A 72,089-nucleotide genomic window follows, 5' to 3' on the forward strand; every position below is an offset into this window, starting at 1 on the left:
CCTGGATGAGTTTCTGTCAATAATTCCAAAGACTTTCAGAAGTCCTGAGCAAGTAAAAATCTCTTCTAACTACACGTGCTATTTCACATCAGTTCATATCAACTTCTTGCTACAAGCCTTCAAAAAAAATATTACTTAAATAAGCAACTACATTCAAAAACAGCTGTTTTCAGTTTATCTACCAAGGTTAAAGACATTACAAAACAAACAAAAGAACACTAGCTGGGGAATCTTCGGATTAAAATACAGTTTCATAGAATCACAGAATACCAGGTTGGAAGGGACCTCAAGGACCATCTGGTCTAACAGTTTATCATCCTTGAAGTCCAAATGAGGGTTCTGAGAGAGAAGTTGTGTACTAATCTAGGCAGATATATCCTAACATAATTGATTTTTACTTTGACTATAGTCACAGGAAAAGGCCATCATCATCTAATAATCGTTCATCTCATTAAAGACGAATTAAAGAACACGAAAAAAATTAGTCTTCATACATGTAAACAGGTTATGAAATAACTGACCTAAACCAACTGAACTAAACCAAATGTAAATTAGGCTTTCAAGAAGTCAACCAGATGCTTCTAATGTAACATATGCACATTCCCACGAGTCACAGGCTGGAACAGCTTCATCACTGATACTCTCATAATGAGAAAGAATCCAGCAGGCACAAGAACCTCCATGACAGCGTACATATGGCAAGTGACAAACATAATAGCACGTGTTAAATTTATAAAACGTACAAAGGGATTTTTGGTTTCATTAATAACACAGGAGAGATTTGATCAATATGTTGTACTTTAATCCAAAAGCTAAGGTACTGAAGGCCCCATTGGTATGGGCAAGACATTCTTGGTCACCCCCCTTCTCCCCAGCCTCACACACATACATTGAGGGTAGAATTCCAAACATTTCAAGAGCAGTAGCATATCACTTCACATGGTACCTTCCCACCCTCGACCTGACAAGGACAGAATAGCTTAAAATTCCAGCAGGACAATATAGATCCAAGACCTCTGTAGAGCATTTTTAGAGGCTCAAACAAAACACATCTTGTCTCCTTTCAGTTCAGACAGTAGACCTAAACTAGAATGATTTAGATAGGACAAACTGAAAATGAAGGACTAAGTTTCACAAACAGATTCCTTAAAGAAAAGTCCATGAAAGACAAACAGGTCTTGCCCAGAACACTGTTTCACAAAAGTCCAATAATACAAGTAATATGGAACTGCAATAAGACCAAGAACAGCGACAACGTTCAGAAAACTAAAAAGGGAAATGCATAAAATCTGCAAGTCAGCCACATGGAAAAGATCAAATGCCTCTTTGTCAGACTCTAAAAACTAAGTCATCAATCCCAAAGAGCAAGTCACTGTGTTGCTGCTGCTGGTTGGCATCCAGCACATACTCTGAAGATCAACATTAAACAGTTTTGTAAAACAAACATTGAAGAATCCATGTCCTAAGTGCCAAACCCAAAACTTACTGAAGCAAAGCAAATCTGCATAGCAATACTTTCTGAGAACACAGTTCCACCTGGAAAATGCTTTCCTTGGGATGAAAATCCTTTTTTAATAAAACATCAAAAAAACCTTTATTCTTAGATAAAGATCTTCCACATGTCCCTGTCATGTTAGCTGTTCAGCAGTGATCTTCCACAATTCCTGTAGGAGTGGAAAAAATACATACAGGTATTTTCTTAGATCAGTAGGTTGTAATTATGAAAAAGTGCAACATGCCCACTTGAAGACAATTTTTAAGACACACGCTATACCTCCATCTATAGCTCTCCATCTATATAACCTCCTAGAACAACCACCAAATTATGTTTGAGACAGACCAATAGCACTGATTACTTCATTCTTGTAGCACGATTTTTTAAAATAAAAAATTAGTATCATTCAAATAATTTGTTTTAAAATAATTTCATTGGTCTGCATGACCTTCTCCAGTATTTTGACCGATAATCTTTCTCTTTTTCTTAGACTGTGTTGGCAAACACTTTCAATAATGATACTAAAAATACAACTGAAAAAATAGTCAATTTACTGAAGAATCAAGGTCTCACAAATGCATGTCTTATACAGACACACACCCCCCACTTCTCAATCTGTTGGATAATGAAGATGGAAGAGAAACTACTTTATTTCTGTAGAATAAATTAGCATACACTTTGTCTGCACACTATCACATACTCTTCACCATAACATCTTGAATTGTGGAAATATACTTAATGATAAATTAAAAATTTAGGCATTTTAAAAATGCGTATATTTCAAAGACCAGTAGCTTTCCATAAAAAAGCTACGGAATGAGTTTGTACATTTAGCTATAAGCCATGTCACATTTACATACTTGTAAAACTCGTTTTAAAGTTTTACATGAATACTTTATGCCTGAAGGTATCGGTATTAAGTAAAATAGATCAATCTTATGAAGTAACTGTGGCCCCCATAACCTTACTATGCATGCATACTGCAGAAGACAGCAATAGCATGTTGACTGCAGGAACATAATTTCTTGGTAACAGATTTGCAATCCATTACAAGATTTGCAGGTTCTCTAAAAAGATCTGTTAGATTGTCTTGTTCTAGAAGCTAGCAAGCTATTAGCTACTCCACATAATAGTCATAAGAGCAGACAATTGGAAAAAGAATAATAAAAAGAACCCTAAGTGCTTGGGAGGTAATTAGATAACTACAAATATTATATCTGACATGTTTCTGAATAACAGAAGTTTGCAGCTAATCGACTTCCTTCATAGATATTAGAACATTATTTCCTGAACTCTGAACTGGGAATTACTAAAACTATGGAATAAAAGCTCTTCTACAAGCAAATAAATGAGAAGAGATATCAGTCTCATCTTCTAGTCAATCACAAAAATTGTGTTTTACAAAGTAATGGAGATTGTTTCTTAACCTTTGAGGAAATGAGTGCAATATAAGCCACTGTACTGCTGGTGATAGAAAAGCGTATGTTATATTAATTTAGTATAGATTATGTAAGCACAAAAAAGAATCATTTTAAAACAACAGAAAGTTAAATGGAAATAAAAGAAAAGGTAATGTTTATTCTCCTGTTCTTACTTCAGCTTAAGTAAACAGCTGAAAACTAATTTGAGATGATTAGCCCAACACATTACATTTATTTTAATGAATGCCACTTACCAACTGCTCAATTCGTTCATAAACGAGAAACTGGCAGAAATCAAGCTTAATGGGCTCCACAGTATATTTCATTTTTCTGTCTTGGAGGTTCTCCAAATCATTTAGAGTATTTCTAAAATGACTGTAGGCTTCACATGTAACATCCATATGTCTTAAAGTGAAGTTCAGCCTGGCAAGAGAATATTTAATTTAAAATGTCTCTCCTATACTGTTACCTTAAATAGCTATCTAACCTTCTTCAGCTAATGGAAAATGTGGATCTTCTCAGGGTAATTATCTAACTTCAACAGATAAAAAAAAAAAAAAAAAAGTAACTCCCCTGCTATTCCTGAAAATCAGACAAGACTTGTAGCATCAATATACAATAACTCTTGGATGAATCCTTCTGTTGATTTTAAGGCACTTTGCCACAGAATCATTGGCTTGGCTTAGCTTCCTGGACAAACACTTGGCAACAAATCATATGAACAGCTATTGCTTGCATATCTCCAGAGATTTAAGCAAAGCCTATTTATGTATTAGTTTATAAATGAACTGTAACACATGGCTATGTAAAAACATTCAACAATTCCTTGAAAGAAAACACAAGAGGAACTGTTATAATGGTATTCAAGCTGGGAAACACAGACCCTAATTCTAAGCCTCCTCATTCAACTCTATGACCTCAAAACACATAGCAAATGTTGTCAGGCATTATAGAATACATCAGCCTAGCCACCTATTTATCTTTACTTGCACAGAGGTTATCTGATGAGAGGCAAAGGCAGGACAACAAAAGCCAAACTCCTGTGGAAGTCAAATTCTGACCTGATAAAAATTAAGCACTTATAAAAACAAATGCTTGTCCTGAGCATATACTGCAGCCTGTGATCAAATAATACAATGAAAATCAGAAGCCAACCTTCAATCAAATCAGATGTTTTTTCCAAATGAAGAAAGCACATAAAGTTTTTAGTGCTTTTTACTTTAAGTTCTTGGTAATACTTACCTCTTTTCTAATGCTAGGTAAACTGTGCAAGTATTTCTTAAGTTGTGTGTGATTCTATAGAGCGTTCTGAACAAGGCACCTGTCAGGTCATCATCATAGAACACTACAAAAAAAAGGTTAAGAGCATAAAATATGCATGTTTAAGTATATTATTTAATTAAGTCTCAGATACAAAACAACAGCAGGACTTAACCTGATTATTCTAATCAAAGAAGTCATTATTGTAACTAAATCCCAAAGTATATTTTTAATGGCAGCAACTGACCCTGTAATAAATAGCAGCAGCACATACTATGTCAGGCTTTAAGATTTGTCTTGTATCAATGGGATCACTTCTGTCAGACAACTTACAGAACTTTAGCAAGATTTCTGTCAGCCTGGAAATATCTTACTGCAAAGCTAAAAAAGCCAGCATATCACACTGTGTAGGACCTAATTTCTTACAAAAATACAAAAAAGGCAGTAACTAATGTACCATTATAACTGTATCTCCTTGGAAAGCAGTCTTGCAACACCTTTTAATGTCATAACTAAAACCAATCCTCCTTTATTTATATAACAAAACAACAATGGTTTTCCTATAGAGATAAGATAGCCTGTAATTTTTCAGTCTTTCACTCAAGCAAGAAAAAGAGCAGAAAAAAGAAGACAGAGATAAATAAAGGCATAGACTCTATGGGCAAATACAGCATCTGAAATGGTTTTCCATGTTATACAGTATCTTAGTCTAACCACCTATTTATCATTATTTGCATGGAGGTTATCTGGTGCAAGACAAAGGTAGGACAACAAAACTCTTCTGAAAGTCAAATTCGTCAGTTACTTGTGCTTATGTTCTTTGAGTAATTTATTTAGTCACAAATAATTACCACACCAAAGGAAAGAAAAAGCTAGTAGTTTTCACCATCTGTTCTCCTATTGCTAATCCAGCACATAAATACAACTGTTTAAAAAAAAAACCACCAAACCACAGGCAGGAACACTTAAGGCAGAACTTTGACAAATTAGGTAAAGATCTGACCTATTAGATTTTAAAAGCAAAGTAGGTATATGTTTAAATTATTACTCATAATGCTAAAGTGTTTGATTTAAAAGCTTACTGTTTATATTTTCCTACCATCAGCTGCCATTATCACAGTACAGTGGTCATGCAACTCAGCAATCTCTTCTTCAGACCAGCTATAAGGAGCTTCAGGATCTGTAACAAAGAACATGGCTTTGGTGTACATTAAATGTCTCTAATGATTGACAGCTGGAAAAAAGAAACTTCTTAACTCCTGTGATCATTTGCTACTCGGAGCATCCCACTGAAGGTAAATCAAAACCTCCCTCTATTCATTCTCTGAACTTCCCTGAAGTCCTTTGCTTTCTCTGTGTTATGTCCAATCCTCCCCAGGCTGACTGGCAAGAGTAAGCTTTTTTTTTTTAGAATTTACAACCAATTACTACCCTGTAGCGAGATCACAGATTTAACTGTGTTAAAATAAATACTCATTTAAATAAAACAATTTGTCTCTGTGTAAGTTTTGATTAAGTTTCCTACTTCATCATACTTGCTAAAATTTTGACTATTAAAATATAGAAACTTTCTCTGAAAGTCTAAAAAACATAATGCCTTGTCAACTAGCAATATCTAATATTTTAATTAACTAGAATTTTTTGAGATCCAAGAGAAGCTTTTGAATGTATAAAGGATGTTTCCACCTGCTTAAGTAGTTGTTCTATTTTTTAGAAGCATTACATCAAACCCAACTGATGATATAAAAATCTATAAAGTAGGCTTCATATAACCCAGTCCTACAATTTTGTGTTGACCTTTGCAATCACCAGAAAGAAAGTTTTAGTGTTCTGCTTTACTATCATTAATTGCACTTCAAACATTACTCAAGTTAGTTGCCTTTATTTTGCTAAAAGCAGCAGAACACATTCCTTTGGCAAATATGTAAAATATAACACATTCACCACTACATTTGGAATAAGTATTTATACATCTTCAAATCATCACCACCCTCCTCACCACCTTTTATAGTTTTGTATTCATGCAGTCATAAACCACACAATACTATCACACCAGTATTGGGATTACAGTAACTCAAATCCATGTCATGGTGCCTGTATTCTATTATCACCACATAACAGACACATCTTGTTTGCACCTGTGGATTTTGACCTAAGTAAAGGACAGACACCACTTGTCTATTCTCAACCTAGCAGTAAACCCGTCCTTACCCATTCACATGGCAATTATGCATCCAAAGACAATTATCTACTTTCAGCTATTTTTCCAGAAGCATGTGTGCTGGAGGACTTACTTCATAAAAAATGAAATAAGCTTTTCTTGATGGCTCTGAAGGGGAAAAAAAAACCAAAACACCAAACCCTATCTGATAGGACTCATTACAACCACCTACCAGTGCAGAATTCATCTTTCAGCCAGTCCAGTTCTTTTACTTTAACTTCCCCTCCTGTGGGTGAAGAAAGATCACATCAGTCACAAATAGCCTGTCAGACAGGACCTAAGCAAAAGTAAAGAGTCAGAATCTGTACTGAAACAAGTGATGAAGATCTGTTGTGAGGACGTATGAAACAAGAAGTTGAACATCAAATCACTCACTGTACAAAACCAGTTACCAACTCACAAGAGAACAGGATAAACTTAAGGGTCAGAAAGACAGCCTATGTTCTCTTTTACATGTCCCACCTGCAAAATACTTCTCCTTTCCAGAGTTCTACCTCTGTCATTTAAACTCTGTTTATGTGAGCCTTGGCACATGGATATCTGTGATCCTCCCAGGTACCTCAGTGAAACTCACACAATGACTGTGGAGGAACTACAGCTGACCATAAATGATGACCAGAGAAAGCACAAGTGTTCTGCTCCTCTCAAAAGGAAACTGTCCCATTATGGACCAAATATAGATAATATTTCTTTTCAAATGAGTCACTTTTAACCAAGACAAAAATTTTATTTTACTTGTGAATATGCTAGGTAGTCAATGACTCAGCTGTTTAATCCCGAAGTGGTTCATATAGAGGCAATTACAGAAACACTGACTGTATAGCACTTACTTCCCGGCTCCATCAGGTGTATGTTTAATGCAACATTTTGCTCACACATGGCCAGAAGATCTTCACCAACATCTGGAAAAAAGTTATAGTGATACTCAAGAATATTTTGCATGAGCCATGCATGCCCCTAACTTCTCAGACTAACACTTTAAATTTCTGTCAAGCTGACAAGATAAAGGAAAATTCAGAGCAACTCTATTCACTGATGATTTCTTCCCTAGTATCCTTCTTGCTTTTGTCTTTCAGTACTGAGCTCTGAGCTACTCCTGAAGAAAGAAGTTAGATCCCTATTACTACCTATTTTAATCTAAGCACACTATGTTGGGTTCACAGCGATGTATCTTGCTTTTAAACTCTTGCACTTAAAAATAGTACTGCCTTTTCAATCTGTTGAGAAAGTCCTTGCTATTTTTCAATAAACAACATGACTTCATACACATTAATAAAAAATTAACTAAAAATTAACAGATGAGGATGAAAATGCCAGGATGAAAGCACTGCTTCATGAAGTTTCATGAAACTATTTAATTGAAAATGCCTTAACCTGTGCAATAAACTCTCTTGGCAACTGTTCCCATGATAATGCTTGTAATTCCAGTGCCACCTCCAAGCTCTAGCACCAAGCAATGCCTGAATGTGTCCCGTTTAAACAGAATGTAATCAGCAAGAAGAAAGGCTGCACGCCACACCTGTGAATAAAAGAAACAGTTAAAACTGAGTAAATTCTGAAGCACCATCCATTAACAGCAAGATACTACAAGGCAGAATACATACTTGTTTACCGACATCTTCTAAGGGGGTTGCCATAGTATGTTCTGTGAAAATTATAGAGCAAAAATAATTATCTCAAAATGTTGTTCAAATAAAATTCCATTGTGGCAAATTTGAAAATCAAGTCATGCTTCCCTTTCAGATATAAAACTAAACACTCTTCATTCTATATAACAATGTTAGATGATACCAAAACCCCCACACTCTAACTAAGGAGCGGTGAGTCTCCCATTGTATACTATTGACCAAATCACTTCTGGAGAAAAATGCTAAATTTTTAAAATACTTAAAATATCACAGTATTTTGCTTGTTTTATCATCTCCTCTCACTTAATTATTGCTGTTCCATTTCTAAAGAAAACCTGGTTTTCTTTTTTTTTTTTTTAAACAAACATCTTTATTCCATTTCTCTTTGACTGTAAGCCTACTATATACCTATTTTAACAACATCATTGCAAGGGCATTCTTGTTCTTCATCTTCAAAAGCATCTTCCTTTCCTTTCATCAGAATTACAGGATACACTTTATCCCTCAAAAGATCCTCCGCTTCTAAATCAGAGGCACTTCGAGGTCTTCTGACCACTTCCAAGTCTCCATCATCATCTAGAAGAGCTTCTACTCCTTCATTATTTAATTCTCTTTCTTTTTTTAGACTGTTCCTGTCCTTGTCACACAGTTCATCTCCACTTCTGTACTGGTGTTCTTTTTCGGTTGTAGCTTCTCTCACATGTTTCTCAGATGCTGAATCTTCTGTGTTCCAGAGGAGCTTGAAATACGACAGGAATACTATAAGAACATGAAGGGGGGCAGGGAGAGTTAAACACCAGGTAAGAACAGAATCTTTGCACAACTTTTACATGCATGAAATTCTGGTATGCATTTCATATAGTAAAAATCTAGATGATAAAAAAATTACACAGATAACTTGAAATATAGTTCAATTTGTTGTTAAGAAATATTTCTGTTATTAAGTTCTGTCAGTAGAAATAAATGAAGCACTTTCACCATCTGCTGGCTGACTCAGCATCAGTCACAACGCACACTTTCATCTGATTTAGTAACACTTATTTCAACAATTGACAGAAGAGATGGTTTCTTACCTCCTCCAAAAGATTTGCTGAGACAAGCTCAAACTAAATTGAAATAAGAATTAATACAAGCTAGAATTTTTTTTCTTTTGGTTAAGATTTAATTCCTATCTTGTAAGAAATAAATATGTTCTAGTAAAAAACAAGTAGAATTTTCTTTACAGTTGTAAAGTCTAGGAATTGAAGCAACTTAAAGCCTTGAAATCAGCTTAGTATGAGTATGAGAGCAGAAATGAGCTCACAGGAGACAGCTTGCTGAAGCTGGACATGCAGACACTTTTTTTTTTAAAGTCATCTTTGAAGAGATTAAATGAATAAGGCCATTGTTCTCAATAAACCAATTAATTAAATATCTTTTGTAACTATCATCCAGTGACATCAGTATCTATTAAAAATTTTAAGTTATCCAAACACGGACCTTGCAGTTTTAATTATATGCATCTGTATTGTCTGAATATAACACATGAGGAAGAACAAACATTTGTCCTTCCATCTATAGTTGATCTCCGGTCTACAGTGGTGCTTCCACACTGTGTTTGACTGAACAGGCTAGTCAGGGAACACAAAATCATGGAATTCGATTCACCCACTCTGGTATGAAATCAGTGTTAGTAAGCATCTTAGCCTGGGTACTGTTATTCCAAAAATCACACACAATGTCTTGAGACTTAAGAAAAAGATAGCCAAGAATATGACTAGTGAAAAAGGTCAATACCAGCAGGTCTAAGGTCTTAGATTTATGTTCATTCACACCAAAAGGGAAGAGAGAAAGTGCTTGCCACCATTGCTTTCAACAATTTCACAATTTATGGAGTTCTATTATAGTTTCTTTAAAAAACAAAATATTCAAAGTTGTTCTACTGTAACCTGACAGAAGTTCTCTACAGAGATCATTTTCAGCTAGATCTAATAAAATCTTCATTGCCTATCCTAGTATGACATTTTTTAATTCATCTACTGTTTACATGACAACCAGAGTAAACTGATTTGAATATTTAAAAAATTAGAGGATGCCATCAATTAATTAAATGTTTTTGTTCTCCAAGTCCATTCTGATCCTCTGCACGTTCTATAGCATTTCAAAAAGTATAAGGTAAAACTGACCCAAAGCAGCAGAGACTAAAATGCCCTTAGGTTCCCTGAAAAACAGCAAAGTGACAATGGTATATTGTCATAATGTTTGTTAGAGTAAAAGCTGTCACACTACAATCCAGTCCTCGTCTTAATAAAAGAATTTCCCAGACTGAGTACATTCAGAGTAGATAGCACATGCTACCTTTTCATTCTGTTGAAAAGTTCACTGCATCAAGCAAAATCACAACAAATATTGAGCAGCATGAAAACACTGTAGCATTAATTACCTGGTTTTGACCTGTTCAGGGTCAAAATTATTATCCACTTTTCTATCAAGCCTACTTTTATAATTTTTTACATTGTCATATGCTAGAACAGCTGTAAAAGCTATTCTTTTTACATCACAGATAACTAACACTTCTATCACAGCAGGAGCAGTACTTTTCTACAGAACATTTTACCAGCAGCTTCAAGGTCAGTTTTCTTGACTACTTTATAGCAACCTACAAACTGGCAACCAGTCAGAGGCATCTGCCCATTCATTTCCGCTACAGCCTCAACTCTTCAAATTATATGTCAGTCAAAACCGTTGTTTGCCAATTTTGTTGCCAATTTTTTAAAAACAAAAAATCCCAAACCTGTTAGGTTCCTCTGGAATAGACAGTAAATCATCACATGAAGATTTTATAAACATTAATACATTAATTACTGATAATTTTTATTTTAAACTTAAGTTACACTATTTAAAACCCCTAGCTTCTCCTTTTGTTTGTATGCAAGAAACATTGCAACTTTTTAGCTATTCCCAAAATCCTATATTAAGATTACAGCTAATTGAACAAATAAATAAATAAAAGTGCAAGCAAGTTAATTTGGTTATTTCTTCTCGGAAACTAATTTAAAATTTCTTTTTTAAGTTAGGCTGTCTACAAATTCTACGTTAACAGTTTTAATTTTTGTAGTTAATTTCCTGAGGAGAATCTAGTGAGTCTTCTTCCTAAAGACTGAGTAGGAAGTGATTCTGCTTCTAACTGGAATATGTAGTGATTAATATCAACCAACCATTCAAAGGAGGATTCAGACATTACAAAGATACGAATACACTTAAAATACAGCTCTATCAGTCTAAACATGCATTACCTGGTTGCCCAACTGCATTCAATCGTACCATGAGACGTCTTTTGTTTGGACAGTGTAAGTGAACATCAGAAAGTACAGTGTCACTTTTAAATGTGGGGTTATCCATCTCCTTCTCTGTTACATCTACCATGATGTGCTGGTGAGAGGAACATCTACAGTACCCAAACAGTCCCCTATAAAGTGCTGTCACAAAGTGATCTGATACTCTTCCATTAACAGGCATCAAGTAACAGTTTTGCTTAGCAGGATAATCTCATTACATAGTTTCTGAGATGTCAGGCAAGGTGTAATTATGCAAGCTCCACCATGCTCTAAAACAACAGCAAGTTGCACATCAGGATATTCAATCTAAAACCAAACAAAGACAGCTTTTAGTGACATTCTGACACTGTTTGAACACTGCTCCAGCAATATTTTAGAAGATAAAAATCAGATTATACTGCCCAATAAAATTGCAGTGCTCCAATGCTCTCTTTTATAATGCTTCAAAGAATCATCAAATACATAATGGCTAGTAGCTCACTAGCAGACGTTTCATATTTCAGGAAGAGCTACTAATTAGCTTGTGTTAAAAACAATGCCCCCCCCCCCCCCTCAAAAAAAAAAGATGTTACCATGAATGCACACACTTAAATACTAAGTCAAGGTCTACCAAGGAACATAAGGCCTTGTGTGTACAACTTAACCATTTTAAGGGATCTCATTCTTCACAAGCATCTCTGAATTTTCTCAGATATGTACACAATTACCAATTGTATTATCACAGGCTAGTCCCCCAAATTTTGTAAAAGGAGTGTCTGCTCTCCCTCCTTTTATATGCTTCCACTAATAGGGCAGTTAATGTCTCCTGTCTTTGGCGCTCTTTATTCTTCCCCAGAAAAAAAAAAAATAAACACCTGAAATCATCCTTACTTCATGTCCAAGGCTGAGTTTTCTCTCTGTCCTAAGGCACAAACAAATGAATTACATCTTGTGAACAGAAAAATTAAGAGAATGTTAATTTTCCTATGCTCTATAAAACCTGACATTTTGTGAAACAAATATGAAATGCTGATGAACCATAGATCTGAAAGCAAAATTTATGTCTTTAAAAACTGAAATGACAAACTTAGATCACATGCACACACAAAAATCAAGTATTGCATGACTGACTTAGTTAACAGACACCCAGGTCTCACCAGCTGTGAGTGCCCCTATAATATTCCTTATGTAAAAACTGTTGATGCCATTTCCTGTGTTGGCATTAACATCTTGGAAAATTAAGTTTTCTACTATCTGTTTGTGCTTGAACAAGTTCATAAACATACAGGCTTAAAATGCTTCAAGTTATACGGGCTGCCTTTGTAACTTCAGTTAGGAAGTTCTATCAACTTTTGAAAAACCTAATCCAGCCTCCAAACCTGCCCTTTGCCAGCAGAAATCTGTGCACAAGCTACATCCAGACCTGACACAAAGCAACAAAACGCGGTTTCTCCGCCACCTGAGGGGGAGAGAAGCCGGCGCGGCGCGGCCAGCCCAGCGCCGGCCGCCCTTCGGCCGTCAGGGCAGTGCCCGCGGCCGGGGCCGCCTCTGCCCGGGGCCGGCCGGCCGCAGCCCCTCAGCCCCTGCCGGCGGGCGGCTGTGCCGCGGGGAGGGAGAAGCGGCTCCGCAGAGAAGGCAGCAGGACGAGCACGTCCCCTCGGCCTCTCCCCCCAGTCCCACCTGCCGCCACAGGCCGCCTCCCGCCGCCATTTCGGAGGCGACGACTCCTTCCGGCGCGCAGCTGACGCCGCGCCCCCGCCCCGCCCCCCGGCAGGGCAGCCCCCGCCCCGCCCTCCGGCAGCGCAGCCCCCGCCCCGCCCCCCGGGCAGCCCCCGCCGCGCTCGGCGGGCCGGGGCGGGGTCGCGCTGCTCGACCTGGCTGCCGCCGCAGGCCCAGCAGCTCCTGCTGAAGGCACCGGCAAGGCCGGGCCAGGCACGCCGGTGTCTGGTCCCGGCCCTGCTCCCGGCTGAGCCGCTGCTCCTATCCCGGGGCAGAGCGTGAGTAACAACAGGCCCCTTACGCCGAAAATGAGGCCGTGGGGTTTCCCCCTGTCCTCATGGGGGGTTCTGCTCTATTTAAGAACGACCCAGCACTCTCTAGGTAAACATCTATCTGGGGAGCCCGTAAAGGGAAACACGAGCAGCTAATTTTAGTCTTGCCACTAAAGAGTTCACCACAGTTGCCCAGAGTTTGAACACACGTTTTTCACCCCCATTCTTTCATTGGTTTCACCCTGTCTCAGCTGATGTGTAATCACATGCAAAACCTCCGAGGAGCTTCAAAACAAAATTGGAAAAAACAATAGGGATGCAAGTGGCCATTTCTTCCTTAACCCAACTAATGTCCGAACTCGACTACCACTGTACGATTGGTTGAAGCAACAGCAGTACCTGCCCACTTGGGGGATAGGGGCGTTAACTGCTTAATTCTGCAGAGTTTTAAAAGAGGTATCATGAGCCAGGTTAACAGAAGACTGAATTGGGTGTTGAGCAGGAACACCATACCAGAGTGCTTTGGGAAACTTTAATAACAGAAGTTAGATAAAAACTTGCCGAGTTAGACAACAACTGACTGGCAGATCTTAGCACCTCCATTCTGGGTTTCAGTGCTGTGGGTAGTCATCGCACAGCTGAGCTCAGCCGCAGCCGAGAGCCGCTGCCGCTGTGGCACCGGCTGCGGGGCCGTGGAGCGCGGCCGCGCCGGCGCTGCGGGACACGCCGCGGGACACCAGAGCTCTGCAGTCCGGTCCCTGTGCAAAATCATAGACCTACAAGTGCTCCAGACTCCCATCTGTATTCTAGTTAAGTCCCTCTGCAAGTCTGCAAGGGTTATTGAAGATGTTTGTATCTTTCAGCAGGAGGATCTGGTTCGAAAGTGGGCATTTGCATACTAATTACTTGTTATATGATACTAATGTCAATTCCTACAGATGATCCTTGTATTTTTCTTAAGCGGGTGCTTGTGGGAAAGGAAGAATTAAAGAATTAATGCTGTAAAAAAACCTTGGAATGTAATGCACAGTCTGTATTTATTTCTAGATGTCTTGTTTCTTGTCATCTGCACCCTATAAAGACAGAATTATTAAGAGAATTAAGTAATCTTTCCCTATTTTTACAGTCTAAAGTGTTGAGTGGTAATGAAATGGAAAACACAGTCAGCCATTCAGATCTCTCATTGGAGTTTCTGTGGGGAATTCTATTGGATGAACAACTGACAAAAATGCTTTGGAGATTTGTTTTCCTTTTATCTGACTCCTGTGAAAGAGCAGAGTATTATTTTACTTCCTGTGGTGATACTCTGCCACATAAATTATTACTGCAGTCTCTCTCTGCTGGCATATTCCCCATTACTATAAAGAGCTAACAGCATGTAGACAAAGCAGATTATATTTGTCACAAAATCTTACCAGTTTGCAACAAGAGACACTTACTGGTATGCAGACCAAGTACTACTAGAGGAGTAGCTTAAAAACTAGGTGTTTCACTACACTACACAGGATCTTTTAAACACAAAGTTACATTGTATGAGAAATGGAGATGCTATTATTTCTTTCCTAAAAAATGCAGCTAATTTGTTTCACACATTTATAATCATTAGGCGAAGCCGGAGTATCTTGTGGCTGCAGAAGGTCTTAAAGGAGCCAGTGTGGCTGCAGACGTTATGATGTGGCTGATAACTTAATGATACTTGTTTAGGGGCAATCTAGCTCTGGAGATGCAGTCTCTGTACTGCACGCAAGAGGGATTTGGCAGCAAATTCCTGAGATCTGCCTCTTTTTAAAAAGACTTCAGGGTACACCAGTTACATTTCCTATCTTCCTCACAGCCATGTGAGCTAGGAATTTGCTTAAAGAAAGCAACCCAAGAGTGTCCCTTAGTCACATCACACCAGGAATTAAGGGACTTAAAAGACATTACTGCTTCTCACAACATTTTTGCCCAATCCTTTCAAGTCCCAAAGGATACTGCTAGGATAATTCCTTACAGAATGCCTTCTAAAATGCCAGCACTGCTGCAGGAAGCTGAGAAAAGAACCACCCTGAAAAATACGTATCACAGTGAAAATCTAATTCCTTAGGAATAGATAAGAGAACAGAGCTAATTCTAAGCAGACAGGAATAACCAGATGAATGAATACACCACCACATATTTGTTCTTATACTGTGTAGTAGTATATCCCTGATAGCTCACAATATCTTTCCAGTACATAATGTACTGTTTCTTTTCTTGTCTTCTTTTCTTTCATTATATGTCTTTGAGACAGAAGCACATTCCGTGCTTTCACTAGGTCAGTAAAAACAAAAAATAAAACAAACTGAAGGCTGTCAGGAAGAAGAAAATGTATCAGCCCTCATAATTTCAATCCTACTGTACAGGGGCTGTTGAAGAATTATGCTGAACTAGTTTTCACTTCATCTTTTTTACTGGTATGCAAAGTACTTGGGACAAATTCCTTAAGCTGTCAAGCGGTATGGAGAAATATTAGGCAACACAGAAAATAAAAGGACTGTTGGTGTAGATGATAAATCAGTGAAGAATTTTGCTCTGGTCTCCAGGCATCTATGGCACCTCAGTGTTGGTCATCAGGTTGAAAATTCCTAAATAACTGCTTGAAGTTGAAAGTGCACGAGTGGAATAACTGAAAAATAATTCAAAAGGGCAACTGCAGGTGTGAGCTTTTTTGTCGCCATATTTCCTGAATATCCATTTCTCCTTCCCGGGGGAAGCTAAGAATCATACTGCCTCACCCACAACAAAACTGAATTACGAAGCATTAACATTAGCAGCACAGAGCTAAAATCCACAGTGGTTTCTTTTTCATTAACTATTTTGTGGTTGTTTATCAGATACATTCACACTCTATGACTATAGCATTTTTTCTCCATGGGCTTATTCAGGACAATAATTTGCATGCCTTTGACATCACCCCATCATGACTTTTTATGTCCAACACAAGCTGATTTGTACAGAAATGTTTCTGAGAGAGGCATATATGTAATGTCTCAAGTGATTCTTAGAACAATGTCAACTCAGTGACTATGGTTGCAAACACCAAAAATATCTCTCTTAATTGGGAGAAAAGGAACAAAATTAAGGTAAATGTAAAGCCCTCTCTCACTCCCAAGGACATCAAATCCACAAAATACAGAAGCCATTCTGATTCTTCAGCAACAATCAGGGATCATCTGTTGTCTTTTAAATCAGTAGCTCTACACTCGATTACAGTGAAGAACTTCAGAAGAGTATTTTATATTTACATGTTCCATACCAAATGCTCTCTAAAATTTTAGCAAAGACTTTAACATTGATCAGTGCTGCAGAAAGTAAGAGAAAGTTCCAGCCATCCATTCTACTCAGCACTACTTTTCATTACTTTTTCAAACATGTCAGCCTAACAAGGCAGTGAATCAACTTCATGCATTTCTCAGCTTTAGACCTGTAGTGTATGAAAAAGAGGAAGGTAAAGACTTTAATTTATCTTACATACCAGGCAGCTTTACAGAGTCTTAACTGCTTGTTTTAAATGATGAATTGGGCCTATTCCATCCATTGACTGAGTCCCAAGAAGTCTATACCAGAGATAAACTGGGCCTATTCGAGACAGGGTAATAATTAGATAATACAGCAGTTTATTCCAGCTGCTCACATCATCATCATCAGGGGTCATTTAATCTCAATTTAGATTCTCATTAGACCCGCTCCTCTCTGCCATCTTGTACTTCTTACCTCTCTCTCTTTGCATCTCATCTGTATTTGCTTGCACATACCATGGCAGACATCCTCTTTTGAGCTAGCTGGGCTAGCCAAAAAATGCTACTGTTCCTGTTGCTTAATACAATCCATTGTCTTGTCTACTAGTATTAAGACTGTAAGAGTGTCCTGTAATCTTGAAGCAAATTCATACAGACAAGGTCACCTTTATCATCTGCTTCAAGTGGGCAGTAATTCACTTATTCTGTAACAAATCATAACTGTGCAATGGAAATGAGACACTTTTATTAAACCAAGAACTTTAGCACCACCATTGACCTTGATACTATGAAAAGATTTTGTATTGCATCCACCTCATTCATTCCTTCCCTGATCTGTTTTAGAGGCAAGCTGTTAATATAACCTTTGCTCACAGTTTCAGGATTCAGATCAGGCTATTCTCTAAGGCTCCTACAATTCTCATCCATACACTGAGCACTTGGGGCATTGTTATCTTAAAAAAATGCCTGAGTAATTCATGTCTGGATAATGCCCAAGAAAGAAGGTTTCAGTGTTGCTCCATGTCTGTCTGGGTTTCCCCACTGCATGTGCACCACTAGATCTTGTTGAAGAAGCAGGAGACTGCAGCCTTTCAGAGACTAAATGGATATGCTCAGCTGGGAATCACATAGATCACATAGGTTGGACAAATGGCAACTGAAAGACACATGTTGGGAACTGCCTGCCTGGGTCTGGATGGAGAACAGAGCCTGACTGGGCGGCAGGGCTGACGGGGAGACGGACTTGGGGACCTAGAAAAGGCTGTGCAAAGAGTTGCAATGCAGGAGGCCACTTCAAGGCTGCATGGCAAGGCAAAAGGCCCACCCTGTGAATGTCTCAGTGAGCAAGATGGAAAATAAAAGTCACATGATCTCTTTATTTCTTAGAGACCAAAATTAATGCATCCTGCAAGTCAGGGTGCTGAGACACTAAGGGGGGATTTCTCTCAAGCTCACTTTTTCCGCATACTTTTTCAGCAGTCAAAAATATTTCTGTTCTGAGTGGTTTGGTTTCTCCCTGTTTTTCCTGCACTGCCTCTGTGTTGTGCCCTCTTTTCTAGTCTTCCTGAACAAAATTTGTCCCCGTCAGGCCTGTCACTTTCAGTGTTTGAGCTTATCAGCATCTGTTCTGCCTGCTCAATACTCTTATTAGCTATACATCTTCTTCTGCTTGACATGCTACATAAATACTTGCTTGACTAAGATTAAGTAACACAAACTTCCCTTTTCACTTTGTGTTTCCTACCGCAATTTCCAGTAAATCAAATTATGCTTCTCAGAGCTTTATGCAGTTCTTTGTATGTAGCTATGTCAGAATTCAAACCAGTGCTCCGTAAATCAATTTCCAGAGTGCACAAATTTCAAGAGAAATGAGACCAGCTGTTGCTTTTTACTTTCAATACTCATTTCTTTTTTGTCTGGAATCTTTCTTGTGCATCTGAGGGATGTGAGGCTAAGGCAACTTTTGGGGGTATGTTTAAATATAATATTTGAACTGGAACGTCCCACAGTGAAACACGGTGCCATTATCACTGGGGATTGCCATGACTTGGAGGCCTTATTACTAATTGAGGAAGTGACACATAAGAACAACATTGATCTTCAGGTGTTTTAAAGTGATGGAGATCAAGCCCAGAAGAAAATGTTAGGAAACGTCGTATTTAATACAGCAACAACAAGATCATTTTCAGATGTCATTAAGTAGGATTAAAAGTAGAGTGCCCAAACCAGGAACTTGTCTTTTACATGCCTGAGCTAACACTTTGTATGTTCAGAGCACTGGATTAACTGTTTTGCATACGTTACAGCTACTGGCTCCCTATTCAAGGAAAAGCTAGATTTAAAAATATATATATATATATTTTTTTTTTTTTGGCTCTAGACAGGAACTTTCAAAAGGATGAGATGTGACTAATCTCTTTATTGAGTGTTTTGTACTGCCTTTCGAGTGGAAAAGTATTTGGAAAATCTTAAATACAAAGCTTATCTGAACCAGCCTCTTGAGATCATTCTTCAGTCCAGTAGTGGGGTCTATTTCTAATGGGACAAGTAGCTACTGCACAAAGCATTTAACTTTCCAGTACTTTCCCTCTCTGTACATGGTTAAGCATAAGAACCTGAACTTTGTAAAGAAAATCACATACTTGATTTGTGCCATTCAAAAATATTGCCTTTAATATTCTAGTCATCTCCTTTTCTGTATCAGAAAGCTAAATAATTATATTTCTTAATTTTTTTCCACAGCATGTTCTAGCAATCTTCATCTAAAAGCAATGACTTTATTAAAATGAGCCACCTTAGGTGTTGTTGGCAGTGTACTTCCTGAGTGCCATTGGAGAAAAGCCACTCCGTATCACAGGGAAACTAAACCTGAGAGTAAAACATTTACACTTAATATGAAAAAGTTTATAAACCATCCAAATGAAAACTGAACACTAACCATGGATTCTTTATTAACCACGCAAGCATCACTGTAGAGATATTATTATTCTACCTACATTTAGAAATGGATGGTGCTCTGTATGTGTAGACGGAATATGCTTCCCTGGTAAACAATAAACAAAATGACAAATACTACTGCAGAATTTTTTGTTGCTGTAATTTGCTAGAATAAAAATGCTAGAATTCATTGCAGTAAGGTCACAGAATCCAATCTAGCCATCTGGCTCAAAAGGAGATATCCCTCCTACTATAACCTCAATAACTAGTTCTCCATTAGAACAATTTACATCAAGACTTGAAAAAACCCCACTGTTGGCTGTGCTCGGTATTTCAGGCATGTCCCTCCTGTAATTCCCCTTTTAATTCAATATGACATATCTACACTTCATGGGTTTCTTTGGCAGATCAGGTAAGCCTGAGTAAGAGTCAGGACATTGTGATACATGCCCTGACTGTGACTGGTCCTTTAAATTCACTGCAGGTTGTGGCTGTTCAAAGAATGGATGCATGATGAAAAGATTAAATCTGAGAAGTAATGGTCAAACCTCAGATCAACCAGCCAAAAGCTAGTCATTTCAAAGGGCAGCAAATCTAATCTCAAAATTGTAGTATTGTACATTGCCTTTCAGATTTTCTCTTTTAAACCACAGGGGAAGTAATTGTGGTAATCTTTTAATAGTTTAAAAGAACAATAAATTCAGAATCCAATTAGCTTTACTGGACTAGTGAATAGTAAATGGGTTTTCTATTTAATTCTTCAGTCAATGAAAAAAAAAAGAACAGGAGAAAAAATGTGATATTTCCTGGGAAAAGATTGTGAATGACATCAGGTGTGTTGATAGTACTTGTTTCTGTGGCATTGATGAATTGCAGTCATTGGTGCACATTTATGCTGAATGACTTTGGCTTTCCTGCAGTCATATGGGTAGACATTGTGGGAATCCCTCCCTTCCTCAGTTTACATATAATTTACTTTTAGTAACTCAGTCACCTCTTTCACAAATACAAACAGAGCAGGGGAAATCAAATAAAATAAACATTGGGCAAAACTGAGGAATTAATCTTGTAAAAAGAGTGGTTTTTAAAAATAAAAGTTTTAATGAACATCTTAAAAAGTATACGTGCTTACCAAACTTAAATGGATAGGGGTTTTTTTGGAAAAAGCAGATGGCTTCGGTACCTCCACTGGCAGCTTTTTCACCGGACATGTTGTTGGAGACCATAATTCCAAGGTTGTGGCACATATTGGAGACGAAGATTTTACAGTGAGAATACTGATGAAGAAGAATACAGTATCGATCCACTGTGGAGATTTGTAGATAATGTGCAAGACGGAAGGTTGCTGGTCTACAGATCTGAAGATATTAAAGATTTCTCAAGACTACAGTCCCCCAAAGTGTGTGGTTATTTAAAACTAAACAAAGAATGGTGATGGTGACCCATGGATGTTCAGGATTTAGACGGCAACATGGTGGCGAACAAACTTTGTGAATTTGGCATTTTTAAGAAGATTGTGATTGGACTTTGTTAATGTTTTTATTTTTTGTTTGTATTAATGCTACTTAATAAATTAAGTAGTGAAATTTGAAATTAATCGTTAGTGTATTGGATACATTTGATTTTTTTTTTTATTAGAATAGTTAGTTTTAAAACTTTGGTTATAATAGATTATATTGATGTCCAAGTAGTGAAGTCCATGTTGGAGTATGTGAGGGTTTTGATTTGGGATTGATTTTATATAATTATTTAGAAATGATGATCCACAACGAGCATTAAAACGCACCAGTACTGAACTCCCTTTTAACCTTGGAGGCAAGAGGTGACTGTACCACCATTTCAAGGAAGCCAGCCAAATCACGACTGTGGTCACGGGGTGGATTGTGTGGCAGGTTCACCCGCCCAATGAAATTGTGGCTCCCTGGCTGTTGAACCTTCCCTGTGCCCTTGTTCTCAGGGCTTTACGGTAGTTGGGGTCTTTGGCCAATAGGGGCTGGTATTGACCACAGGTCAGATTTGGCTCGGGTATAAATGGAGTCCCCAGGGGAGCCATTTGGAGCTCCTCCCGCCCGGAGCAGTGTGCTGCAGGTAAGGGCTCTCCCCTTGGGTTGGGACGCCGCCCAAGGAGACTCCTCAGGGTTCCTACGGGTTGGGACGCTGCCCTGAGATGTTCCTCAAGGTTGAGAGTCCTCACCTTTTATTAGGTGAGTAATTGAGCATTTTGGGTTGTTGTTAATCCCTAGAAGTTTGTGTGGTGACAGCTTGTTCTCCTCTCATGGACATTTGGACCTGTTGTTTGTATGTTTGCGGAATGCTGATTAATTGTGTATAAAAATAAATTTTGCTTTTTTTTATTGTTAAGTGGTTTGGGAGTTTCCGCAACAGTCCTTACCAAACTTACACGGATAGTTTATACAATTTGAAAAGACAGACACTGGACTTATGAGAGGAACTGTTCTCTTCAGTTCAGAGAGAAATCCAGAGGTGGACGTTTTGCTGATAGCAAGTGTCTTTGTCATAGGATTAACGACATGCTGTTTCCTACTCTGAGCGCTGATATTCAGTAAACCATTTAGAATGATTGACCACAAAGTCCCAAATCACTTTCTCTGACTTTCACTTACACCTTTCCAGTATTAACACAAGTAGTACAGTACCTCCACAGCAAGTTTACCTTAAGGATCTCATTTGGACTTAGCTCTCATATCATTAATTGGGCTGAGGCCTCTGCTGTACCTGTCCAGTACAGGTTCTGAGCAACTCAAAAGGAACTGTACTGTAGATGCATTTTACCCAGCAAGAGTTATGGTAACCCACGCTGGTGATTTCCAGAGCACAGTGTCCTCTGAATCCTGCAACACCCATGTAATCTTGCAAGCAGAAAGGATAAGGTAAAAGTTACTTACAAAAGCTCTGCTGTGCTCAAACTGAAAGACTGATAATTTTGCTGCATCACACTCTGTGGACTAATAATTGTCTGCAACTCTGGGAGCATTTTCTGAATTCTCCCTGATATTCTGAGCAGCAGATTGATGTTAGCAGACCTAACTGACACATAGTCTGTCTGTGCAAAGTGAATTACTCCTTCTCCACAAAGATAAACCTAGATTAAAATTTTTAATCTCTTATGCTGAAAATCCTATTTTAACTTTCAGAGTCTTGTGGTCTTTTTAGAGACCTCTGTTAATTGGAAATTAAATCTCTGGAGAAGATAATCTGTATTACCAACTTTCTCCTTTCATTACAAACCTTTCCTAATGAATACATGAAGATGTTTTGATGAACTCTACTTTTTTAGTTTTCTGACTTCATAGGAATTAACTTTTCATCAGCATGAGGATGAATGCCTAAATAGATTATGCTGATGTGGAAATCAAACCTCCATGTAAAGTTGATTTATTCTTGACATAAACTTTTCTATCATCACAGTCTGGTCACAAAAGGATCAGGGGTTAGCCAGCTCTAACTTTTGTTTACAGTAAAGTATGTCTAGACAGATTCCGAGGACCTGCATGTATATTGATGGCTAAAGCAAATTATTTCATAATTTTTCTAAAAATAAACATGTGTCCATAACTTTGTGGGCGCCAAGATTAGGACAAGAACTGTCTGGGACACAGATCATCACTGGTAAAGTTTTCATACAATACCTGATTAACAGCTTGAACCCAACTGCATTAAATGTTTCTGTAGCTTTACACTTTTTGCTTTCCCTTGATTTTAATTGGGAGATGACAATGGCTGCTCATTGCAGTGATGCGATGGTTTAGACATATGAATGACTCTGGTTTAGATTTATGAGAAGAGAGTTGATGAAACATCTGCACAATACATGGTGTTTGTGGGGCTAAGTAGAACTTACAAGTAAGTCTGCAAATATTGTTGGAAAAAACAGGCAAGCTTGGAGTCCCAGTTAGGAGTTGTGCCCCAAAGCTCATTAATTTTTTCTTACTGCATCAGACACTCTAACAAAACATTTCACCTTGCTTCATAAACTTTGTACAGCTTCTATCACCTGACCATCAAAATCACAATGAGGCAACAGCTGATTAGTTTGTAAAACTACACAGGCACTTTCATATATTAAAAATAGAACTTGGAGATGTAAGAGATGGCAGATGCTCAGAATAATGCTATAGCTGCTTAACAGTGTATTCCTGAATGGAAAGATTATTACAGTCCCAGAAATATACTCCTTTCAGTACTTTTGCACAGCAAAATGTGGTCTGTAGTGCTGATGATTACCATGTTTAAATAAACAGAATATTTTCCTTTTAACTGATCTTACTGCTGAAACCCTACTGGTTCACAATAGCTTGTTGCCATGGATGGGTAATGATGTCACACATTCTGTCCTGTGTCCATGCCAGAAAATAAATGAGAATGATCTTTTTAATGACGAGGGGTTACTTAGCAATTCCCTGGAAGGCCTGAAGTGACTTACAAGTAAGAAAACAAGATGCCCTGTTGACCCTACCTGCACTGTATCTTTATGCCAGTGAAGTGATGCAGTAAAGCTCCATCGTAAATGCTCTGCCGATTTAAAAACAAGGTGTGTTACTGCAATTTACCTTGTTATCCAACAGATTTCAGTGGGCTGAAAATCAGCAGGAGGCTAGGGGAAGTGTGGCTTAGGGGCTCACACATGAACACATGTGCCCTTGGAAACTACGTAACTGTTTGTCCTTACCACGTTTTTGTAAGAGGGTATGCTGCTTGTGTCCTTCCCTCCATCAGTGATACCTTGACAGGAAAATGATGCCAAGCAGGGTACAGACATCAGGCAGCAACTGCCATACTACTGCCTTCTCTCACACCACCTTTCAAATTAAGTTAGATCTGTCCTTTTGAGGTCAGCATCTGGAAAGCAAAGAACAAGAGGAAATCTCTTGTAAATACAGGCAACAGAACACCAGTGCTTTTACTACTCCCCAGACCTTGGCTTCCGCTCCCTCCTCTCCCACAGGACAGTGGTGCTTGGAATAAGGAAGCTTTTGTTCTTCTGTGGTGAGACCACCCCAGAGTTTCAAGGCTGCCCAAGCTATGAGGATTCTCCTCTCCCCCCATTTTCTGACAGGGATCCCAGTAAGCAGGCAGCCTTATCTTCGAGGGCTGCCCTACCCGTGCCCGAGCGCGCAGGGCTGAGCGCCCCGCTGCCCACACACACTCACCTACAGTCCGCCGGGGAGAGAGCAAGGCGAGCGGCCGGGGGCGAGCCGAGCCGGGCCGGGCCGGGCCGGGCCGGGCCGGGCCGGGAGCAGGAGCAGGGCCCGGCAGCGCCCCGGCGATCACGCCGGGGCCGGGGCCGGGGCCGGGCCCGAGGGCGGTGCGCGGGCCGCGGCACGGAGGCAGCCCCGGCTGGGGCGGGGCTCGAGGCGGGCTACCTGCGGCGGGGCGCGCTGGTCCGGCCCGGCGCGGCGGGAGCGTCGCGCGGCCGCTGTGGGGACGGCGCGAGCGCCAGCTCTGGGTCTCGCCGCGGCGGGGCGGCGGCGGCGGGCGGCGGCATGAGGGTGAGCCTGGGCGTCCTCTCCCTCTTCGTGGCCCTGGTGGGAGTTTTAAGCTTCATCTTCCTCGTGGTGGCCATCGCGACGGACTTCTGGTACATCATCGATGCCTCCAAGCTGGAGACGTCCCGCAACGGCACGGACGCCCTCAGCTCGCACTCGGGGCTGTGGCGGACCTGCCGCGGTGAGTGGCGCGGGGCGCCGCGTCCCACGCGTGTCCGCCCGCGGCGGGGCGGGAGCGGCCGCTGCTGCGCGGGGGGCCGCGGCAGCTCCTGCCTTTGGCTCTGCTTGCGCAGGAGAGCAGTCCGGTCCCCTCTGGGTGCCCGCCAGCCGTAGGCACGTCTTGCCGAGGGAGGCACGGGGATAGCGAACTTTCCGCTACTGTCACCTAATTTTACATTAATTTTTAATTCAAAATAATTTAATAAACGTTAACTATTTAGAAGGAAAGAGACGTCTTTTCACTTGACTCAGGGGGAGTTAAGGGGCAAAAGTGCTGGGCTAAAGCCATTAAAATGATAAATAATAATATAAATAACATTAAACAATATATCGTTTATATACATAAGTAATATTAGTACAAATGCTATCAATGTAAATATTACTACTTTGAAAAGTATATCTATAAGTAATATAAATAAAATTAACTTAATTCCATACTAACTAAAGGCAAGAGACTAAAGAGTCACCAGGTTCACCAAGTAATTGTACTGCATTTGGTCTTGCTTGGTGTTTCACAGTTTTGGATTTTAATGAAAGATCTGTAAATCCTATGTGGGTATGATAGGATTTTCCCCATTTAGTTTAATTTGTATGCCAGGCATATTATTTTTGACTATGATTCCACCATTAAAACCAAGGAGTCAGTAACATTCATCATAACCAAGGAGGGATGTTACTTCCAGTGGAGCAGGGGAGAAGGAGCAGGTTAGAGGATTTATTTGTAGTTACATTCCTTTGCTGTACCCTGAGTCCGACTGAAATGAGCAGCTTTCTCCCTCTTGACTTCAGTGGTCAGGCCCCAAGGGAGCAGAAGTTGGCCAATGCTGGGTACTGAAAATCCCTTCCTTTCCTTCCCTACCTAGGAATGACTGTTTTAAAAGCTGATAATATTATATGAATTATATGTACTTGGAAAAAAAAAAAAAGAGGATATACTGTAATAAGATATTATAGAGTAATTTTTTCTCATTGTTTTTTCCCTTCTCTATTAGTGAGGAGTGAATGTTACCCTCTGATAAACCCTTTCTGGCATGAGAATGCAAACATCACCGATTCACACAGACAGCTTTTGTGTGAGTAACTTCTATATTATTTCTGTATTTCCATTCACCCTCCCTCCCTCCTTGGCCACTTATGAGATCTCATTTCTGATTCAGAGGGGGAGCACTTTGAGATAGTGTTTTGACTCTGCTTCTGTACAATATCTGTCACTGCATGTGGTCTTAAGTGGGATTACTGTTGAAATAACCATGTATTTGATGTCAAGTGCAGCTAATTTCTTCCACAGGAGCAAGATGTATCTGCCTGGAATGGCTCAGGAAGGTACACAATTGTTAAAAATAAAAGGCAAAAATGTTCAAAATCCCCTCAAAAGAGTTTGATCACTGAAAATGCTTAAGCACACACTAAACTAATTGTTAAGACACCTACTTGTCTACCCTTTCAATGGGATTCCTTGCACTGAAAAAAACCTTAAGTATGTGGGAATTTAAGAAAATAAATGAATGACTAAAACCAGTGTTTAAAGTCTTTGAAGAACATGTTCAAAAGATTATTTTAAGTTTCTAACTATGTTGCCTGCTATTTACTTCTTTCTCTTTAGATTCATTTGTCAGTGTCAGAATGTTTTCAGAAAGTCCAAACTAAACAGTTTCAAATACCTTTAGGCTTCTCCTAGAAAATGATTTAGCTTCTTTGCATCATATTCTGCACAATGCTTTGCTCATACGAGCTTGTATTTGGGCTTGCTTTTTAAAATTTTTTTATCTACCTACCTCTCCTCTCTGACTCTGGCTGTTTTACCGTTGCAAGCAGAATATAAGTGTTTGTCCTGTGTCTTAAAATGGTACTCTTTCCCTCAAAACCAGCTACTTCCCTGAGCAATCCTTCAGAGAGGCTTAGAGTGTCTTCAGTCTCTTGGAGCAGCATCTCATGATGTAGGTAAAAGTGCAGCAAATGTGGCAAAGTAAGCCTATGAGGTGCTGATGGTAATGTAGCTGTGTGGCAACAGTAACTGAGAAGTTAGAGTAGGAATAAGATCCCAGTGGGTTACTGAAACAGCCGTGTAAACCTCTTGACAGATTCAAGACTAACGGCACAGATTGTATGTCTGTGCTTTCAAACTGAAAGGTGTCATTTCTTTAATCTTCCTTAAGACAGAGGGCCTTAGTTGCCTGATGTTGCTGAAAACTCTGAGGATCAGTGAAAGTGATTGTCTGCTGATCACTTAGCCTTCGAGGGTTCAAAGTTAATTGAACTTAACCAGACCGATCACGTTTTAGGTGTGGGAACCTCAACTATTATATTTGGGATAGTCTAAAATTTCAGGACAAAATTATTAGCATTTCAAGAATTGCGTTCATATTTGCAAAACATACATATGTGATTTTTCTCAGGTGAGGAGATTTTAGATTACAGCTCTTCAATGAAACTGAATTATGCAAAAACAAAAGCAGAGACTATATAGAGCTCTTGATTATAGAAATGACGTTGGCTTGGAAACAAAAGACAGCTCTTTGGTAGACATGAAGTGTAAGAAAATAGTGAATATGAGTAAAAATTGGAATCATAACTATGTTTACAGACTCTTCAGAGCCTCAGAGAATTTTTTTCTCTCTCACTGTCATATCAGGTACTGGTTTTAGGTTCCTGCACAAAGACTTCAGATCTGCAAAGACACTTGCAGATTTTATTATAAACAGGCTCAGTCTGCCTAAAATGAGGAGGTAAGAAATCAAAGATACTTTCATTGAAAGAACCTACTAGGTTTGATTATAATGCACTACAGAGTGAACTTTTTGGTATTTTAGATGTTCAGCTTCAATGCAGTTTCGGTGTGGTGAGGCTACTGATGCACAGCAATAGCTGCTGAACATAGGAATAGCCATGTCATTAATTATTACTTCTAGGAAATACAGATATTTCTAACTTACATCTAGGTTTGTTAAATACTGAGATATTAGCTTCTACTTCAGCCTTACACTTATTTCATATATATTTGCTCACTGTGGTCACTGAATCATATTTAGGCAAATCAGGGCAAACCTTCATCTCCAACACATTTTAACTAGAATTTTAGAGGACAGTTCTGGGATTGTGGATTCCAGTGTAGTTACAGCAATTTCTTCATGTGTTGCTATATGGGGCAAACAGGCTGATTCCACAGCTTTAATCAGTTACTTCAAAAAATCATTATTTTCTCTGTGTGTGGCTGCGCAGGTGTCCATGTGAGGCACATTCACATGGAATTAATCTAATTCTGTCTAGCTGTACACCCATATTTCTCATGGTTTGATTGGCAGACTGAATTTCAAGAGCTCTGGAAACATCAAACATATTTCTTGCTGATTATTCCTAAAAAAGATTTAAAGGGCTGTCTCCTAATGTAGGCACTTAAGTAACACATTGGGAATACCACCCCCCATTCTTCAGAGTTCCCATACTCTTTCTGGCATGTCTTAACTAGACACAGGTGCCAAAAAGATGTGAGAAAGTCACATCTTTGCACCTGAGTGCAAAGAGCTGGGTCTAGGTGGAAACAGAAGTGCTGGTCACTGCCAGAAGACAAACCCTTAATTAGAGAATGAAAAGCCTTCACATTCCCTCCCTCCACATTTCCAATCTCTTTCCTATTCATCCCCAGCAGATTCCTTTTAGGCTTATTGTGTTCTTCGAATAGAGCTCCTGGCAAATTAAAAAAATATATATACAAAGTTGGGTATACAAAGTGTTGTGCTACCAGCAATATTACTCAGGCAATCAACCTAGGTCTTGTTAAACCTGAGAGTATGATGTATTTTCACATCACAGGAGTAGTCTAGAGCAATTTCTCTAATGGACTAGACACAAGCATGCCCTCTCATGTACATTAAGCTTCCATTTCTTTTCTTACTACTACCTCCAGCTGAACATATGGTGTATACCCTCTCTCTTCCTCAAACTCACAATGTATAAAATATTTTCCTACTGCTGATTACATTATGGCATGGTTATATATTTGTTTAAAACATCAGCCACTGCCTAAATAAATATACCACTAGACAACCTACCACTAGATTTTTCTGAAATTTCTGCATTTAAAAAAAAACACTTTTTGCTGAAGATGTACATTTTCCTCTGTCCCATAAAAGATTAAAATGAGTGTCACTGTTCAATTGAGACAGTTATTAGGGTCTCTTGGTGACTACTAGGATTAAAGATAGTCCTCTGAAAGTCATCTTTAAAACTGAAATCTGTCAGCAAAGACACCCCAGGTATCTTGTCTTAACATGCGTTCCCCTGTGCCAGCTATGGGAGACAAGCAGAAAGAACTTTTTTTTCATGATGAGCTGAATCCATCTCTCACTAAATGGTAAAAGAAGAATGTCATTCTGAATTCAAAGGAAGCTGCATCAGGAGTTCTGAGAAGCTTTGCCATTTCCCAGTAGAAGAAATATAACATTCAAAATCACATCTAAATGTTGAGGATCAGATACAGAGAGAGGGAAGGTGATGCATAGAAGGAATGGCAGTATTAAGTCGACTGAAAATTATCTTACAGCTTTGTAAGATAATTTATTTCCAAAAAAACCCACAAACCCAACAAGTTACATTGGGGAAAAGTTACTCTTGGGCATTTTTGTAATATAAGTATTTTTCATTTACCAAAGTCTGTATTGTTAATAATTAGTAAATACCAGTATAGATTTAGCTATAGACAGCACCAGTGTAATCCCTGCAAAATGAACAATTTTGTAAATATTTCTAATCAAAATCAGTCTGTACTTTCAACTTTGTTCAAGTACTTCTTGCAGGACAGATGAGCTGTCTGAAGAAGAAAGTAATGTGTTTTCTGGATATCAATGTATCCTGTCAAAACTCTCCTAAAAGATCGAATTTTTGGAAACTCAAGTAACCTGTTCCTATGTGTCTCAGTTAAGGCTGGATATTGACCCCTGCTTGGTAACATAAAAATTACTTCCATCTACATTCTTCTCAAGTAAATGCTATAAGATTTGCTGATCCTAGAAATCTATGGCTAAGGTTTTTTCAAGGCATGGTGAAATTTGTTCAACTTTAGAGTTTTTTTTTTTTTGTGTGTGGCTTCTCCCCATCCTCTTAAAACCAATTTGCCACAGAGCTTTTTGTTTGGTTGGTTGGTTTGTTTTTTTTTTGTTTTTTTTTTTTTTTTGGCACATGAAAGCAACATCTATAACATGTTATTTGGGAAAAATTAAGAGGCCGTTTTGGATTTTGGTCCAAAGATGCAAACAGATGCAAAATTACAAAACAGATAATTTCTCTTGAATCTTATCTTTACACCCCAGACTGGTACAGGGTCCAATCTACACTACAGAACTGGGGCTAGTGCTATGAAAAATAACGTAAGAGGAACTACTGTTAGTTCTTAATAGCTGCCTGGCTTGCCCCTGACACACAAACCAGCTGCATTAGGTACCTACAAGGTATTATTAAGCCTCTGACAATGCTAATTTTTTGTTAGTGACATGAACATCATGGCCAGTGATTGATTTCCTGTTACAAGTCATTTTTTAGTGCTCTCATCTAGTCCTGAGCCATCCAGAGATGATCAGTTAATGGATGTGGTTTTCAGTTACATATGGCTGGAATAATATGTTTTTCTTATTATTAATCCAAGACTGGAGTGTGAAGCTGCCCATGCACAACTGCTTAAATTATTCTCCCTAGAGTATTTTTATTTTTTCTTTTGTAGACATTAATGTGTCTGGAACCATGAGGCTGCAGACAAGTTAGTGCTTCCTGCAGGGAAACAATCTGCTGTAGGGGTGGTTACTGATACCTCAGTTGTTATAACATAACAGCTGCCTTGGTGTCTTCCTCAAAAAAGTAGTTTAATAGTACAGTTAAACTAGACTAGATTTCCTTACAGCATGTGGACCCTGTAACAGTCACTAACCAGCTGCTCTCACACTTCTCACTCTTTATGGGCCTGTTTCATTTTTACTGTTACATGATTGTAATGTTATAATCCCAGAATGCCTTATTCTTTGACTGTCATTACCTCTTTCCTGGGGGATTTACAGTTTTCACAATTTTTCCTTTTGGTTTTAAGTAATCAGAAGGAAACAGCTAGGGCAGGAATACCTGGCAAGAGCCAGTTCAGGGGCCAAGTGAAAGAAGACCCAAATAATGTACGTAGAAATTCTAACTTGATACGGCAGGTGTATACCTAAACAGATCTTTGTTTCTGAACACCAGTGCAACAGTCCTTCAACGAGGTTCCAGTGAACATTTGCTTTGGTACTTACAGTAGATATTACAATCAATATATACAGAAATCTGAGATAAACTTAGTATCCCTGCAGCTGAGACCTAATGAGTGACAACTTCTGATTAATGTTCTCATTTTCAAATTCATCGGTATCACAGCAATAGAATGTGAACTACAGTGCATTGCTTACATTTATCATTCTATCCATTCCTAGTATTTACTGTTTTTGTCAGTGCCCACCTGTACCAAGTCTAGCATCATTTTATTTCTACTATCTGCAATTCGTCTTCCAGTTTAGCTCAGAGACTTGTTGCATGAGAAGAGCACAAAGCCAAAACATGTAACACAAAGTCCAGAGCTTAGCTAATTATCCTGGGCTACCCTAAGCCTGTGAGCTCTCCTCCAACATCATCTTTTCTCTACTGAACAGGAGAGAATCCAGGCCTTCATGTCCCTGGGGTTCAAGCCCAGAAGTCTCACATTTAGCTACAGACAGCAGTTCTTTTCTGTTGCTCATTGTTTCCCTAAGTTGTTTCCTTCCTTCCTTCCTTGCAAGCAGGTCAGACTTTTTCAGTGCACTGTTTCTTCCTGGCTTTGTCAAGTCTTTCTAGAGCAGTCCCACTGGCTGTAGCTACTGCCAGCACTCTGTTTCAGCTACAGGTTTTTGTCTTTCTAACTAGATATTTAGTTACTGCTGGGGAGGGTAAACAAGTCCTTAATTAAGCTCTTCTGACCTGCTGCCATTTGGAGTATTTCTGATGAGGTGACTATTACAGATTTCTAGAGACTATTTGCTATTATAAACTGTGCAAACAAATCTGAAGTTAGTTTGAAACAATTAAGCTCCAGCATGTTAACAGGAGATGATTAACAAAACTGCTAGACCTGCAGTTGGTTACTTTTGAAACCATTCATTTTTTTTAGTTCATTCCACTGATTTCTGTTACAAACAACTCATCAACAACTGTGTTGAGTGGTAATTTAGAAATGGTTGCCAAATTCACAGATCTGGACACACAGTGCAGATGTCATTCTTACAAACATTTGTTCAGACCTGCAGTAAAACAGTTTTGGTTAGCTGATGAAAAAATTCATTAACTCAGATCAAGCAATTAAAATATTTTTTGCTACAAAAAGCTGGAGTGTTTTTGAAATGTTCAGCAGTTTGTTTCAGTATTTTCAAGATGAAACTATTGGGTATTTGGTGTTGGAATGACAGGGAATTCTGGCATTAAGAAATAGATGTGGGAAACTGAATTCTGTTTTACAGGGAAGTGTGCATACCTCATACAAAATGCTTAGGTTTTTTTTTTTAATAGATTAATAGATTTTAATAGATTAATTTAATAAAAATTAAGACAGTTATATGTATAATACATAATTCATAAATATCTATTTCAACACAATGAAAAAAACAATAAAATGACTGCAAAATTAATGCTTTAAGTTCTTTCACAGATGATTACTGAAGACAGAAACACAGTAAAGATATTTTAAGTCATGTCCTTCTATAAACTAATTCTGTCCCTCTAATCAAGGAATATAATGGCATAATATCATAGGCCAGGCAGCATAAATACAGATTCCTGAGTGGTTTCCATGGCAGCATTTTAGAATAAGTTTCTCAGGCAGTTGCAAATGTCACAGAAGGACAAATGGGTATTAGGTATTGAACTAGGACACTAGAGGTGATAAAATGCTGTTTAACCAAATACAATCCATTAAGAATTTGATTTTAAAAAAGCTGTAGGTGATTCATGAGAAATGTGATCCCAGCTGCCTGTAGGAAAAGTAAAGCTCTATCACAGTGGAATTTATGGGTTTCAGCTCAGATATCCCTAAAACCTGTATTTTTACCAAAGAGGTCATGAAAATCAGAGTTATTCTGATATTGCATGCAGCTGTCACAGATCATTAAGGTAATCTATGACTCTCCTCAGGAGAATACTCTCGTATGGATTTGTTTTCCCTTTGCTTCAAAAGGTTACATTAAGAGCCTTATCTCCCTCACCCGCATTTGTGCTGGCTAAGGGTACAGTCCTAGCTACAGTAGATGAAATCACATCATGAAAAGGAAAGTCAAAGAAATAGCAACTGTTAGTGCTACTGTCCTGAGGTATAGTTTCTTAGCAGCAACTTTGACTAGTGAGGGACACCTGGAAAATCACAAAGCACAGAACCAGTGATGACTTTGTTTATGTTTCTTCTCTCCCAGCAAAGCCAGGTCTGAGGACAGAGTTGCACCATTCTTACATTCTTACTTTTAAAACATTAATGGCATCAGATTTTATCCCCCCATGGCCTTTTCACCTCTTACATGCAAGACCAAATCTAAGAGGACACATGGATGTCAAAATGGTGTGGAATAAAAATCAGGCCTACCCTCAGGAAGCACAAACGGGGAAGAAGACTAGTCTGTTCCTGCTGCCTCTGGTAGAATATAAGAACTAAATTGTGTGCCAAATTTCTATTCTGTCACATCATGTTGCATCACATCCCTGACAACCACTTCTAACCATATAAGCCTCCTGAACTAAATTTCATGACTATTTCTCCGCTTGATATTCAACTAAGATTTGCAAACAGTTTTGACATACTGGTTTATATGCAGTAAGCTGAAGACTGATTTGACCATTAGCATCTGAGAATTGATGTAGGTTTGGGTTTCTTAGCCAACAACAGCAGCGAAAGCCAAGGGGTATCCTCAGATTTAGAAGCAAGGAGAGGAAGTGCTCCCTTCAATGCAGAATGCTGAATTCATGCTTTCTGAGAATCAGCTGATTGTGAGGTGAGCATGTGTGGGACTAAATATGAGAATATAATACCAGTGTACATAAATGGAAATTGGAATAATTGGATCACTTCCCAGAACTTTTTCTCTTGCATGTTCTGTGCTACACAAAACAAATAATTATGTCCTGAAATCACATTCCATTCAAGTAAAGAAATTAACAGTGACTGCCTTGATCCCATGCAGGTTCTTCCTAAACTTCCAAGGTTCTAGAACTGAACAGAGATATGTACATGACTGTGTTTTATGTTCATAGTGATATTGAAGAGGATAAGCTGGATCTTTAGCCAGTGGCAGATGGAGTAAAAACATTGTTCATTTGATCACACACAAACTGTGATCTCTTAACTGACTGTTTTTCCTTGGAAATCAGCTAGTGGCACATTATTGTTCCTTTGTGAAATTAAAAGAGACACTGGAGCCTAGAGCCGTTCAGAAAATGGTCTTTAAGTTTTCCTTTCTCAGTAACGCTGCACTTCAGTCTGGTATGAAATACATGGACGTTGGAAGCTGGAATTACTTTTTTTTTGGTTATTCTAGAAAAGGTTGGGTTGAACATTGTAGCTAGATTGCATGAGAGGTAACAATGACACAGAGGTGGTTTATGATGGAAAAAACCAATGTGGTATGAAAAAATACATAGCAACCCTCTGTTTACACAGCCATTAAAATGTTATAGGGATCAAGAAAGACTAATGTAAAACATTTGGCATGGGAGGAAGCAACCAGGATAGGTTAATGTACTTAGTGAAGCTGCTGTAGAAAACAAGAACAGACAGAGAACCAGAACTGGATGGGAAAATTTATGTCTGGTTGATGGTCAGCTGCAACAAAGAAACAGAAAAGAAAGCATTTAACCAAAGCAGGTGCTGGATCTTACCACCCAAACAAAACAATGCCACTCTCTGTGATCTGTATGATTCAGATAACCAGGGCTACTTTTTATTGCGGTTGTCAGTGACTACCTGATATACAATACCTCACCTGTTATACAGACAGGCTTAATATATGAGAACACTTTAATTGCTTAAATATAACTATGTAGACATATCCTTTATATTTGTGGTCTCTGGAACACAGGCTGTGATCCTGTGAAGGGCATTTTCTGTATGTTACCTTTTTCTCCATCACATATACTTGTCCTGCCTGAAAATCCAAGATATTGACCAGCTTCTTGTTTGTGCAGCACAGAATAAGGCTTTGATCCTGATCAGGGGCTCTGCACACAATAATTGTTAGCATATCCAATGACACCATAATGAAATATTAAAATATTAACATTCTTAATTTTTCTTCAGACATGCATGGAACATTTGTCATCCTGATGCCTCTCAGCCTGATATTGATGATTTTTGGAGGAATGACTGGATTCATCAGTATTCTTGCAAGGGCCTACCTACTGCTTCTAATGACAGGACTGCTTTTTCTTTTTGGAGGTACTATATCAACCCCCCGGCTTAACTGTTTTAAATAAGAGATTATATCTGGGAAACATCACTTTGTCTTCAAGGGGAAAAAAGCTAATCAAGAGTTTGCTTTCTGAATAATGCTGGCATTTGTTCACTTGGTGTCTGCTCAGCTCCTGATGGGATTCTGGAATAGAAAGCTGCCACTTAAAGTCAGGAACGGCAAATAATCACACATAACCATATGTCCTTGTGGAGTGAATCACACTTTGAACACAATGTGTTTGCTTTGCCCATTAACACAAAAGATTTAATACCTTCTCAACACAGTGCCCAAATTCTCTATGGACAGGGTAATGGAGTAATGGAGAAGTGACTTTGCAATTAGTAAAGCATAGTGTTCAATAGCCTTGCACAGATCTTACAACTATTAATAAAACTGACAGTTTTTTCAAGGGCATTTGCATTGAGTTCCTGAAAAGGGTCTTGCTAGGCATTCCTGAGTTAGCTTCACTGCTAGTTTTGAACTAGAGTGGTGTCCCCAAACTGTGGTTCACAAAAGGAAACCCCAGAGTTATTTCAGTTGCAGTGTAACATTTCAATTTGAAGCTAGTAAAATTCTTTTACATTTCATTTTCTGTTACTTTTCCTGTAACCAAAACCTCTGTGTTTTAGAAAGTAATTTGTGAATTAAAACTAAAAACATTCTGTCAAAGTACGAAGACTGGGTTTAAATCCATTTACATCTTCTTCTCCAAATAGATTTTCAGTACCGTTTCACAATGTAACTTGAAAGAGAAATTTTGCCCAACAGAAAAGGGGATGCTCAGTATTGGCCCTCATCACCTGATCATACAGTCCTGTTTTTAAGAAGAGAATGCTAACAGATTGCTGGAAGCAAATGCTGCTCTCAAAGTCTTGACTGACCTTTTTCATCTGAAATGCTCTTACAAAGACCAACCATACCCCATTCTGCTTTTCTTCTGGAAAAAAAAAAAAAAAGTAAGTTCTATTTTCTTAGAACATCAGAAAGATGTATTCACTAAAAAGGCTGAGGCTATTTGAAAACTACTCCAAACAGTAAGTGAAAGATGAAAAGCTGTGAAGTTCAAAGCATGATTATCCCACTGAGGAGTGGAGTACTGCACCTTTCTAAGACACTTGGGGTTGCAAAGAGGGAAAGGAAACACAAAGGCAGTACTAGGAGAGGAGTGCTTGAATATGTTCTGAAGATGCAACTAGTGCTGTTTCCCAGGACAGTGTGAACAGACTGCAGGGTGGCCTTTGTCATGAGACCAGACCCTCCTCCTGCTCAGGTGGTATTGCTCAGCTGTTTCAGCTGCATGGAGGCTTGATGGAGGTAGTGGGCATGCACAGTTTTATAGGATATTTCAGTTCACAAAGTTGGTATTGATTAGTTAGTTCTGTCTCAACAGAAAGAAATAGCTTATGATGGAATTCCAGAAGCCTGAGGTTTTTTGAAAATATCAGAACCAATATGTTCTACATTTTTTTGAAATGTGGCCACATTTAAGGGGGATCACAGAACTCAGCATACCTTGTTGAAAATGTCATCAAAACAGTAATTTCCATTTCTGCTGACAGAAGGTATAAAGTGATATTTTCCACACCCTTGCAGGGGACTACAATAAGGTACAGGCATCACATCATGGTTAAAATCAGGACTATGAGTATGAATTTTGACTGTCACATAACCCAATACTCTTCTGTCTTGGTTTGCTTCTACTCAAACTTGTCTTTCTGGAAAAAATGCAGACCCATCTAGACTTACACTGTGATTAAACAGAAAGCCAGACCAAAATTTTTCTCCCTCAGAATTAGATAAGACACTATCTTGTCCTACAAGTGTTCCAGTATCTACTTACCCTGGGCTACACTCCTTTAATCCAGGGCCTTTCTATCACATCTTTCCTGCCACCAATCCAGTAAAGTTATGATGTTAGTTAGTATACATCCTTTGAGTGACATAAATGCCAGGCCCAGGGTGTAGCATGCACTTGTGCTAGATGTGCAATTCCCTAAGTTTGCTAGCTTCTGTTCAGTCCTTCCATTCTGGAAACATCTGGCTTCTTGTTTGAGTGCCTTTGTTAATTTATTTTTAGTCTGCTCCAAGGATGTTTTTGGCTTAATTGTTTGGAAGTGATGAATAGTCATGACTTCACAACACTTGGTGGGAGGTGACAGTAAAGACTAACACTTTTACACTGAACACTCAAAACTTACGATACTTAAAATTATAAAACAGCCTAAATTCAGGTCACAGAAATACAAGAATCTCTGTATACAGGGGCTTTCTTGCATAGAGGTAGACAACTATACACGGTGCTCAGCAATGAGAAATCAGGATGCATTGTAAGACAGTATAGAAAACAGAGATGTACATGCATTAAATATTTGTAAAAGACATGACTAGATTTTTATTGTGGGAGGCTTGCTGTTATACCTCTTGATTCAGTATTTAACAATGAGAACACATTAAACTCAATGGACAGAAAAAATCCTCCCTTTACTTCACTCTCACCATTCCCCCCAAAACAGCCTCAACTAGATTTCAAAGGTAAAGAGAGGCTAACTGGTAATCTGGCCTGGGTAGATAGGGAGTAGTGGCAGAGAAGCCCTGAGAGATATCCAATTAATTGTTTTTAATTTCTGCAGTGGATGCTAACTTGCTGAACATGTTTTTCTTTCTCAGCTCTCGTTACACTTACTGGGATCAGTGTCTATATTGCATATTCAGCTGCTGCCTTCAAAGAAGCTGTCTGCCTCCTGAGGAGTAAGGATCTCCTGGTAGAAATTGACATCAGGTTTGGCTGGTCACTGGCACTAGTCTGGATCTCATTTGTCGCAGAAGTGCTCACTGGGGCTGTGTTTCTCCTGGCAGCAAGAGTTGTGGGTCTGAAACGGCGACGTGAGCAGGCGTTATGATCAACAGGTGTCATTGCAACAACAGAACCCTGCAGAGCCTAAAAATGTGGATTGCTTGGTCCACCTGGTGACAAGGCTGTGACTGAGTATCTTCAGCTGCCTTAAACCCTTTTCCTCGCAGTTAGCTGTAGAACACAAAGATTCTGATAAATCAGTAAAACATTTTGAGTGTTGTCAATAAGGAAACCCTTGTGACTTTAGAAGAAAGTACACCGTAGTGTTAGTTACCAAAATAATTTCAGCTGGCAGCTCATAAAACATCTCCCTTCATTGCTTAGACCAAGGCAGTTTTCTTGCTTCCTTTTATCCTTCCTGCTGTCCCAGCAAAGTGCCTCAGAGTAACTTGCAGGCCAGTATGCACAGTCCACTTAGCTTTTGGTTTCTCCTCTGAGAATCCTATTAAGGTTGTCTACGTTTCCAGTCCTGCTGGCAGCCTTTACCAGCAGAGCTGCTCTGAGATGGCTGCTCTGTGGTAGGTAGTGTGATCTTCCTGCTGGCTTTGGAGGACCATGGGGATATATGATGTCTATACACCTGAACCTAGGAAGAGTGTGAGGTGTAAATATCCTCAGTTAATATTGCACACTTGGTTTTGTTGCACAAAGTGAAATTGAAAATAAAGATCCAGAATAGGAAGAACTTCAGAGTATTTGGAGAACTCCAGTGATTATCCCCAACACTAGGGCATGCCTAGGACATCCAGTGAAGTGAATGTTAATCTTTACTCTGGTGTACACCTTTTGTATTTACAGGATCTTTCTTTTCCCTCATATCTCCCCAAAGAGGCCATCCTCTCTCCTGTATCACAATAGCACTATTTCTTTGGGACAACACACAACAATGGGATGATTTGAGAAACCAGAGAACCCCAGAAGCCTAATCCCTGCCAGCTATGTGTAACATCTGAGGAGAGACACAACATCATGTTCTCTTTCCTAAAATCATTACTTACAGGGTGAAAACAAAGAAATTAGTCATTTTCTAAAATTGTGCTTTGGTGCTGTAATAAAATGAAATGATGTAAGGCATAGATACTGTGAATGACTTGATATTAGTTCTCCGGCAGACAGTAGTGACTACTGATGGTGAAGTTCTCAAGTGCAGTTCGATGAGTGTACTGCAAGAGAAAGATACAGCTGCTTTTCCAGATGTTTTAACGAACTACTGTAGCCAGCCCCAATCTATCAGATGCTCAGGCTACATACTTATCTTTCAGCTTATTACTATCTGCTTTTTCAATTCTGTAATGCAGAAGATGAATCTGATGCATTTCCCAGTTTTTATTTAGCAATTTTGATGATGCTTCATGGTCATGATGTATGCAGATGGTTTGTGATAGAATATGTTTAACTTGTGCTGAAAACTGCTGAGTAAAACTGAATGCACAGGATACCTGAATTTAATCTTAGGTGTCAAGCAATCTATTTATTAGTTTTTCCTCTGGGTAATAGTGTTTAAGAGAAAATTTATTTCAGTGCCCACTCAAGTTAATGAAGAAAATTTCCCCTGACTGCTGTGGCTTTGAATAAAGATTTTAATGTATTAACATCTCTACTACATTTCTGCCAGATCATGTATTTCTGGAGGACTTCAGCATATTACAGTTCAAGACTGTGACTCAGGAGCTGTGTCAGCAAGGCACACTGTGTCATTGGGCAAGTCCCTTGTACTTTTTCCAGTAGTGCAAAGGGCATCATTTAGCTACCTCTGTTAAGTATCAGAACAATTTTATCATTGTGACTTGTGTTAAAGATTGCACATTTACTCTTACTGAGCTCAGCTCTAATCTTAGTCCCACCGTACCAATTACTTAATAAAAAATAGTGGCAGGGAGCTTCTGAGAGCTTACAGTCTTTGGAGATATAAGGAAACATTATTACTACCATGCTGTGAATGGAGAACTGAGGCAGAAATCTGTCCAAGGTCACATGAAACTTGATTTTCTGAATCCCAGTTGAAGACCTTAGTTGGCAGACCTTGCTTGTTATCAGAATGGAATAAGGCTAGAAATCCTGAATAGACTTAGCAGTAGAAATTCAGTGAATAGCCAGTACAATTTCGTAATTCTCACTTGCTCCCACATTGATTTTCACATATTTTCTGTGTTGCCTTATGTTCAGACTGTTTAATTGAGTCATTTTACAAGTTAAAGTATACCAAATCAGCTCTATAAGAAGAACAAGAAAAAAATCATTTGTAGCCAAAATTCCATGTGCTTAAGTGAAATGTAAAATGCAATATTTCTATGGTTTGGTGTTGGTGAAGCTACTTATAATTTGTATGGTGTTACTCAGACATTACTGTAAGATGTAACAGTAAAATATAATCTGAGTTATTTTTTGAATATTTATTACAGATATTATTTTACAGTGGTTTTGAATGTTGTAAAATTAAATAAAATTACATCTCGGAGATGGGAATTATTTACCAAGATATGGAAGAACTAAGATACATATTTTTCTTTAACCTTTTCTGCAGATCTATTCTACAGTTTATTAGATGCTTTTGAAGTGCCTGTGTCATGTGTGGTAGGTATTTATAAGATACTTATTCAGCTACAATGTAAAATAGTGAAGTGATCAAACCTAATTAGAAAGCCAATGAATCTGTTATTGAATTAGAACAGTTCTCATTTCCATGGCTTTCCTATATTTCTCATTCTGGTTTCCTGCAATACCTGGCACAATGGTAATAAAGAGTATCTTCTGCTCCTGAATATTTGTATAATGCCTGAAATTCTCTGAAATTCCTTCTGAATACAAAGAAAAAAAGATGGTTTGGAATAGTCAGATAAGCCTTGAACATTTTGAAGAATTATGCTAGAAAGAGAAAACATCCTAGAAAGGACTTTATGCAATTTGATACAGATTGCCTTATCAGGTTCTTGCTCTTACTGAAACTAATGTTTATTTAATACCCAGTTCTTTGCTGTATTTTCCCCAAAATGTGTTACTGAGATGTGGACACTGATTGTTCCCATTACTTTCTGGTGAATTGCAAACTCATAGGTAATTGGCTGCATTTAAAGTGAAAAAAAACAGATGTACTGAGCAGAGCAGTAGTGTTTGAGCAGGTAGAGTGCACAGAGCTACTGGCCAATACTAGTCACTAATTTAAAGGCTTCCTCAGGGGATGGCAGAGAAGGATAGGGGACATCAAAGGAATCCTTGAGGGTAAAAAAGCTGCAGATGACTACTGATGATCAAGGGGACATTGCTGGTTCAGACATAGCTTCAGTTACAGTAGCTCTATACATTTCTTGATCGTTAATCCAAAACCAATAGATCTGACTGTATTCAGACATGCATGATTCATAATTTTCTCCTTTCAAATTTAAAAGGATGGCAGGTTGGAGACCAAACAGGACATGCTCTGGTCCATGCCTGGTCAGTCAGCAGCGAGGGAGAGCCAGAATCTGCCCAGGACATCTCCATTAAGGTGACCACAGCAAGGCATGGAGTCCCTGCCCACTGATGCTGTAAAGGAAAACTGTAACTCTCCCATGAGATCCAAAAGACTTAGATTTTCCCAAGCTTGATTGACAACTTGGGATCTCAGGTAATGTTGGCCTCCAATTTTATCATTTGTTTTGCATTGTTTTGCAAATGAAATCCAATGGCTTCAACTATTTAAAACTGAAAAACAAAATCTGAAGAAAACTGAGCCTACTTCATAAATACAGCTATCCTTTCATCTGTTTCATTCTGTAAATTCTTTGCAGCGAAGCAGTTCATAGTTAGCCAAGATATATTAGTAGAAATCACATGTCCCTTGGCCTCCTGACTGTCATTTTCATATTAACAGACTAAATTGCCCCAGCTCAGCACCAAAAATGTTAGAACAAATGCTCTGGCTTTGTATTAGAGAATCAAACGGTCCCCAGAGGTGGTATAACCATTGTCCTAGTTCGGGCTGGAATAGAGTTCATGTTCGTTTTGGTAGCTGGAGGAGTGCTGATGTACACTGAGCATTCAGTGTCTCTCCAGCTCCAGTGCCCTGCCTATGCACGGGGGCGGGGGGAGCACAGCTGGAGGGCTGGGCCCGGATTGGCTGATATGCCATGTCATGTGACATTATGCTCACTACGTAAAGGCAGGAGTGAGCTGGGAGGGGCTCTCACTTCGGGGAGTGTGGCCATGGGGCCTTTGTGTTTGGGATCACTAGCTGGGAGCAGGCAGGTGTCGGTTGGCGGGTGGTGAGCAACTGTATTGTACATTACCCGTTTATACTGTCACCATATTATTCTATTACTGTTCTTAAACTGTTTTTATCTCAACTCGCGAGTCTCCCTTTGCCCCTCCCGATTCCTTCCCCATTCCCAAGTGGGGGAGGGTGGGTGAGCGGCTGCATGGTGTTTAGCTGCTGACCAGGCTCAAACCACGACAACCATTCTCAAGAGAGACTCCCCCTCAGTACTCCAGTTTGTTTGCTAAGTGGGCACAGTTGTTGGTCCAGAAATTGCAAGTTTACAGAAATTTGGTCAGATGTTTTGAAGCCAGACATACTTTGAAGGCCAGGTTCAAGACCTCCAGAGTTTTAGCCATCCATGGTTTAGGTTTATAGGTCTTTAACTGCTGGATTACATTCTAGTTAGGTTACAAAAAATTATATCTTTTTACTTTTACTAAAGCATTACAGTGCTATTTTACTGTAACAGCTTTCTCCTATGTTTTATACAACAGCTTTAACCCTAACTGTGCCCTCAAACTTTTCCCTCCCTTTTTGCCAGTCCTTACAGCAGCTGTGTCACTGTCATATTCAGTCTTTAGATGTGTATTAGCAGTGGCAGTATATACTGATGGGTTACATCCCACTTTGGTATTTGTATTGCTAGTAATCATAATTTGGATGCTCTGATTTGAGAGACCTTTTCCGTTTTATAATGGTTTGCACAGAAACAGAAGTCTCTACTGACATCTCATGGCTACACTAAGTAGTTGACTAAAAGAAACCATTCATTTCCATACACAGTTTTTTGTATGGTTTGAAGAGCAGGGGAGACTGTCATGCTCCTGTATTTTATAGTCCAGAGAATCTCATCTAGAAACTGCTGAACCCCAGTCAGTAACGTCTCACAGACACCGACCATCTTAAATTAAAATGTCAGGTGGTGGGAAATGTACTGTTAACCTTCCCTTTTTTTTAAAAAAAAAAAAGAATCACAAAACATTCTTAAAGGTTTTTACTGCTTCTGTTCTTAGGAGATAGATGCTGTAGCATTCCACTGATGGTTATGTTTTGATTAGATCAACCCGTATTGTTTTTTTTTTTTACTTCTGTGGTATAAATGTCAAAACTATTAAGCTGGAACTAATCAAATTGATTATCTGAGGATGCAAACAATAAGGAAAAAAAAGAAATAGCTTTACATCATGGCTTATTTTCTGAATATGACATACTGTCTAAGAATTGAATAATTGAATGGGACAGACTTCAGGATTGGTCCAGAAAATATAAGAGGTGTTTTGAAGGAAACAGGATGCTACATTCTTCTGTGGCTCTTAATTTCTTTACCCTCCTATCAATAAAAACATTTTTTCCAACAAAGTCAGGAAGCTCTGCTCTCAGTATGAGCTGAGGAACTTCACTGAGATTCACCAAGACGTTGCTGAATATTGAAACTATACAACTACTGTCAAAGTAGAAGAGACCAGATCTAACCTCTCACATTTATTAGATTCAATCTTCCTTTCCTGGGAACTGTGGCAGCATTGTCCACTCCAGATCCATGAATATGCCTTTGCATAGACCACTCAGACACATCTGTAACTCTTCCAAGCCAAATTACTAGGGTAGATTATCTCCTGTAAAAGTGTTCTTCGCTGTGGTACAGGATCGAGTTGCTAGACTTATATGTTGGATGGACAATATTTGAAGATAGTTCCTTCATCCCTGAACTATAGACCCCAAACAGATGAACTGCAGTTGGTTAACAATCTGTAGGTATGTAAAGTCAGGTATTAGAGTGAAAGTAAGAGGGATGAAATGCCATACACCACTGTAACTAAAGTGGTATTGACAGCTTGAAATCTCTTGTTATGTGTGACCCAGTTTCTCAGTCTGTTACCTAAGAAACCCCATCTTTGTGATCTTACAGGAACATTTCAGGTTCCATCACCATTGAGGATAAGGCACTAAAGTTAATACTTGCAAAACTGTCAGAAAGGAAGGGATATGGGACTGTAGGTAGAAAAGTTATCATCAGTTAATGAGTTAGTGCTCATCAACCAAGCTGTCACAACTGAATGTATTTATACTCTCAAGTCATCTCCCACCACTCTTGAGAATTAAAATGCATTTATTCAGAACACCACCTCTACAGCCTGGTCCCGTTTGCATGATGGTTTAAGCTAATTAATTTGGAGCAGACCAGAGATGATGAGCAGTGAAGTATTAAAAAGTAGCATCTTAGTCCTTGTCATAGTGTGCTTATACTACTCATTTCAAAGATAGCTGAAAGACTCATTGGTTGGAGTTGCAGGGACGGCAAGCAGTTCCCTGAAGAGCTTTTGGCTCATTATTTTACTGTTTTAATTTTTGCCAAAGACAAGGCAAACACTTGTCATGGAAGGCTGGGATTCTCTCAGTGTAATGCTCCCTAGGTGTTGAAAGGAATTTGTCTGCCAATAGCTGAACAGCATTTGTTAATCGCTTACGCTTCTGGACAACACATGTGGCTGCTGAAGGAGCTAACAGATTTCTCCATCCAACCCTGCCTTCTCAAATATTTATAAGCTAGTCTTGTATGTATATTCCTGCGGCATACAGAGAGGCTGAACTGAATTACACTGCGGAGGAGTCTCTATTTCCACAGCCTTTTGGAGCTGGCTGCATCAGCACTCTGAAAACCCTTTGGCATCATAAACCTTTTATTGCCACAGCTCCCACTTGACTAGTATTATATAGTAAAGCATTTAATTATGCAAAAAAAAACCACATAAAAAGAATTTTATAACTGTCAGGCAAAATCCATAGAAGGAACAAACTTTGTAGGATTTGCAATACCAAGTCTTTTGAGTTACCTGCCTTTCTATTTATAAACAGTGCATTACAGGCATGGCAACAGCTGTACCAGCAGACTTGGAAACTGTATCTCCTTCCTGTCTGTGGCAAACTTCATGCATGACAGGAGCTTGACTGGGTCCAGGGCACTTCTAATAAAATCGAGAAGTTCTATACAAGTAACTGAGAAGACCAGACCTGTTTCAGTCAGTGAAGAGACAGACTTTTTTAATACGGTGTGCAGCATAGAAGTGTAAATACTTCTTTCTCAAAACTCAGGAATAATGCAATATTTAGTGAAAACAAAAGAAGAAGGAAATGGCTACAGGTGCTTTCTCAGCCAACAGAAATCAAGAGATTCACAAGCCTATCTTTTAGATTCAGAGCTTCAGGATTGCCTCATACTCAGATACTCATTGTTTAAGCTGCCACTATAATTTATGCAAACACCCACGTGATAGGACTTACTACTGTGATTTTCATTTTGCTGAACAGGTGACAATTAAAAAAACCCATCTTTACTTCAATTTCTTGGTTCCCCTGGTCATATGCATCAACAAGACACACTGGTGTCAGTCTTGAGGTACGCAGCACACAGTAGCAATGCAGGTTTGAACCAGCTGTATGTGACTGTCCTGAAGGCATCACTGAAGTAACTGGCAAGCAAGTAGAAGAAACAACATTGCCGGTGACCACGTCTTAAAGAGAACTGTTCTGCCTGACTTTTGTGGATTGACACAGATGAGCATGTAAGTGGAAGTTGGTGTTAATAATCCATCTGAATAACAACATCTTTGCTGAATGGGCTGATTAACGAAAAGGCACAATACAGCATCTTTATTTTCTAGGCACAGTACAGCGTCTTTATTGTCCTACTTTAGTGAACAGTTGCTTGTCACATTAGTATGCAGAGGCACATGACTAAATCTATGCAGGAAGCTCTGCTAGGTTGGCTTCCTCTTGAAAGTAAGATTTGTTATTCCCCCTCAGGGGTCTCTGGCTTGCTCTGTGGGTATCCAGGAGACTATTACATCAGCAACACAAAGGACAAAAAAGTCCACTTCCCATACAGATATTCAATATAAAACCACACCCCTGGTCCCAAGCCTCTCCTGGGCACAGAACTGCCCTTCAGAATCTGTCTTGGGCTCACTTTCCTGCTCTCCTGTTCACCAGAAAGTATTTTTACTCCTCCTTGGCACTAACAGCAGTGCATCGGGACCCTCTGTCACCATTGCAACAGGCATATCAGTCTTATAATTCAAACTGCCCTCTAACTTTAAGGGCCTCTTCCTACACACTGTCTATTGCTCATCAATCCTTCCCTGAGCAATTCTACATTCTTTATTGGAGCTGTAACTCCCACACCCACTCTTTCTAAAGCTGCTTTTCTACCATTTTATTTCCAAAAGCCTGATGAACCGTATACTCACCCATTCGGGAAGAGGATTGAATTTCGAACAGGTAAGCCTTAATCTTTTCAAAGACCAGATAACCCTGTGATTAACCCCATTGTCTTGGGTTTGCCTGTGGGAATGGTTGCCCCAAGGAGTTCAGAAAATAATCCCACAGAGAGCAAACCACTCGCATAGCAAATCCCTTTGTAACTCCTAATTCCTTTGGAATTTAGACAACATGACAAACATTAAAACACCAAAGGCTCTTAGAAAGCAGCATGTTCTTCCAAGATGACAAATGCATCTTCAGAATCTTACTTAGCCACTAACTTTGTGACATGGGAGTAACTGATACCTGTTTCTGTACTTCACCATCTTTAATGGAAGTGTTCCTACTCAGCTGCCTCAAGTTTACATTTTAGATGTAAAATGACTTTACTAAACCTCCCCAATAGCTCATCTGGAGATTGAATCATTTTCATCAGCTTTTCTTTCCTTATATGCAGAGATTTCAGCCTGCACTGTCAGTTGCAACCCATACAAACACTGCAAGTCAATACAAATATTTTCTACTAATTTGGTTAAAATGTTATTAACCTCTAAATAGCACTGTTACAAGAGAAATAAGGATACAGTATAAATTAGTGCTTGAAGTGGCTTTTGCAATACACATAATCATAACTTGGCATTTCACCAAACTCATTTATAAACCATTATCATGACATGGGCACCCAACTAAGTGGTAGCTGTTTGTATGGATGTAATTTTACTGTACAGAAGCAGTCCTTGTGATAACAGCATTCCTGGTTCTATATTGCTGTGCTTTGCCTGAGCAGCCACTGCACGTCACTGTTGTTCCACACAGAAGAGTCAAAAGAGACTCATTTATGTGAGCAGGTAGCAGGACTTGGAGAGTCTCTGCCTTTTCAATTAAGGGAAGATTATGTGCTACAAAACAAGGGATGGAGTTTACTGAAGTCAAGGTTTTTTTTTTTCCCCAGGACTGAGGGAGGTCATATTTGTTATTCTTATATTTTTTTAATTGCCTGTGCAAAAAGACTTTATCCATCTTTCCTCTTTAAAAGTGTAACAAGGCCATTAGGCAGAGACACAAAGATTCTGAGGGAATTTCCTGCTCTTCATAGGCCCCTGTGTGAACTATGACAAATCATTAAATTTCCTGATGCGCAAGTTCAGCAGTAATGACACCATACCCTGCCTCATGGTGCGACTGTGAGGACTGAAATTAAAGATATGACATACTCAGATATAAATGTAAGAGCAACATTATGTATACCTTTCTAAAATTTAGAGCATTTCTTCCTTTCAAGCAAAGGGGAAATTTTGGAGTGTTATGTTGTGGTTTTAGGAATAAAGAGCTTGAGAATTTGGCATTATTGTTAAGCTTAAAAGGCAGCTACAATCAGTTTTTCAGAAGTATGACACTCCTAAGAAAGCTCTGTCACCAACTATGTCACACAGGCTGACTAAGCTCCTCCTTCTGGTACTTGACACTAAAAATACAGAAATATTCCCAGTTCCTCACATGACATTTTTTCCAGGTTTTCAGCAATTGCCACATTGTCTGAGTGCAATGGGGAGGCGTAACTCCTTTTTCAATAAAGTTTCATACAAAACAATTCAAGAGGAATAAAACTGCCAGTAAAGACTATTCCAGTAGAGGGTGGGATGGAAGAGACTAAAGGATAAAATAAGAAATAAAACAAAAACATGAGAAGATGTTGAGGGGAATGAACAATAGAAGAGATATATAAACTGAACAGAAAATGCGTTAGCAAGCAGGGACCTTGTGGGATCTTCTGGAGCACTCGATGCACTAAAAGCAATAGTTCCCCACCCATGGCCTTTCATACTGCGGTGCATCCGTGATAGCCATACTTAGCAGATCCTACTGTTGCAGAGCAACTTGGCTTCCATTGACATATTAATTCATCACACAGCTGGCAATCCGTGGATCCAAGATCATAAGGAGGAAGTAACATTTCAGCTTCAGGTGACGCTGAGGTGCCATGTAGATGTACTTAAGCTGGGTTTACTCACCTAACTCCAGTTTCAGCAACAAATCTGAGGGACAGATTTCAGTATGGAGTAGTTGTATTCCTGCCAGGCTTGTGTGGCACATGATGACTCCAATGCCACTGTATTTTTCCTGATATTACTACCCTGATTTGTGATTATTACAGTTATTTCACAGATGCCCTCACAGTCTGCAGAAGAGATACAACCTGAGATAAGCATTCTTCTTTTCTTCTCTAGTACCCTTATAAAGGTAGCAGGAATCGGATGCCAACTTTGTACAGTTGAGCCCTGGCATTTTCTGCACTGGTAACGTTTGCACAGGCACAAATACCTGCATCTCTCTGGGTGTATGAAGAAGCTAGGCCTCTTGCATGCTCAACCTGAGTGCTGCTGTAGATCCTGTGTCACAGAAAGGAAGACAATTCCAAAAAGAAATTATCCTGCAACCTCCAGCCGTGATCTTAATCCTTTGAGAGGCCTAAAATCAGTCCAGAATTCTTCATGCAGCACAAGAACAAGGAGTTTCGTTTCTGAGGTTATGAAACCAATGTTTATTTCATAAGCCCAGATCCACAAACATAACAGGAGAAGAGATCATACTGCCAGAGGGAAGGAAACCCTTTCCTGAAGCAAATGACTGGGCTGTAACACTGCATCCTACTGAGACGGGGATTTATAAAAGAGAAAACATACATGGCTTGGTGATCAAAACAGTTGCCTCAAGATTGCTGAGCTGAGTGAAGAAGTGAAGAGACACAGAAGTGAATCAAAGTCTAGAATTGAAGGCAAAGGCCTGAAAATGTCCGCCCTTCATCAGATTTTGTGAGAAAATAGCATTACCTTTGCCTGCAACTTTTGTTATCCATTTTGTGTGTTACTTCTGTGCTGCTAAGGGATGTGTAATTTCAGATGTTTTGGTCTCTACCTCACGGTAGCATGCATTGGTCAAGATGATCCCAACTGCTGTACTGCCCTCAGTACACTTCACCTGCAGCTGTTTTTTCTCCTACAAATAACAGATGGAAAAAATATGGCAAGAATGATGGGCCAGATTCTCCTCTTAAGCAGAAGCCTTGGCAGAGAAAATGGGCCTTGGGGCGTGTCATATTTTGAGCTCAGAGGGCAACTGAGCACCAGGAAGCTGTACACTCACCCCTTCCCCCTCGATAAGGACAGGGAGGGATGACTCACCCATTAAGGGCAAAAGACAGACTTGTTAGGGGAATTAAAAAAGAACATCACTTTACACTAACAACAACAATTAACAGACAGAGAGTGACAATGAGAAGCATCGCCACATCTTAAAAACACCTCCCCCACCAGTCCCTTCTTCCCAGGCTCAGCTTTGCTCCAGATTTCTGTACCTCCTCCCCACTAGCCGTGCAGAGGGCAGGGGATGGGAGGTGCAGGCAGTGCTGCCACTTCTTCCTCCTGGGGATGTGGGGGGTACCCTCTCACTCTTCCCCTGCTCCAGTGTGGTTCCCCTCTCACAGGAGACAGTTGTCCTCAACCTTTTTTCAGCATGAGTCCTTCCCATGGGATGCAGCTCTGGTGTGGGTCAGCCCTGCATGTTGCAGTCCTCTCAGCACTGAACTATGATAGCATGGGCTTCCCACAGAGACCCAGCCTCCTTTGGGCACAGCTGCCTGCTCCAGCGTTGGCTTCTTCACAGGCTGTAGGTCAGCAACTGCTCCACTGGTGACCTCCATGGTGGCCCTGCTGTCTCACCACAGGGTATGGGGGTGGGGTGTCTGCACTGGTGCACCTCCTTCCTTCACTGACCTCAGTGTTCACATAGATGTTGCAACTCTTCTTCCCAAGTCCCCCTCTTCCTCCCAGGTTCTGCTTCTTAAATACGTTATCGCAGAGGTGTGACCACCGTGGCTAGTTGGCTCAGCCTTGGCCAGAGCTGTGTCTGACTTGGAGCGGGGGAAGCTCTGAGAAGCTTCTCACAGGGGCCACCGCTATAGCCCCCTCCCCTGCTACCAAAAACCCCACCACTCACCCAAACCCAGCACAGGGAGTCACAGCTGCTGTGTAATATCCTGGTGTCCACTGGTTCTTGCACCTAATTGACTGCAAGTGCATCCCCCAGGCAGGGCTAAGGAAGAGTTGTGCTTTGCCTTGTCCATTGGCTGAGCTGATGTCCTGGTTCAGGCTAGAATAGAGTTCCTGTTCGTTTTGGTAGCTGGAGGAGTGCTGATACACACTGAGATTCCAGGGGCTCTCCAGGCCCGAGAGCCCTTGCCTGTGTGCGGGGGTGGGGGAAGCACAGCTGGAGTGCTGGGCCTGGATTGGCCGATAGTCCATGTCATGTGACGTTGCGCTCACTGTATAAAAGGAGTGAGCTGGGAGGGGTGGCCATTTCCGGGAGTGTGGCCGTGGGGCCTTTGTGTTCGGGATCACCAGCTGGGAGCAGGTGGGTGGTAAGCAGCTGTATTGTACATTACCCGTTTATACTGCTGTCAGCGTATTATTCTATTACTGTTCTGAAACTGTTTTTATCTCAACTTGAGAGTCTCCTTTTGCCCCTCCGATTTCCTCCCCATTCCCAAGTGGGGGGAGGGTGGGTGAATGACCGTGTGGCGTTTAGCTGCCAACCAGGCTCAAACCACGACAGCTGAGAATTATCGTTTGAACCAGTAATACCTGACTTTTACTGGACAAAAAATTTAGCAGAGTCTTTGCTGGTGCAGTTTTTAGCAAGGCAGCTCTGAGCAGACTCAAGTTCTTTGTGTGAATGAAATACTGTTGAATGGTTGTAGCCAGAGAAGCCAAGTCTGACTCTGACCTGACACCATAAATTGTTATTGTCTGTATAATTGCAAGATTTTCTTGCATTTTGTTTGCTACATGAGCCCAAATGGAAGCTTGAGGATCTATTTGCAGATCCAGTTATCTAAAGCTTTTCAGCATACATGCTTGTAGGTCCAGCTTTGTATTATTTAGAGCTTTTGCTTGTTGTTTTAGGTTTAATGTGTTTGCTCTCTTGATGGCTCTGTCAATACACATTCTGCACTGAAAAAGTTAAATGTCAATATATAAAAAAAGATAGGGCCAAAAATACCCATCCAGAGTTTGGAGATGGAAGGCAAATTGCAGGTTTGTCAATAGTGTGTTTGGGAGCATTTTAAATAGTGAATCACTTGATGCTACCTATTGTAAATATTGGTTTAAAGGTGCTATAAAATTGATGGTGTACAGTTAAACCTTCCTCCAAATCCTGATCTATTTATGCTGCCTCACTGTCAGATCCAAAGACCACTGAAGGTAACAGGAGTCTTTACCAAGTTGTTAGCAAGCACAGTATAGTTTCAGCAAATGCACATAATCTTGCAGTAGGACCACAGTATATTTTCTTACAGTTTTTGTTAAATTAGGCATACTGTACTCCAGAACATGCATTTTATTTTTTTAATGTGACAGAAGGGAAAAATGGCATAGAGTGACATTTAAAGAAGAGTATCATTCTCTACCTTAGCTGCACAGCTTTTTGTGACGTAAGTTTAGACAATGAAAACAGTATTCGGCTCCCCCCACAAATCATTGTATGGGACATGGTGACTGAGGCTTGAATCCTGAGTAGACCTGTGTGGTAGGATGTTCTGGGGATCAGGGACATGCACCGATCCTACAGGGTTTGGACAATCCAGGCTGGGTCTCTGAGCAGAAAACTGCCACGTGGTAATCCTGGCCTTGAGGTCACCTGGAAGGGCAAGAATGAGGAAGTCAAGCTAGTGCTTCCTTCCTGTTTGAATGCCCAGATGCACTAACCACAAAGTAGATTTAGTTTGTACACGTGTACTAACGATGCAGACCTATCACAGCACTCCCGGGGGCGGGATAAGTGCCTTTAGCCAATAGATTGTAAAGCATAGAGCGCGTGACCGTCTGGCTCTGTATATCTTGGGGCTATCCAGGTAAATAAAGGAGTATGACTTTCATCGCATCGGTGTGAGGTCTTAACTCTGGTCTCACCCTCTGTACGAGGTCCCTCCCACAGACCTGGACCGAATAATTGAGTAGAAATTGGGTGAGGTTTTGCTACTTCTGCAGAGTCCTTCAGCTCACCTCCAACTCTCTCAGCCCGGCCTCCCAGGGGAGCTGCTCCAGCCCCCCCAGCATCTCCGTGGCCTCCTCTGGCCCCGCTCGAGCAGCTCCGTGTCCTTCTGCTGTTGGGGACCCCCGAGCTGGCCCCAGCACTGCAGGGGGGTCTCCCCAGAGCGGAGCAGAGGGGGAGAATCCCCTCCCTGGCCCTGCTGCCCCCCCTGCTCTGGCTGCAGCCCAGGGCACGGGTGGGTTCTGGGCTGCGAGCGCACAGGGCTGGCTCACAGGCAGTTTTCCCCCCACCAGCCCCCCCAGTCCCTCTCCTCGGGGCTGCTCTCCAGCCGCTCCTCACCCAGCCTGGATTTGTTCTTGGGACTGCCCCGACCCCTGTGCAGGACCTTGCCCTTGTCCTTGAACAACATGATGTTTGCCTGGGCCCACCTCTCCAGCCTGCCCAGGTCCCTCTGGATGCCAACCCTGCCCTCCCGCGTGTCCCCCCACCACACAGCTCGGGGTCGTGGGTGAACTTGCCGATGGTGCCCTCGATCCCGCTGTGCCTGTCGCCAACAAAGATGTTGAACAGCGCTGGTCCCAGGACTGGCCCCTGAGGAGCACCACTCGTCACTGCTCTGCACTTGGCCGTCGAGCCACTGACTGCAGCTCTTTGAGTGTGACCATCCAGCCAATTCCTTATCCCCTGAGTGGTCCATCCGTCAAAACTCTGTCCAATTTAGAGATAAGGATGTCATGTGGGACAGTGTCAGATGCTTTGCACAAGTCCAGGTAGATGATGTCAGTTGCTCTTCCCTTACCCATGAACGTTGTAACTTTGTTGTAGAAGGCCACTGGATTTATCAGGCACAATTTGCCCTTAGTGAAGCCATGTTGGCTGTCACCAATCACCTCCTTATTTTCCATGTGCCTTAGCGTAGTTTCCAGAAGGATTTGCTCCATGATCTTACTGGGCACAGAGGTGAGACTGAGTTTTTATTTCATCTTCTCAGAGTCATGTAACCATCCCAATATCTGCACATAAGATTAAGTCCTAATTTAAAAGCAATTAAATATTGAGGGCTGGATTTCTTAAAAGGCTTAACATCAGCAGCACAGCCATATTTTCCAAGGATTTAATGTACTGGATGTATATAGAAGAGTCTGGTCAGCACTGTCCTAACACTGGCTTCTGTTTTTTATTTTTGTTTTCATGTAGATACCCAAATAGAAGAAAAGGTTCTGTGTATGGTAAACACCTTAAAATCTGCCTGAAAAAGTTCTGAAGAATAAATGGGAATTCAAGCTCCACAAAGGTAAATTAGAGTTTTGCTGTTGTTGACCTGAGTGGAACTGGCATACATAGGTTTGGAGAGCTTTGAATGAAAATCCATTTCTAAAGACAGGTACTTAATTCAGCCCAAACCTTGTGACACCATGATCCTTGCCTGGCGTATTAGTATACCTGAACTCACATGGAGAAAGGAATTAATAAGGAAGAAAATCCAACAGGAGAGTTATTCATGCTCATTTGCTTTTGGTGTAGCTGTCTATTGTAGTACATCTGCATTTTTGCCCTTGTCTCCCCATTTTTTCCCCATCCTTTTCCCAGGGAATAAATTGAAAACAATTCTGCTGTGGGCAAGTCTGGAACCTGTCTGGTTCTTCACCTGTGGTTTCCATCACAAAGAAAACTGTGATTAAGGGTGACAGGGCCCTTAGGAGACTGGAAGGTGAGATGGCAGCTGGAGAAGGAAATGACAGGCCTCTAGAATTATCTGTTCCCATAGAACAGGTGTCAGCAGTCGCAGATAAGGCAATGCCTGAAAGTTTCAGTGCTCCAGGCAGCACTGAGAGGGGAAGACGTGTTTGCAAAAGGGCATGTTCACTCAGTTATAGAGTGCATGTGTTGTGCTAAATGTCCTTAAATCCCTCTGGTAATGCAGTCGTCTGTAACAATAAATAGCAAATACCTATTGTCTCCTCTGGGACTACAGCTATCATGCTTCCAAATAGGAGTCATCCCGCTCTATGGTGAGATGTAAGAGACCATACATTTCCTATGAGTTCTGGGGAAGAACACTGAATCACACATAATTTAACCTGAAATCTTAGATTGTTTCCGTTTACACAGTATTGCATAAAAGCAAAACTTTAATACTTTAAAAATACCAAGCAGCCCACTTCCAATTATTCTAGGTTAAAAATACCTGATAGGTAAGAAATGTTTGTGTGTTAGTACTGAAAAATTTTATTAATTGTTTGTCTTTCCATTCCACTTCCTGCCCTCTTGTTTCCAGGGACATTCTCATTTAAAATTTCCCCCCCCAAATATACAATTAAAAAACTCTCATTGTGCAATTTTTGTGATTGGTAGGACTATAAGAAAGTGGATAGGTCACCTGGGAAGTGATGTATCTAGCAGATTATGTACATACATAATTCCTTAAAAAGTGAGTAATAGCTTGCTCTCTTTGTTTTAAAATGTTCATGTATATTTCTGGAAAAGAGGATAACAGAACATCTAATAATAGCAAAAGTTTTTGTAAGCCAAGCCAGAACAGTCAGTGTCTTAAAAGTATTTTACAAACATGAGCATAACTATACTTCATGACTTATCTGTAACGTAGCTATCATTATTTCTGTTCAGATGGGGAAATGGCATCCAGAGAGACCAAGAAACTCAAATAAGTAGCATGTTGAAAGACTGGTGGCGATTAAGACAGAAAAATTACTAGTAAATTATATTGTTACTTCAGCTCACTGTGTGAATTTATTGGAATATTAAGACCCCCAAAAAATCCAGGACCATATTTCATACCAAACTACACAGAAGCAGAACACCCCAAAGAAAGACACAAGTAGTTCAGAGGCTGTAAAGAACACTGAGGTTTCCTGAGCTGATCGCAAATCTCAGACTAGGCTCAACTGTAGCATAACGTTTAGAAACACTCCAAAAGCTAACATTCTTCCCCACTGTAATACCAGTGCCCAGTTATTTGACAGTTTCTTTCACATGTAAACCAAATTCAGCAATGCTAGCTGCTTGCTGTTTTCCAAATAGGTGCTTAAACCCTCAAAAGGTTGCAGTGATTTAAAATTTGAATAGGAACATACAGATTTCCATGATTTTGAGGCAGTCTTTTAGAAAGGCAAAACCTGTTAGATTAATTCCTAGCAAGGAATCTATTACTGATCACTGAGCTATAGTATATTATGAAAGGTCCTTGAGAAGCCTGTCACACAGTTAAAAGCTGAACTTTGAAATTAGTTTGGTGAAGGACAAAACTGGTCTTCCTAGAAGCTGGTCAAACCTTCTAAGGCCTGAAGAGACTTCAGATTAAACTAATTATCTGCATCCTTCTCAAAAAAAAATGGGTTTGCTCTTAGAGTCTTGAGCTCCAGAATCACAGCCTTGATATCGGTCCTAGAGAACAGTCACAAACTGTGGGTAGTGGGACTTAGAACTGCCCTGCACTTCATCAGTGTAATGCATGCAATGCTTACAAATATATAATTAGGATTTAGCAGCTCATCAGTAGAAAGGTCAAGGCCTACCCAGTATCTTTTCCCTTTCCTCTATGAGAGAAGTGAAAAATGCTTCCCTTCTGGCTAGAAATCTAGCCATGTCCACTGTCATGTTCATCTCAGTGAGACACATAACCCATAACTTCTTCCTTTCCATAGAAGCTTAATAAGGATATCCTTTCCACTAACTGCCTCCAGGACTGGATCTCCCAAATGATACCCTCACCTTTTATGAAAGTGTTTTTGTCTGTAGTTGTATGGAAGCACTGAGCATTTATTTCTTCATCATACCTTCTGATAGCTTTTGATCAGCCGGCATATCCACCTTGTGCCAAAAGCCAGTCACAGAATAGTTCCATTCCAGAGTGCTGCCAAGAACTCCTCTATCTGTCCCCTTTCTGTATTTGTCAGGGCATTTGGAGCCAGTGCTTTTGGCTCCTGACCTGCACCATTGTGACTCCTAGTCTTCCTTCTGCTATATCACACTGCATCTCTAACTGCTCTGCACTTAACCAGCAGTAAGCCGCAGCACTGCTTCTTTACTGAAGGTTCAGTTCTCTGTAACCTGATTGAGAAAGACTTACTGCATTCTCATTGTTTCATGTGGGGTCTGTGTCTAATTTCAGCTTGTCCTTTAGCTCTTCACGTTCTTTCAAGAAATCTTTCTCTACTATTAGAAAACATCTAGTCTATATGATGCTTGGTGTTCAGCTTGACTTTCTCCTTCACCCTGATGAAATGTTGGTGCTGCACTAGCATCAGCCAAGCTTACCTGTCCATGCTATTTAGCGGTGAATGATGCTTCTGTTAGTCAAGTACTTCAAAGTGCCAACCATAATGTTTCTTCCTTTTCATAGCTACTGACTAGTAGCCTCTGTTTATTCACTGGGATCGGCACTGCTCTGTACCTTTCCAACATCTGGTTACATTTCTCCAGCCTAACACTGATATTTATCCCTGCTGCTTGGATTTTATTGAGCTGGAATTGAACTGGTTATTGTCTTAACACAGCTGAAAATATGGCAGTGGAATGACTGACAGCCTTCTTCAGTAGTGCATTTATGCTGAAAATCCTAATATTTCTTCACAGGTCCATATACCTAGGTCCACAGAAGAGGCTTTTGAGGAGCACTGTGCTTTCTTGTAAGATTCAGGGAGCAGCAGGAATCAGACAGAGGCCACAGACTACACCCTGAGATTTTTTTCTGACCACATAGGCTGTCAACTCTGTCTGATTCTTCTCAGGCTTCTGAAAACATCTCATTTACAAGGGGCGTGCTGAGAGCCTTCACAGTGGTATTAGCACAGTCAGTTCCATTACAAGAACATGACATCTGTCTTTCTCTCCCATGTCCTCCTTGTCTTTTTCTTGATCACTCTTAAACTCTGCAGAATCACTTTCTATTTTCAGCTTTTTCCATTATTTTTGCACGTACCTTCCACCTCCTGTCCTGTTTGTATCCTAGTTGCTTTCCTTTGCGCTTTCTGTGGCATCTTGTTCCACTCCCTTTCACTGTTCCATCTCAGTGTTTACCTAATTGTTTTTATTTTTTCCTTACGAAATTTTAATTCTCTCTGTGCTTTGCATTTGCTCTTCTTCTTCACTTCTATTATAAATTACCAGGTTTTGAACTACATAGGTCTTAAACATCTTATAAAAGGGATTAAATTATATCCATAGTATGATTAAACTCAGATGAAAACTGAGTATTGCAATGTTTGAATGTAAGTGGCTTGACAAGGGTATTAAAGAGATCAGTTATATCTCAAAGTGCTTTAATCTGTGCTACAATTTGTAAAGAGTAATCATACAAAAAGATCCAGAGGAGCATGTGTGTATATGTACACATACATGTATGCACAGATGCACTCAGAAATAAAACATATGCAGTAGACATAACTGAGTCAACTGTTAAACTGATGAGTGTAAGACACTTTCCCAAAGGTTTACGGTACACTGAAGTATCCACATAGACAACTATTCACACCTGCGTGCTGGCTGGAAGCTGCACTTCTACTATGTGGGTCTTTGTAAGCAAGGGGTCTGTTATGTGCAAGAGAGGAGACAAAGCCTTGGTGATACTTTTCTAGTTCTGCTTTGCTTTTTAGAGTTACTTCATTAGGCTAATTTACGATTTTTTAAATATCACAGTCCATTTTAGAATTGAAACAGGCTTAGCTGAAATTACTGGTAAAGGCAAGGCAGGTTGCCTCAGAAAATGACCCTCCATCAGGGGTATATAATTCTTCACAGGTGACAAAACAAGTGCTCAAATGCTAAAATCAGTGAAATATACACAAACATAAATATTTAATGTCGTATTTTAATGGGCAAGAACTCTTTCTGTCCCTTAAAACACAGGGACAATCACTCATTTTCCCTTCATTGTTTACTGAGCAGTTAGTTTATTACAGTCTACAGGGAGGATATGTGACTATGTACACAGGGGCTGGTCAGATGTTTACAGCATGGACACATTTAAGAGTTCAAGCAAGGTGTTTAGTTTAATAACAACTGAGTTTCTTACTCACTTTTATTTATCTGTCTTTCACATAGCTCTCAAAATCCCCATTTTCTTCTGATCCATCATGTTTAAGATCAAAACCAAAGAGAAGCATCCAATCTAGTTTTATAAGGCTTCCAAAACATGGAGATCAACAATGCTGGGACGAGACGTGGCCAGAAAGGAGTTCGTTAGTCATGTACCTAAGAAAAAGTAAAACCTACTGCTCCTTTCTTACTGTGGCCAGATGCTGGTTTCCAGAGTCAGCGACAGGGACATAATAAGTCCAGATTGTCCCATATTTTGCCTCAAAGAGCTTTTCCAAATATTTCATGTTGATTTCCCCTTATGCATAAGCAGTTATACCATTCACTTGCCTAATGTCTATATTAATTTTGGTACAATTTTAATTAGCAGATAGCTAATAAACATAGTATAAGGTTATCTTGTTAAATGTTAATTGGATATGTAAACATCCTTTACAAGTTAATATTCAGAGGAAAAATATGTAATATGCATTTGTTGCCTGTGTCATTCTGAATTAATTACATAACAGCCAGATTTATCCCTTCCCAACTTGAGAACCCTCAATAAGTACTCTTTTAAGAATCAATTGATACTTAATTAATATGTACTGGCTGTCCTATTTAATTTAAATTAGTTCTTTCAAAGTTACAGCTTTGTTGAAAGATACAGCATTTCCCCTGTGACACACAGCATTTTCTGCTGAGAGCACATGAGGGTGCTGTGAGAAAAGGCTTAGTGTTGCTGGCCCCTATTTCACAATGGCACACAGCCTCCTCCTTTCTTCTTATTAAAAGCAAAAACTACCCACATGGAAATCTTTATGAAAGTTGCATGTACTGTACTGTATCTCATTCTGTGGAGCTTCATATTGCTCAGGGCTCTGTGCTAGCTCTCTACCTGGATGGTGTTTATTACATTAGATGATGAGGTCAGTAACCTTCTCCCCTGATCAGGTAGGGAGTGAGGTCCACATTCCTTCACTCCCCTTTTATGTTATCTTCATAACATCCACCGATGAGATACGTGTAGATTTAGCTCATTGTTTCAGTGCATTGATATTCCTAGCTACAGGAGAACAGCATGATTGAGTCTCCAAGGGGCTGAATTCTGGGATGGATGCATGGCAACAATGTTCACATATAATGTATTATGTGTATGAAATCCTTAACATCAGCAAAATGGTCGCAGAGTTTGCCTTTCCTTTCATCACACAATAAGGCTGTTAATGAATAAGAAACATCTCTGCATGCTGCAGTTTAACACATTCTGTGCCCAAGCAGTGGCAACAGGGATCTGAACAGCTTTTCTGTCTGCCCAGACACAGATTCCCTCTTCTGTACCTTTGCTGCAAATGACTGTAGTTTTAATTTTTGCATGATTGTATCTCCAGCGATCGACAAGCAATTTATAAATAACAGCTAAGTATCCCCATGCTCAGGTGATATAAGTATTACAGGTGGGTTAACTGAAAGACAGAGGTGACACCTCTTGCCCAAAGCCACAATGTGATATAACAGCAGCTCCCAAGAGCTCTGACTCTCAGTTTCTCCCTCTAAACACAAGATCACCCTTCCTTTCTCAGGTAGCTGCACTAACTGACCTCTTTCTGGACAGGTGATCTGTCATCATAAGAAAAATAAAACCACTTGAATTCAGACTGGACCCTGTAAGTGAGGGCCTGGTCTGAGACTCTGAGGTCAATACAAAAGATCCCTTTTACCCTTGTGTGGTATTAGAATGACAAATGGTGAAGATTAAAGGGTCTGATTTTCATAGGTGCTTAGACCCTGGACCTGCTAGTAACTTCAGGAGGAGTTTTAAATGCTCAGCCTTTCTAAAGCCACATCTGAAGGCTTGCCCAAGGTCATACAGGCAGCCTTTTGCAGTGCTATGATAGCAGTAAATTTGTCCAATTGTCTTGTCTCCGAGTTTGCTGGTGATACTAAATTTTCCTCTAAGGAGGTTTGCCCCATTTGTTGCAGCTGAAAAAGCTGTTCTTTCAGCTTGAAGCAGCTGAAAGAATCTGAATACATTGTATTGTAATCATTAAATACCAGTTTTCAACTGGATATAAGCAGAACACCTATTTTTAGTTAAAAAGCTGCTGTTAGGTTACACAATATCTTTTATGGCTGAAGTAATGCAGCAAGCTGGCACAAACCAAATGGTACTTGACTGTTTGCAAATTGAGCATCAACACAAACAGCAGGTGGTCACTCTGCTCTAGACTTTCATGCCGATTGTTATAATAATAGCTAAAGTAATAATACTAAATAAATAACATTCAGCAATCTATGTGGGTTTTTTCATAGGGGGTTTGAATACTGAAGATCCACTTTTACAGTTTATGCTCAGACAATTATTACTTGCAGCTTTATTTTTATCATCACTTTCTCCATTTTCCTATTGTTGAAAGTTAGGATTAGTATCCCTGTATCCATGTAGTCAGGACCTTCAGGTCAGATAGATACTTTCCTGGAGCTCCAGGGTGCCTTTTATTGTACACGACTGCTGCACCAAGTCTTGTCTAGAGGGAGTTTTTTAGTCTTGTAAACCCTAAAAGTAGGAACACATGACCCACTTTAAAACATCTAGGAATCATAACTAAAAACTTCTAAAATAGGCATGTATGACAGCAGTATTCTTATTGCATTTCTCTTAGCTTCACTAAACATTAAGTGATCTAGTTAGCTTCATTATGTCCATCTCTCTGGGCAGGGGGAAGAACTGAATACTCATTCACTTCAGAGCATTTTATGATACCGTGTCTGCGTAGATACATGTGAAGAATTCAGATTATCAAGTAGCATCCAGGAATTTTAAACTGGAAACCCGAAGTTAGGCTAAGAGAATTTCTTGGTGTCCAGAAATGCTGAAAACTTGCAGATATCCATCACTGTTGGCCTCCCTTATTCTTATTCTTATTCCAGTAAGTGTTATTGTTATTATGACATATAGCCAGATTTCTAGTTCCTTGTCCCCACTAAAGAGCACTACTGACCATGAGGACTACTTGTGGAAGAAGATGCTAACTGATGGCCCAGCCTGTCCCTGAATCAGGCTGAATGCAGATTTGTAGCTCTCAGTAGTAGGCACTTAAAATGTCTGCTGTTGTATTTACTGTGAGGAGAGTTTGCCTCTACAGTCATTTGTTCTAACAGGACACTGGGAACGTATCAGTTACAGACCAACAGACATTGGTCCCTATGTGACAGATCCCATGTGCTCGTCAGACTCCCATCCTTACTGATGCTGATGTGCACTAGCACAGTCCAGTACAGGAGGATCCAACAATGTAATAGCATTAGTCGCTTGGTTAAGTCCACCCATGTGGTGAGGATGACACTGGTGCAGAACGAAAGGTCTGATATAAATGGCAACTCATATGCAGAAGAAATAAAAAAAGCTGACAAATTCTGAAAGAATCTTGTGGGTCTAGAGGAAGAAGGTGAAAGTAAGCATTATGAAAATGAAACCAACAGAGGCTTTATCTCAAGAAAATTTAGTTTTATGTATACAGTAGTATTTATCTTGTGCATAAAAGCCCTCCCAGGGGTGCTATGAGCATACCCTAGAGTAATGCAACACCTAATTATCACTATTAGAAAACAATGAAAGACAATGTTAATGCCAAACATATGAAGCAGATACAGAGTTTAGTTTTAAATAATTTTCCATGCATTCTCATGAAATTTCAGATGCCCAGAAGCAAGCAATACACACATGCAGCCTTACAAGTATAACACAGCAGTTTACCTCTGCTAGAAACAGGCTAGCCTTACATCCAAATACTCCGGTTGCCCCAAACTATAATTTGAGGAGACCTATGACTATCTACAAATTCTTTTCAAATATTTTTGGTGGAACAAAAATGAAAAGACTGTATTGAAACATTCCAATGTTGCTTGAACTGTTTGAAACTAGTTCCCTGATCAACTGAAAATTGGAAGCAACACAAAACAGGTCCATATAGGAACTCTAGTCTGAGGCCCTGAAGCATGAGCAATCTGAGATGAAGTTCCAGAGACTGTGGACAGGATGCATCCTCATGTGACGCAGCTGCTTTTGCACACACCTGGTTGGCATAATGAGCACTTGGCATCAATGAAAACTAGCTGCTATAAAGCAGGGAAAGCACGAAAATGATTTAGCAACCACTCTTGCAAGTAGATGTCACATGATGCCAGGTTATCAGCAGGCCAGCCTGAAAAAGAAGCAGGCATTGTACTTTTACAGGTGTAACGTACAGGAGATTGCCAAAACTGTTTTCAAAGAACTGCAATTCCCAGCACTGACAACCCCAAAGATCATACAAGTACTTAAAGTGAAGCATTAAACAGGGTCTTGTCGGCTGAGTGGCATGTCTGTTAAACCTTCTAAAGCAACACAATCAACTACTGTCAGAAAATTCAGATTCATATTTGTGTCAACATTGGTGCTCTCCAGTGTCAGCTGAGATATCCTCTTCTATGCTTGTCTCCTGAAATGATTAGTAGACCTTGAGAGAGTGAAAGCTATTTTTGTGAGTAGCTGGTTCTGATACTGTAAAATGAATCCACTCTGCATTCCTCTGAAATCTGGTGACAGGTGGGATTTTAATCAAAAATGGCTGGCATTTCATGGAGAAGGGGAAAAATTAGGGACTTTATGCTGAAGGCTGCATTTTTAAAAGTCAGTTTAACTTCAGTGGCAGAGATGGATTCACAGTGCTCACATAAGCTCCTCATTATGGTCTAGCGGTTTGCTCCAGGATGTGGACATCATGTTGCTTGCCCAGCCTTGGTGTGCACTGTCACATTTGGTCTTTGCCTCCAGAGAAGGATAACGTGGAGTGGGGTTAGCACAGGGGCTGGGCTGGAGGCGTGCAAATGTCTGCATGTGCAAAGCTGTGGGAGCAGATTTGGCGAGGCCGGCTGTGCAGACCTACCCTCACCTACTCAACATGGTCTTCACAGCACAGTGTCAGCTTGCGGGATGCTTCCAGGACTAAAACAGGCAGAGCAAGCTAGAAAGCTACAAAGATTGAGCTGGATGCAAGCAGGACCTAACGCTGGAGCAGAGCAGATGTCACCCCTGTTTGGGCAGGAAAGCTGTGTGTCCATGTGAGTGCAAGGCAGGCCTGGGCTGCCTTGCTGGTGCTAATGAGGGAAGAGCCACGCTCCTTGTGCCTGCTTTACTGGCTGTGACAACACATAAGTTCTCTAAGTGGTATTAAAAGCCCTTCCTGCACTTAATATGTGTGAGAACAAAATGAGTTTCTTCAGCAAGATACTCTAATTTTGTGAAACTTCAAAGAAAGCTCAAACTCCCTGTTTCTTCACGAATAACCCAGTTTGAGTGTTATAATATTAATAAATGCATTAGAACTATTTTTAAGTAAGCAAAGACTGGATGATAGTCATCCAAATTAATGAAGGGTATGAACTTAAAATTGATTATATAAACTGCACTAAATCCCTGCACAGATTTAATGATTTAAATTCAAATTTAATTTAGATTTAACTCAAACACTAACTTGAATTAAAGCCACTTTAATTCTGAATGAGAGTACCCAGAATGGGCTTTAGTATAGGTTAACAAATCTGCTCTGTGCAAAGATTTTCTTAAACTGCGTTATTTTTTCTTAATGCCATTAAGTCAGTAGATTGAATACACCGGGCTCTGAAAGACAGCTTGGAAGTAGAGGATGACTCACCAAAATCCATAAGCAGCCCAGAGCTATAAGTATAGGAGAAAACTAATATTTCATAGGCTAATTAAATCCCTCAATGAGAGCTTAGTGTTGCACCTTTTGAAAGCACAGGAATTCCCTTCTCTGGTGTGTGGGGCAGTAGGCTGAGACCTTGAATCCCCCTCTTTTACCAGTATGCTCTCCCCTAAGGACAGAACTGGAAAGGAAACTAAGTTCCCAGGTTACCAACTCCCTTTACTGGAGTGTATAAAAAACCAAAGCAAAAACAAAGGAAAACTTGACTGTTGCAAAGAAGACAGACATTTCAGATTTTCCTCCATTGTAAGACATTTGTTTCTATTACTTAAATCTCTGCATTTATCACACATATTTATAATACACACTTTTAGTTCACTGATTAGGGAAGCCCATTAGCGTATTTCTAATGAGTTCCTCCCTGGGTGCAAACTGGTGCCAGCAGCAGAAGGTGCAGCAGAGCCATGCGCTTCAGTATACTCTAGGTCTGACTTTCTCCACTGCACTTCTGCTGTTGCCATTATCTGGGTGGATGTAGTTGCAGTTGATTCCACACTGGACATGTAGCCCTGTGCGGGGCGCCGGCGCTGGCAGGGGGGCTGCAGGGCCTCTGTGAGGACGGTTCCCACCGTTTGCCTAATGGCCCCCTTGTACGGCATGGCTGAGCCCCTCAGCCAGGCTGGTGACGCCTCTGGAAAAACAGATTTAAGGAAGGGTAAAGCCCTGCCCAGTCAGTGAGGAAACTAGTGTGAGGCACTGGAACAAAGATTCTCCTTCGGCCCTTGTGGAAACCATGGTAGAGCTGAGGAAAAGTGTGAGGAGGAAGGAGCAGCAGAGAGGAGCTGTTATGGACTGAGCACAGACCCCATTGCCATCCCCCTGTGCTGCTTGAGGCCGAGGGACAGGAGGTAGAGGAGTCCAGGATGAAGGAATGAAGTTGAGGTTGGTGAAGAAGGGGATTACGGGATGTGTGTGTGTTTTAGGAGTTGTCTTTGTTTCTCACAATCCTACCCTATTTTTAACTGGCAATAAATTAGGTAAATTTTCCCCAACTGAAGTCTGTTTTGCCTGTGATGGTAATTGGTAAGTGATCTCCCTTCTTTATCTTAATTCATGAGCTTTTCCATCTTATTTTCTCCCTCTGGCCTGTTGAGGAGGGGGAGTGTGAGAGTGGCTAGGTGGGCATCTGGCCAAGGTCAGCCCACTGCTGGGCCTTATCCTGGCTAGATCAGTGCAAATTTGAAGAAATGCTGTGAAAACTGGTGGTGTCTAAACACACGCATGCTTCTGTCCTGTAACAAAGATATTGGACAGTCCTCTGACAGACATCTGGAACATCTTCCTGAGGCAGCAGGAGGGTTGGTTACCTCTGGCTGTGTCCTGTCTTTCTGCTAGGGACCAGTCAGCCCTGGTGAGTTCCAGCACCATTAGACTTGTACCGCTCATCTAAGTCTAATCAAAATGGGAATGGCAACAAGAGATGGAAAGGATCCTTCTAAGTTACAAGTGCACTCCTCTATGCAACTGTGGATGTGACAGCTTCTGCTCTTCTATGGAGAGGATTTTGCTTGAGTAAGGGCTTAATTTTCTGAGGCCAGGACACAGGCTGGCTCAGGTGCCTTTGCAGACTGCCTACCCTGAGCAGGCTGGGTTTCTCTTTAAGAAAGCACACGGTGTACTCTAGCTTAATGGTACATGTTAAGCAAGAACATCTGCTTATGAGGAGATAGATATGCTGAAACATTTACTGATGTTTTGCTTCCTCCCCTTGTGTCACCTGAAATCTATCATCTCACTATGGTATCCCAGCACAGTCCTGCTTGCAAATCTAGAGAAGCAGGGCAGTGGTGCACAGCTTTTAGGAAATGATTAGTGATCTGTCAGGCTAATGTCTAAACACGGGCACTGGCTCAGATGTGTTACCTATAAATCTGTTCATCAGCAGCTGAGGAACATATGTGCCTCCTCTTCCTTAAACATAAAAACATTAATTACATTATATTGTACCACAGTAATGGGCAACGTAGTGACAGAGGCTTGCCAAAACTTTAATTTTAACCGTAAATCTGGAAGGTCTGAAATGGCCATTCGAGCTGCTTTAAAAGATGAAGATAAAGCTGAAGTCGGGTGTGTAGGAGCAGGAATTGATGGGGGTGGGGAGGAAGGCATGGAGAATTAGCATAGACTGGCTGAAACACTTGAGACTAAGATAATAAAACTACAGTCTTCCCCGGAAAAGGGACAGGAGAGAACAAATTGCAATTCAGTAACAGCTCCACTTCTGACTTCCTGTGCTAGCTGTGGGATAAAAAGGTTTCTTCTCTCCTACTATTTGGTCTTGGCTTCCTACTATTTGGTTTTGCTGTCCCTTTTTTTCTCTTCCCTGCTGTAATCATCAAATCACAGAAAGAATACTGAGCAAGTAGCTCTTGGTGTCTTTTCTCTGGCTGGATTTTCATTTTGAATAGAGCCACTCAGGAGAAAAGATGGGGCACAGCATGTAGCTTGCACTGTCCTTTGTACCTGGATAAGAGCAATGGGAAGGACCATCCAGATTGTTTATCAACAGAAACAGGAGGAATATGGAAATCTGTGTGTACCTTTAAATATGAAAGGCACCAGGAATAGGTTCTCCTGTCACATCACGTTCTGTACCATTGACTGTTCAAAGGGGTTATAAGATGAAACAGTCCTGCTGATTGGGGCAAGGAAGAGTAAAAGGCAGCAGCTGCCAGAGCCCCACACCACTTGCTTGTCCCATGAGTGCTCCTCCCAGAGCTGACTGAGTCCTGCCAATCTGCTACTGCGAACCATCTGATGCCCCTGAAATCAGTGCAAAGATGGGCCCTCTGGCAGACAGAGATCTCTGCTGCAATTGCCCCAGTCTGCCTCGTTATGCCACAGGCAAAAGGGCAATTACTTCTCTTCCTGAAATTATGCAGATTCCTTCTGATCTCTCTGCCTTCATTTTGGGATTTGCTTGCAGTGTTGCAGAGCCATCTGGCCATGCTCAGGTTACAAATCTAAAATGTTGCAGCAACCTGCATCAGATAGGGAGTTGGTTTTGGTACTAGGTAGGTCTGTAAAGGTTTGTCTCCTCTGGTCACTTGTGGAAATTATACTGGAGGTGGGAGTCTACTGAATGGAAAACTACACCTTTCTCTTCTCATTTGTATATTCTCTAATTCTTCTCTCTCATACCAAATTCATCTCCACAGGAGTGACAAAGATGATGCCACTTGTCCGCATAAGAAAGCAAGCAAAATAAAGGCAGAACGAACTGTTCAGAGTGATACTTCTTGTGGGCACAAATCCAGAATGAAATTTTCCCACTGGAAAGGCAGCAGTTGTTCAGAAGCTATGTAGCCACTATTACTCTGCAGTCCTGTTCCACTTTACCATATCTTCCCTGGTCAGTTTTCTTGGGAAAAAAAGCCCTGAACTGGTTTACCTTTTCAGTACTTTGTGAAAGTTTTGCTCTGTTTCAAATAGAGCATCTCATGTTTTTAGAACACAAACCTATGAATGGCTTATATTCTAGCCACAGGCTGTTTCCCTGCTCTTGCTCCAGTATGTCTCTTACAGGTATGTGTTTTCCTCTGATCTTCTGTAAGTAGTAACTCAACCCTTTCCATGCTGCTTCTCCCTTCTGATGTAAGAAAGCTTTCATAAACTCAGCATTTGAACTACAGATACATCGGCCATGACTGAGAAGTGCTTTAATCCATCTAGGTCCAGCTTCAACTGGCAATGTTTTCACATGTATTAAAAAGGCGAAAGGCCAGAGTACTATGTACAAATAATCCAGGCTTGGACTGCAGAGGTACCATATAAGGATATGTAGTTGATTAGAAATTCTGTAAGGTCCATGATATTTTTGTTCTCCTAAAGCAGAAACCATGACATGGAAAATGCTTTCTATTTGCTGCTTGGCTAAAGGAACTTAACTGGCTGCCAGATGTATTAGCCTAGAAAAGAGTGTAGCAGCAGAAGATAGCAACCCATTTAACCAAAAGTGTGGGCTGGGGTGCAGGGCAGATTTTGCAGCTGCTGTGCGGGGCGTTTCTCCCCTGTCAGATCTGCACAGGATGTATCTATCATAGAGCAGAACACTGAATATTCACTGTGCACTGGACAGCAATATTTCATTTCATGCATCATTAAGAACCTGCATTGATTCCAACTTGTCATATAACCTCATCCTGTACTCACTTTAAAGCAAGAGGGGGAAAAAAAGTCTCTCCTTCCCAAATCATCTAGATAACTTTAAAGCTTGGGTACTTGAAGAAAGAGGCTTAGTGTCATCTCTTGGGGGAGCAAGATGCCAAATGCAGTACCCTATGACTTGAAAAACAGCAAGGACTCCAGGGAGGGTCTTGGTTTCAGTGTAACATAGGTTTGTTTAGCACACATCCACTTTGCATTTCTGTATTTGCAGGAGGTCTTATCTCCCTGTCAGTGTTGGAGTCAGTTTGGTTTGGAGTAAAGTTCAGTTCAAATATAATAAAAAGAGGAAAAATATCAGAAGAAAAGAAACTGGCATGTTAGCTAGTGTTAGTCTTTGCAGCCAGCTGAGCTGGCTGTGAAGCATGTGCTCCTGGGCAGCTTTCTTTGGTGCTCTCTGGTATGACCCTGTAACAGCACTGTGGACATACCAGCTTAAAAAAAATAACATCCTTATACATATTTCTGTTTGAAGGCGTTTAGTGGATTTAGCTCGATCTGCTGTAGGTGTCTAGAGCTGTATCTGAATTTGGGGCCTGGGTCTAGGTTAAGAACAATAAAAGAATTCAGCAATACTAAGGCTGAGTTGTCCTATGCTAACGCTTTCATGCTTGAGAAAGCATAGTGCCCTTATGCCAGAGCATAGAAATGTTAGAGAATGCTACCTCTCTTTCCAGGCTGTAGCAGGACAGTGGGACCATGCATGATCGCCTTGCCTAGGGTCTTGTCTGGACTGTGATGGGGTTGTTCGCCCCATTGTGAACTCAGTTTAGGGTGAAGATGTGCCAAGCAGAGTGATCTGGGAAGACAAACAGCTCTTGCCATCTCATTTCAATGGCCATTGCTCATTTCTAACCATGGTCTTTGGCATGTTACTAATATTTCTACCTGATTTTTTCAAGAATCACATGCACCTGTCACACTCAAAGGGAACCTGCAAATGTTTATCAGTTAAAGGAAGGAGCCCTGAAGACAGAAAACGCTGTACACATTTGCTAACTCATAGTATTTAAGAGGAACGTTATAGTTTGTTTACACTAACAGTCCCTCCTCCTCAACTTGAGGAGAGGAAAGGGGCAATGTCTTCGTTTAAGCTTACTCAGCAGCTAAACGCCGCAGCCGCTCACCCACCCTCCCGCCATTTGGGAATGGGGAGGGAATCGGAGGGGCAAAGGGAGACTCGGGGGTTGAGATACAAACAGTTTAAGAACAGTAACAGAATAATACACTGCTCACCACCCGCCAACCGACACCCACCTGCTCCCAGCCAGCGATCCTGAACATCAAGGCACCCCAGCAACACTCCCAGAAGTGGCAGCCCCCCCATAGCCCACTCCTGCCTTTATATAGTGAGCACAATGTCACATGACATGGGATATCAGCCAATCGGGGCCCAGCCCTCCAGCTGTGCTCCCCCCGCCCCCGCGCACAGGTGAGGGCACTGGGCCCTGGGGAGCCCCTGGGGTCTCAGGGGGCTGCAGCTCCTCCCGCTGCCAGACCAACGGGAACTCTAGTCCAGCCCCAACCAGGACAGGCAAACAGATTAAAGTTTAACTGGCACCATTACCAGCTCCTCTTACTGGCATCCATCTTCCAAGCAAGAAACAGTCTTTGAAGGCTTATTAGCTGTCTTCAAAAGGAGAGACTGTGTCTGCCACTATTAGGTACATCAACCTGTCCCAGCATGGCGCTACAAAAAATAGTATTATGTTAGTATATTATTTACTGTTTGAATGAGACACAGTATCCTTCATAAGGTATGTGGCAAAGACTGTCAGGGGTGCTCACTCTCCATGAATAGGCTGCGTTTATTGTACATTACATAGTCCAGAGTAGAGTAAGAGCCTTGCATTTGTTTCTGACCATAATTTCACAACAAAACTTGCCTTTTCCTTAAATTTTAACCTCTCATTGCCACTGTTTAACTTTCCCCCCCCCCCCAGTATCTTCAGATCCCACAGCATCTGGTGGCAAATCAAACATGGTAAAATGTTTTTGAGCTTAATAATGTTTTCCAAGTCATTTATTTACCAAATGCTCTTGGTGGAAGTGTTTTGTTCTGTATGTTAACAGGTGGTGCATACTCAATCTGAACGTATGGGTAATCAAATCATAGCAATAGGCAAGTCTCTCAGGGTATTGTGTTGAAGTTGGACAAGTCCTCATAAATTCAGAGGCTGCATGTTTTGATTATCTGAGCTTCGTGGTCACTCCTTCTCCCAGACATGGGCATGGATTTTGCTATGGCACTATTTCAACTGTTCTGGTTTGCTTCTCTGTGTCTATTCTATTTATATTGCAGAGCAGTGATGGCCTCAATCAGGGAGAACAGTGGATGCACATATCCAGTACAAAACTTCAGCTAAAAATTCAGGATTCAGCTAGAAAGTTGCCTCCTCATCTTTCTTCAGACCTAAGCCAGATCTCAGCACTCTGCGCTCTCTCCTTGGCAGGCTGAGCTTATCTTTAGAGCTTGCCAGATGTGTCTAGCTCTTCAGGGGGTTTACTTTGTATTCTCCCATTTTTAGTGAGTACAGATCTGAAAGGCAACAGAAATAGCAGTAAAAATGGATAATTGCTGTTCTATACTTTGCCTTTGGGGTAGTTCACAGCCCAGTTTAAGATTAGTTACTGAAATTCTATAGGACAAGTGAATACAGAAACATTATAAGCAAAGTAGCCACCTCCCCCCCCCCTTTTTTTTTTCCTTTGGAAAAACACATCTATCTTTCAAAGAATGATAATTTTTATCTGATTTCGTATTCTTAGAGTACCTGCAGAAATGTGGAGTTACCCACCATAACCTCTGGGACACTAAAACATAAGGGGCCTTTGCAATATTATACTGTTTATATAAAAAAAAAAAAAAAAAAAAAAACCTAGAAAAGTTTTATGTCTCTGATATTCAACAAAAGAGAAATTAATTTTAATGGTATCAGAGGGGAGTGTCTAAAATCATGACCCTTCTAACTTTGGAGCATTGGGTAAATTCAAACTAAAATTTAGACATGG

The 72,089-nt window shown here is 40.4% G+C and overlaps 2 protein-coding genes and 1 long non-coding RNA gene across 5 annotated transcripts; 1 reads left to right on the plus strand and 2 right to left on the minus strand.

Annotated features, from left to right (window-relative positions):
• Positions 1–780: 780 nt before the first annotated feature.
• METTL22 (methyltransferase 22, Kin17 lysine) lies at positions 781–13,050 on the minus strand. The gene is made up of 12 exons (XM_042798709.1): positions 13,002–13,050; positions 12,197–12,243; positions 11,301–11,648; positions 8,434–8,784; positions 8,002–8,042; positions 7,772–7,916; positions 7,228–7,299; positions 6,570–6,623; positions 5,276–5,356; positions 4,159–4,261; positions 3,171–3,339; positions 781–1,664 (listed from the first exon to the last, which is right to left on the minus strand). Exons 3-12 carry the CDS (start codon positions 11,521–11,523, stop codon positions 1,629–1,631), a joined length of 1,275 nt encoding a protein of 424 aa, XP_042654643.1. The 5' UTR covers positions 11,524–11,648; positions 12,197–12,243; positions 13,002–13,050; the 3' UTR covers positions 781–1,628.
• A 7,575-nt stretch (positions 13,051–20,625) lies between these two features.
• On the minus strand, positions 20,626–24,737 carry LOC116959342. Of its 2 annotated transcripts, none has more exons than XR_004405782.1 (4): positions 24,681–24,737; positions 24,200–24,369; positions 23,987–24,042; positions 20,626–20,786 (listed from the first exon to the last, which is right to left on the minus strand). It is a non-coding gene; the product is annotated as an uncharacterized LOC116959342 (long non-coding RNA). The 2 variants fall into 2 exon arrangements; XR_004405781.1 differs by having other exon boundaries at positions 20,626–20,867.
• A 203-nt stretch (positions 24,738–24,940) lies between these two features.
• TMEM114 (transmembrane protein 114) lies at positions 24,941–41,326 on the plus strand. Of its 2 annotated transcripts, XM_032983719.2 has the most exons (5): positions 24,941–25,197; positions 26,228–26,308; positions 35,557–35,694; positions 38,378–38,617; positions 39,363–41,326. In XM_032983719.2, the coding sequence occupies exons 1-4, from the start codon at positions 25,014–25,016 to the stop codon at positions 38,608–38,610; spliced, it is 636 nt and encodes a 211-aa protein (XP_032839610.2). In that variant the 5' UTR covers positions 24,941–25,013; the 3' UTR covers positions 38,611–38,617; positions 39,363–41,326. The 2 variants fall into 2 exon arrangements, with proteins under 2 accessions (XP_032839610.2, XP_042654629.1); XM_042798695.1 differs by lacking the exon at positions 35,557–35,694.
• Positions 41,327–72,089: the final 30,763 nt, after the last annotated feature.

This window comes from Tyto alba, unplaced genomic scaffold, assembly GCF_018691265.1.
Source record: "Tyto alba isolate M040663 unplaced genomic scaffold, T.alba_DEE_v4.0 Super-Scaffold_28, whole genome shotgun sequence".
Lineage (NCBI taxonomy): Eukaryota > Metazoa > Chordata > Aves > Strigiformes > Tytonidae > Tyto > Tyto alba.

Bases quoted from the DNA above. Each gene is read 5' to 3' on its own strand.
- METTL22 (XM_042798709.1), bottom strand. From the start codon at position 11,523: ATGCCTGTTAATGGAAGAGTATCAGATCACTTTGTGACAGCACTTTAT. The intron at 5,357-6,569 runs GTAGGTGGTTGT...TCTTTGTTACAG, and splicing joins GAAAGATGAATTCTGCACTG to ATCCTGAAGCTCCTTATAGC. The intron at 4,262-5,275 runs GTAGGAAAATAT...TTTTTTTTGTAG, and splicing joins TGTGATAATGGCAGCTGATG to TGTTCTATGATGATGACCTG.
- TMEM114 (XM_032983719.2), top strand. From the start codon at position 25,014: ATGAGGGTGAGCCTGGGCGTCCTCTCCCTCTTCGTGGCCCTGGTGGGA. The intron at 25,198-26,227 runs GTGAGTGGCGCG...CTTCTCTATTAG, and splicing joins GCTGTGGCGGACCTGCCGCG to TGAGGAGTGAATGTTACCCT. The intron at 35,695-38,377 runs GTACTATATCAA...TTTCTTTCTCAG, and splicing joins ACTGCTTTTTCTTTTTGGAG to CTCTCGTTACACTTACTGGG.